This window comes from Acipenser ruthenus, chromosome 48 (assembly GCF_902713425.1).
Source record: "Acipenser ruthenus chromosome 48, fAciRut3.2 maternal haplotype, whole genome shotgun sequence".
Classification (NCBI taxonomy): Eukaryota; Metazoa; Chordata; class Actinopteri; order Acipenseriformes; family Acipenseridae; genus Acipenser; species Acipenser ruthenus.
In genome coordinates this window covers 9308897-9380985 of record NC_081236.1, presented here as the reverse complement: position 1 = coordinate 9380985, position 72089 = coordinate 9308897, and the positions used below count along the sequence as shown (strand labels likewise).

General features: G+C 42.3%; 1 protein-coding gene and 1 long non-coding RNA gene across 2 annotated transcripts; both read right to left on the bottom strand.

The window, feature by feature from the left end:
- Positions 1-7842: 7842 nt before the first annotated feature.
- LOC117429110 (uncharacterized) lies at positions 7843-12506 on the bottom strand. The gene is made up of 4 exons (XR_009319902.1): positions 11768-12506; positions 11197-11302; positions 8846-9078; positions 7843-8320 (listed from the first exon to the last, which is right to left on the bottom strand). It is a non-coding gene; the product is annotated as an uncharacterized LOC117429110 (long non-coding RNA).
- A 7965-nt stretch (positions 12507-20471) lies between these two features.
- On the bottom strand, positions 20472-68204 carry LOC131721188 (C-type mannose receptor 2-like). The gene is made up of 8 exons (XM_059014518.1): positions 68162-68204; positions 63079-63126; positions 28738-29079; positions 27134-27469; positions 25573-25896; positions 23849-24190; positions 23175-23210; positions 20472-20503 (listed from the first exon to the last, which is right to left on the bottom strand). The coding sequence occupies exons 2-8, from the start codon at positions 63113-63115 to the stop codon at positions 20472-20474; spliced, it is 1449 nt and encodes a 482-aa protein (XP_058870501.1). The 5' UTR covers positions 63116-63126; positions 68162-68204.
- Positions 68205-72089: the final 3885 nt, after the last annotated feature.

The following is a 72089-nucleotide window of genomic DNA, read 5'->3' as shown; positions in this document are numbered from 1 at the left end:
CACGTAGGTACGTGTTCAAAAATATCACGTATATGCGTGACAAAATACCACGTATTAACGAGAATTTAAATTATCACGTTGCTACGTGTTCAAAAATATCACGGATATACGTGACTAAGCAGGTGTTCACCGCGAGCTTATGGAACTCCAGGCCAGCCTCATAATACTCGTGCACCGCAGGGTACAGGGGACGTGCATTTAACTGATGCTCCCTCGAGACACGGGACCCAGTCTAACCCCGATGCAGCTCCGCGGGGATGAGCAGGTGTTCACAGCGAGCTCGTCGAACTCCACCCCGGCCACATAACACTCGTGCACCGCGGGGAACAGGGGACGTGCATTTAATTGATGTTCCCTCGGGGCATGCACATTGAAGAGAATATAGAAAGTCTGCATTTCTCAGCGTCGCTCTCTCTTTTTACAGCTGCGCTTGCGCATTGAAGTGAATACAGTGTCAGCGTGCGTTCACGGACATAATTCTGCGCAGATCCTGTGCAGAATGTGACCAAATTATCCAATGACCTTCTATGAACTTGTCAGATTCTGCACATAATGATCTCCGTGAACGCACCCTTAAAGTCTCCCTTTCACAGCTGCCCGGTTCAGCGCAGTTAATTCAGAAGCGGTTCTGTAATTACAAATATTAAGGAAGCGCATTGCTACCTTACAAAAATAAATAAATAATAATAATAATAATAAAACACATATTTACATGAAAGGTCAATATCACGTATGTACATGACAACAAGAAAAAACGTAATTATTATTATTGTTATTATTTATTAGCCAAAGCACTTGTCCAGGCTGACTTACAGTTGTAACGAAAATTATGACGTAAATATGTGTTAAATAATATTACGTATATACATCATAAAGTAAAATGTAAATACAAGATATAAAATTATCTCGTAACTACGTGTTCTAAAATATCACGTTTATACGTGACAAAGTAACACGTATTAACGAGAAATTAAATTAGCACGTAGGTACGTGTTCAAAAATATCACATAAATACGTGACAAAGTAACACGTATTAACGAGAATTTAAATTATCACGTTGCTACGTGTTCAAAAATATCACGGATATACGTGACTAAGCAGGTGTTCACCGCGAGCTCATGGAACTCCAGGCCGTCCTCATAATACTCGTGCCCCGCGGGGTACAGGGGACGTGCATTTAACTGGTGCTCCCTCGAGACACGGGACCCAGGCTAACCCTGATGCAGCTCCGCGGAGATGAGCAGGTGTTCACAGCGAGCTCGTGGAACTCCAGCCCGACCACATAACACTCGTGCACCGCGGGGAACAGGGGATGTGCATTTAATTGATGTTCCCTCGGGGCATGCACATTGAAGAGAATATAGAAAGTCTGCATTTCTCAGCGTCACTCTCTCTTTTTACAGCTGCGCTTGCGCATTGAAGTGAAATCGAAAGACTGCATTTCCCAGCGTCGCTCTCTCGTTTTACAGCTGCGCTTGCGCATTGAAGTGAATACAGTGTCAGCGTGCGTTCACGGAGATAATTCTGCGCAGATCCTGTGCAGAATGTGACCAATCTATCCAATGACCTTCTATGAACTGGTCAGATTCTGTACATGATGATCTCCGTGAACGCACCCTTAATGTCTCCCTTTCACAGCTGCCCGGTTCAGCGCAGTTAATTCAGAAGCGGTTCTGTAATTACACATATTAAGGAAGGGCATTGCTACCTTACAAAAATAAATAAATAATAATAACAATAAAACACATATTTACATGAAAGGAAAATATCACGTATATACATGACAAGAAGAAAAACGTAATTATTATTATTGTTATTATTTATTAGCCGAAGCACTTGTCCAGGGCGACTTACAGTCGTAACGAAAATTATGACGTAAATAGCGCAGTTAATTCAGAAGTAGTTAGCATTTATGAAATGAACCTAAGCTGAGAATCACCTTAGCCCCAGGTCCACACCACACAATGTAATAATGTGGTTCAGGCATGAGATCCAGTCAGCTGGATAGCTCTGTCAGTAAAGCAGGGGACTGTGATTGCCATGGTAGCGGGTTCAAGTCTTGCATGTATATTCTTCTTTGTTCTCAAATATATTAATTCATTTTGACCTTTTGTGAGCTTGGTTTTAAATCCATTTCGTGTCTCATCTCAAGCTGTTTATGGCTCCCCAGGTCTACATCACAACATATAATAATGCTTTGACCTGGGCCCTGTGTAAGCAGGCTGGATAGCTCACCTGTAGAGAGTGGGATTCTATTTCCCAAAGCTCAGGCTTCAAACCCACCAGGTGTTGATTGCATGTGTATATTCTTCTTTTTCTCTTCAAAAATGTTCTCCTTATTGATAAAGCAAGTGCCACAAAAGCAGGCAAGTTGGTCCATTTGTCTGATCTGGTGTCCTCAAATGCAGTAAATGAGCCCCAATGTATTTATTGTACACAGAATGGATTGAAGCCGTGCTGTGCAGCTCAGTGTGGTGTTCAGCAGCTCTCTGGCTGGCTCTCTGGGTATATGAATTGAAGCCGTGCTGTGCAGCTCAGTGTGGTGTTCAGCAGCTCTCTGGCTGGCTCTCTGGGTATATGAATTGAAGCCATGGTGTGCAGCTCAGTGTGGTGTTCAGCAGCTCTCTGGCTGGCTCTCTGGGTATATGAATTGAAGCCGTGCTGTGCAGCTCAGTGTGGTGTTCAGCAGCTCTCTGGCTGGCTCACTCGGTATATGAATTGAAGCCGTGCTGTGCAGCTCAGTGTGGTGTTCAGGAGCTCTCTGCCTGGCTCTCTGGGTATATGAATTGAAGCCGTGGTGTGCAGCTCAGTGTGGTGTTCAGCAGCTCTCTGGCTGGCTCTCTGGGTATATGAATTGAAGCCGTGCTGTGCAGCTCAGTGTGGTGTTCAGCAGCTCTCTGGCTGGCTCACTCGGTATATGAATTGAAGCCGTGCTGTGCAGCTCAGTGTGGTGTTCAGGAGCTCTCTGCCTGGCTCTCTGGGTATATGAATTGAAGCCGTGCTGTGCAGCTCAGTGTGGTGTTCAGCAGCTCTCTGGCTGGCTCTCTGGGTATATGAATTGAAGCCGTGCTGTGCAGCTCAGTTTGGTGTTCAGCAGCTCTCTGCAAAGCTCTCTGGGTATATGAATTGAAGCCGTGCTGTGCAGCTCAGTGTGGTGTTCAGCAGCTCTCTGGCTGGCTCTCTCGGTATATGAATTGAAGCCGTGCTGTGCAGCTCAGTGTGGTGTTCAGCAGCTCTCTGGCTGGCTCTCTCGGTATATGAATTGAAGCCGTGCTGTGCAGCTCAGTGTGGTGTTCAGCAGCTCTCTGGCTGGCTCGCTCGGTATATGGATTGAAGCCGTGCTGTGCAGCTCAGCGTGGTGTTCAGCAGCTCTCTGGCTGGCTCGCTTGGTATATGAATTGAAGCCGTGCTGTGCAGCTCAGTGTGGTGTTCAGCAGCTCTCTGGCTGGCTCACTCGGTATGGTTTGGATTCAGGCACCCCGCCTGGGCCTTTGAGCACATCTGGTTTTTGTGTGATTCTCAGCACTCTGGCTGGCTCAGTATAGTTTTGGACGTGCATTACCTCTTTCCGTCGTTGGGTGGAGTCTTGAGCATACATTCATCAGTAGGAGGTCATGAGATTCCAGAATCCATAACCTCCTACTGCTGCAAGTATGCCTAAGTCGTTTTTCATTCATTTCACACTGATTTTATTATTTTGTATTATTAAATGTTCAAGTTATTGGTTTATTAGTCCACTGTTTACATCCTAGTGCGTTTCAATGTTGTATTTTTTTTTTGTCAAAAAACAAAGTGATATTTTCATGAAAAACATTTACATTTAAAAAAAAAGTTAAAAAACACGCCGACCAGTGGAGTAACGAGGAATTGCATGCTTCTCTTGTGTGGGTTACACTTGGTGCACTGAGTTCACTGCTGTAGTCTTTCATTTTAAAAGAATGAACCTTATAGACAATGTTACACACTATCCCACCTTAAGCCGATAGATAGCACAGGAGTCTGGTTGGCTAGGTTTGCATCAATGTGATTATTGGTGGACAGGGTTCAAACCTTGGCAGAAAAATGCAATGTGATGTTAAATGCCTTATTTTTTACATTTATTGTTCCAGAATCTTTGATGTAATGTTAAAGGTAAACTCAGCAGGGGGTCTGAGCTGCTGGTCTATTTCAGCATCCTTGCAACCCCTCAGCTGCACACATGAAGAATTCAAATACTGGGGAGCATCTGAGGTGCTTTGAGAGCTTTCTGATTGGTGTAGTTGGTAGCGTATCGGCTTCAGATTCTCTTGACAGCTGTTTCAAGTCCCACATGAGGCACAAGTTATGTTTTTTTCCCCTCATTTTTAGAAATATTGTTTAATTTACCTTATAGAGCTACTGTATAATAGGGTTGGGTTTGATAATCCCTCCTCTCTTCAGTGGCATGCAACTCTGTGTGTGTGCGTGTGTACGTGTGTGCGTGTGTGCGTGTGTGCGTGTGTGCGTGTGTGTATGTGTGCGTGTGCGTCTGACAAGGGAAGTGAATCTCATATACCAGGTTAGAGTGCTAGACTGTCACAAGCAGTTAGGTGGTGCAGTGGGCTGGTTCACTAGCTCTTCCTGCCTTACCCCTTGGAGGTCTGGGTTCAAAGCCAGCTCACAGGACATGTGAACTGAGTTTGAAACCAGACCCACAATGCAATGGCACAGCATTACTGGTGTCCTTTGATTAAGAGGAATAAAAAATGAATTGATAAATGAACCCCAGAATTGTGTTTGAAGCCTTGTGTTGTGTGCTTGTTTTGTTTCTCCACAGCGTCTGTTTGTTTGAATCTGTCAGATAAAACAGAAGTGACTCTTTTATTGGATATTTTCAAGGCAGTAATCACCTCCATGTTGTACAGATCATTAGGCCAGTTCAAGTCACAAATGAGTGCAGCGGTACAGCTGGCAGAATGGCTCAGTTGGTAGAGCACAGGGCCCTGATTTCCAGGGCTGGTGGTTCAAACCCTGCTCACGGTAGTTTTTTTTTTCCAAGTTGGTTAATTTGCCTTGTAGGCAATGTAAACCTAACATCAGGGTCAGCTGCTTGGTGGTGCAGTGGGGGCGGTCCCTGTGCCTAAATGCTCTTTACCTTGAGAGACTGGTATCAAATCCAAGCTGCAGATTGATAGAAGTGACTCTTTTATTGGATATTTCCAATGATCTGCATTTTGTACAAATCATTAGTTAATGTACTGGAGGTCATTTGACAGTAGAAAAGAGCAGCTCTCTGGCTGGCTCAGTTGGTAGAGCACTGGACTCTGACTTCCAAGGTTGTTGGTTCAAGTCACATGTAAAGCGCAAGTGTTAATCCATCGATTTCAAAAATATTGTTAAACTTACCTGTTTATAAGGTTTGGCTTTGAGTCCAGTTCATCACAAATGAAACAAAGCTGAGAATCACTTCTTAGCCCCCAGGTCATCACCACACAATGTAATAATGTGTTTCAAACAACATGAACACCAGTCGGCTGGATAGCTCTGTTGGTAGAGCAGGGACCCGTGATTCCCTGGGTAGTGGGTTCAAACCCATGTTGGGCAGGTGTTTCTTTTTCATTTTCAAACACTTTACCCATTTTGAGAGACTTGTGTTTACGTAACAGGGCAAGGGGTCAGTGGTCTAAGCATACAAATAATATAAAGAGGGTGGTATAAGGGCTTCTGTGCAAAGCTGGATTGTCACGAGCAGACAGGTGGTGCAGTGGACTAGTTCACTAGCATGCTGTGCTGTTCACCTTGGGGGACTGAGTTCAAATCCAGGTGAGTTCCTCCTTTGTTTTCAAAGACTTGGTTAATTTCTTATATAAGGCAATGAAAAAGCAGACTCCTCCGTGGAAGTGAGATGGACTGGGTTCAAATCCAGGCGAGATCTTTGTTTCAAAGAATGTGTTAATTGAGCTTATATATAGCGTGAATCAAAGCTTTCCTGTGGGAGCTGGTGGCGCAGTGGCTATGCCGATGGCCTCCTCTCCTTGAAGACGGTGGTTCAAATCCTGGTCCCGGAGGTGAGTTCCTGAGGTAAGTAATGCTGTTGGTTGTGAGTTGTGGTGGTGGTTGTAAATCTGGGTGTTGACTGTAAGTAATGATGCAGGTTGTAACTAACGATGTTGGTTGTGTCTCTACAGACGGAGGAGGGCAGTATGCCCTGAAGAGGAGGATGAAGAGGGGGCTTGGGCCCCCGGCTGCGGGGGGAGTGGAAGATGGGGGTGTTGGTACCAGGGAGGAGGAAGAGGGGGACAGTTGCGAACATCGGGGAGAGAGGTGGTGGTGCCTTCCTTTTGCAGCTGGGGTGAGAAGGTAAATCCTTTTAGATCTATAAAGGAAAAGACTACCCACAGGGCAAAAGGGAAAGATAACATCACCACCTGCTTTCTCCCCCATGTTTACACCTCTTACTCCTCTCTGGTACCAACACCCCCATCTTCCACTCCCCCCCACAGCCGGGGGCCCAAGCCCCCTCTTCATCCTCTTCCAGCTCCTCTTCAGGGCACAATGCCCTCCTCCGTCTGTGGAGACACAACCAACATCATTAGTTACAACCTGCATCATTACTTACAGTCAACACCCAGATTTACAACCACCACCACAACTCACAACCAACAGCATTACTTACCTCAGCAACTCACCTCCAGGACCGGGATTCGAACCGCTGTCTTCAGGGAGAGGAGGCCATCGGCACAGCCACTGCACCACCAGCTCCCACAGGAAAGCTTTGATTCACACTATATATAAGCTCAATTAACACATTCTTTGAAACGAGCAAAGAACTCGCCTGGATTTGAACCCAGTCCATCTCACTTCCATGGAGGAGTCTGCTTTTTCATTGTCTTATATAAGTAATTAACCAAGTCTTTGAAAACAAAGGAGGAACTCACCTGGATTTGAACTCAGTCCCCCAAGGTGAGCAGCACAGCATGGTAGTGAACTAGCCCACTGCACCACCTGTCTGCTTGTCACTGCCTTGCTTTCTAACCTTGTATATGAGGTTCACTTCCCTTGTCAAAGAGCGCACACTGCAGGAGTTGAGAATCCTGGCGCTGGCTGCACAGTTGCAGTCTTTCATGCCACTGAAGAGAGGAGGGATTATGAAACACCCCTGTTACACAGCAGGGCTCGGAGGTAAATACCAGGGATACCAGGTCAATGCTATGAGTGTTAACACTAATCATATATATAATAACTGTGTGGCTTCCAGAGGAACATGTGTTTTTTATATTGTGTTCCTCGTCAAGCTGTGGAATCTGAAGCTGCGCAGCAGAAATGATTCCACTTCCAGCAGGTTGACTTTGTGCAAAGTTTCTATTCTGATGTAAACTTTCATCCCCCCCCCCGAGCACCTTACTGTCTCCACTAATTCATTATTACTGATGAACCAACGGGAGCGCCAAGCCTTCCTCAATAGGCAAAGCTAGCGCTGCTGTTCAGGGTGAGCGTGCCTCAGCACTGCCAGCAAGCACTCGGGCGCTGGGGAGCAAAGCAGCACAAGAGCCTGGATGTCTTGGCTTTGCGGGAGTGAAGGGAGCTCTGTGAACACTGTCCTGTCCTTTCTGCAGAGGAAACGGAAGATTAGCATGGAAAGAGACCCCTTAGAGGAAGGACAGCGTTCTGATCAAGGACAGGTGGAGGGCCATGAAAAGGCTTCAGAGGCTTCAAGGCGTCGTTTAAAGTTTGAGCCAATAAAAGTGACACGTTGTGTGTCTGTATTGTAGCTGCGATTACTGCCTGGTGATTGAGAATAAATATGTATAGATCCCCTTTCAGGGCTTGTTGTGTGACAGGATGCTGCATGGAGCCATGAAGAAGGGAAACGTCCACACAGTATGTATTTCCAAACGTCCGGATTTATTAAAGAAAAAGGCTTGAAAGTAAAACAATCTCCCCTCTACGAGCAATGGTAATGGAAGGGCTGCAGTCCCCAGCAAAAACACACTCTGTTACCCACAAGCCTCCTGCACCAAACTGGGCTCCTTTTAAAATAGCAGAAAGTAGAAAATGTGGTTTGTCTTACCAAACACACACAATGCGAACAGTCAGTCAATATCTAGCGGTATTGTGAAGCGGGATGTGGGGTTGCTCAATGCCTTGCTCACTGGGTGTGCTTCTATTCTTTTAAACAAAGTAAGGAGAGGAGAGGAGAGGGGGAGGACAGAGGAGAGGGGAGGGGTGGAGAGGGCAGCAGCAGTATTCCTCAGTCTAGGAAGGACAGCTCCATGCACTCCACAGCCTCAGGGTGAAGCATGCGAGTCGCCAGCCGCTCCATTTCATCCAGGCTCAACAAGCGCAGCCTCCGCTCGTAATCCTGAGAGAGAGGCAGAGGGAGAGACACAGAGTCACAACTACACGCTGCTCTACACCTGCATTTCAGAGTGTGTGTGCTGCAGCTGTGATTGTGTGTGCGTCTCTGTGTCACTGTACAGCTGTGTCTGTGTGTGTTTGTATAACAGTGTGCATGTGCTGCAGCTAGGATTGTGTGTGTAGCAGTGTTTATTGTGTAGCTGCTCCAGCCTCTCACTGTGTGTGTGTCTGTTTGTGTGTGTGTGTGTGTGTATATAGCAGTGTGTGTGTTTATTGTGTTCAGGTTACCTTGTGTTGCTGCTCCAGACTCTCACTGTGTGTCTGTGTGTGTGTGTGTGTGTGTGTGTAGCAGTGTTTGTTGTGTAGCTGCTCCAGCCTCTCACTGTGTCTGTGTCTGTTTGTGTGTGTGTGTGTGTGTGTGTGTATATATAGCAGTGTGTATGTTTATTGTGTTCAGGTTACCTTGTGTTGCTGCTCCAGACTCTCACTGTGCGTCTGTGTGTGTGTGTGTTTATTGTGTTCAGGTTACCTTGTGTTGCTGCTCCAGACTCTCACTGCATCGGCAGGGCTGAAGTGTTTGTTCAGAAGAGCAGGCAGGCTGTGCCACACTGACCCGGGGTGAGGCGAGGGTGAGGGGTGAGGTCTGAGAGGAGGGGTGACACAGGGAGTGCTGTTCTTGCTCGGGTGACACTTTCTCTGTTGGGGGCGTCACAACGAGTTCAGAATCGGGAGCGATGGAGTCGTGTGACAGTCTGTGCTCATCTGAGAGAGAGAGAGGGAGGGGGAGAAACAGGAGAGATTCAAGACCAGGTAGATTAACCCTTAGCTGCCGACTCGGTGTAATTTCGTAACTTTTGTTACGATGACAAAACACGTCATATCTCAGCCGTCCAATCAGCAATTTTGTTTTTTTAAAATGTGAGTCATAGCCATGACTACGGGGCTTGTCATGATACCATTGGTTTAGGGCTAGGGTGGGCGGGACATATAATATTTTGATTACAATGGCGAGTCTCTGCCGGCACCATTGTGACTGAGTGCACAGCAGAGTCGAAGCTCTGTATCTCCAGTTTTACAATCCCAAGAGTGCTAATCTACATATCATCTAAACGGGAGGTACTTGGGCTAATTAACCATATTGTTATTGTTTTTTTTTTTCAACGTGATATTGTTTTTTTGTGCTGAGTACATCTGCAGTGTTTATTTTTGGTTTGTTTTGTTTTCGCTGTGTCTCTTGTGTGCGCGCTTGCTTGCTGGGCAGGGCTAACTTCATGACTGCTGTAGACAAGAGGAGCTACTTTACCAACACCACGTTTTGATTTGTTTGTTTGTTTTGTTAAACATCTTTCTTATAGTTAGTTTCACATACGTTTTTATTTTAGACTTGTTTCTCCTCAGGAGAGAAGGCAAAACTAACAGGTCTATCGCATGTGATGCAAAGTTAGGCGTTTGTGTACGTCTGTGTTTTACTTTTTCTAGTCGATTCATTATTTCTCTGTAGTCGTTATTATTATTTAATTATGCATCTATTATTTTTTAACTTTTTTATTCGATGTGTAAAAGAATGAGGAAAACACCTTGTTTAGTTTTTATTTTTACGTTGTGTATGTAGCCTATGTAAAAAACAAAGACATTTTGCTGTAGTTATTATTTAGCCATGTATTTTATTACTCGTTTACTTTTTTATGTGTGTGAAAAAGGATGGAGCAGAATATTAATATTATTATTATTATTATTATTATTATTATTATTATTATTATTATTATTATTATTATTATTATTATTATTATTATTAATTGGTATTTATTTTAATGTTTTATGTGGGTGTGTGTAAGCCAGAAAATGGATGGAGACAATCAGCTCTAGCATGTGGTTCAGTCACTGAAGAGGAGGAGGGCCCTGACTGAGGAAGAGATCGAGGGCATGTACGCCATGGAGGAGGACCTCCCTGATGAAGAGCTGCTGCAGGAGGATGAGGAGGAGGAGGAGAGTGATCTGGAGGAGCCCCAGTCCAGCACTTCAACTGCAGGGTAGTTTTGAAAATAAATATATACAGCACAATATGGAAGGTTTTAGTTTGTTTGCCTCCCTCCCTCCCAAATAAAATTCTTAATTTCAAAGTTTTATTTGTAATATACTTTTTTTTTCAAATAAAAAAAATTAAACATTTTACTTGATAACTTGTGTGTTGTTTCTTTATTTTTATACTGAAATATAATTGTATCTCAAACAGGGCAATAGTGTTTCCAGTCTCACTTTTTGCCAAGTTTTAACCCTGGTCTGCCTTTGCCATTTCGGAGGTTGATTTTTGTAAAATACTAGGCATTGCAAAACCTTATCTAGCTCTGCAACTGTTCAAGATATTTCAATTCTGATTTCAGATTTGAATTCCTTGGAAAATTGTGCAGCTACAATATACTCTTTAAGTTTTTTTTTTATATAACACTTGGAAAGAGGTTGAAATTGACCATTTTTAAAAATATTATTTATTATTTTTCATATTTCGATAATTTTGAGAGGTGTAGCTCATATGAAAATAAAAATAAAATCACCCCACAACAAAATAAATTACACCAATGGAAAGATCTACTTAATGCCTGTCTGTAGGTGTATTGGGTTTTCATTTCTGATTTAAGGTTCCAAAACTACAAGTGTTTAAACAGAAAGTGTTCATATTTATGACCGAATATGGTTATTCCCCGTAGGCAGCATAGGGTTAAAACACTTCATGCAACTCAATGATGATAAAAGATTGAAAACACTTTGTTTGCAGGTGTTACTGTTAATAGATATATGTAGAATAACATGCATGCTTTTTAACTGAGTGCTGAGCTGTGCTGTGCTGTGCTGTGCTGTTCTGTGCTGTGCTGTTCAGCCTACCTGCCAGCGCCTTGCCTTTGTAGAGGAGTCCCTGTTGATTGACAGGTATGTTGAGCCTGTCAGAGACCAGACTCCAGACTGTGGAGACCTTCTCATCCTCACAGACCTGTCAAGAGACAAGAACACACACACACACACACGAACACACACACACACACACACACACACACACACACACACACACACAGTGAGGGGATGAGCATTAAACACTGAAACTACATCTTCATCAGTACGCAAGCCTCGAGTGAAGTGACATCCCTCATCTGCCACCATGCAAATGCACTTAGTGTCATTTCAAACGGGATTGAGATTATTATGCTCAAGAGCTAAAAGGCAATAACAACGTACGATTATAAACAATAAAGATGACCCCCAGTCAATATAGCCGGGGGAATCACACCCCCGTCAAACCGCACCCTGCTGATCAGAACTCACAAAGACAAACACATTATTAAAAGCCACTCAGCAAACAGTCACAAGCGGGTCCGGACGGCCATTTGTTATTAAAAATGCGGGATTCAAAAACAACCGCTGCACTGAATAATAAACAAAGTAAACGAGATGCACTCACCTGGTTTAATGAGCGCTGTCCCTCGTAGTCTGTGTAAAACAATAGCAAACGCCTCCTAACATGGCGTCCTTCTTCCACAAACTTATCACATGAAATAAAGTCGTTTCACACAGACACACGCCTCCGGCTGAACTGTCCTCTGCTCTTTACAATTGGTAGCGAACTTCAGGGAGACAGACGAGGCTTTAGCTTTCATTTCCTATCCAATGCTGCCCTCGTGTGGACATTTAGTAGAACTGCTGTCGAGGGGTTGATTTCAGTGTTAACTAATTCTGCTTCATAAAATCAAATGAAACCTGCTGAAAAACGTCACGTTAGCATACTGAAATACACACCGCTTGTAATTTTCCATTTTACTTAACTAAAATGTGACATTTCCAAAACTGACGCTGCTCTTTTATTTAAACAACTGTTCTATCAATACAATGGTCGTCGTGAATCTTGGTTATATTTCTACGTCTGTGATTAAATTATTGCAAACGCCCGTATATACTTTCAGATACATTTTAAACCGCTATAAAAGAGAACTACAATTGATTCCTTCAGGCACGTTCTGGTTTAGAATCGTTGTTTTCTTTGGTTATTTTGAAACTGCCCGTTTTAAAATATGACTGATAGTAAAACAATTCTTCACTAAAAGCATGAAAATATAATATTATTAAACTACTGACGTGGACACGTGTACTAAAAAATGTTTTATTAATAATAAATGTATCTTTTTAAACAGGTGCGCACGTTGGACAACCATAGGGTCTATACAAATTAGGAAACGCATTTCTAACTTTTGATTCACTAACTGCGTTCGCCAATCAGAAGTCATTTAATTTGTGAATTGTCTTTTATCCAATCAGATTGTTTAGGACAAGACGTAACAGTTCCACTTTCTCTCCACGAGATAGCCGCATCGGTAAGGAATTCATCAAATAATCTTCCAGCGACTCCCGACTGCAGTACCGGTGCGTGTCCACTGGAGGGAGCCGAGCGCCTCCGTGGCAGCGGCTCCACATGACTCGAGCGCGTTTGTGACGTCCCCGCCCCGATTGGCCCAGAATCTCATCAAGCAGCTTCTTGAAGGATCCCAGGGTTTCAGCTTCAACAACATTACTGGGGAGTTGGTTCCAGACCCTCACAATTCTCTGTGTAAAAAAGTGCCTCCTATTTTCTGTTCTGAATGCCCCTTTATCTAATCTCCATTTATGACCCCTGGTGCTTTTTTCTTTTTTCAAGTCAAAGAAGTCCCCCGGGTTGACATTGTCTATACCTTTTAGGATTTTGAATGTTTGAATCAGATCGCCGCGTAGTCTTCTTTGTTCAAGACTGAATAGATTCAATTCTTTTAGCCTGTCTGCATACGACATGCCTTTTAAACCCGGGATAATTCTGGTTGCTCTTCTTTGCACTCTTTCTAGAGCAGCAATATCCTTTTTGTAACGAGGTGACCAGAACTGAACACAATATTCTAGGTGAGGTCTTACTAATGCATTGTAAAGTTTTAACATTACTTCCCTTGATTTAAATTCAACACTTCTCACAATATATCCGAGCATCTTGTTAGCCTTTTTTATAGCTTCCCCACATTGTCTAGATGAAGACATTTCTGAGTCAACATAAACTCCTAGGTCTTTTTCATAGTTCCCTTCTTCAATTTCACTATCTCCCATATGATATTTATAATGCACATTTTTATTGCAAGCATGCAATACTTTACACTTTTCTCTATTAAATGTCATTTGCCATGTGTCTGCCCAGTTCTGAATGCTGTCTAGATCATTTTGAATGACCTTTGCTGCTTCAACAGTGTTTGCCACTCCTCCTATTTTTGTGTCGTCTGCAAATTTAACGAGTTTGCCTACTATACCAGAATCTAAATCATTAATGTAGATTAGGAATAGCAGAGGACCTAATACTGATCCCTGTGGTACACCGCTGGTTACCTCACTCCATTTTGAGGTTTCTCCTATAATCAGTACTTTCTGTTTTCTACATGTTAACCACTTCCTAATCCATGTGCATGCATTTCCTTGAATCCCTACTGCTCTCAGTTTGAGAATTAATCTTTTATGCGGGACTTTGTCAAAAGCTTTCTGGAAATCTAAATAAACCATGTTGTATGCTTTGCAGTTATCCATTTTCAATGTTGCATCCTCAAAAAAGTCAAGTAGGTTAGTTAGACATGATCTCCCTTTCCTAAAACCATGCTGACTGTCTCCCAGGATATTCTTACCATATAGGTAATTCTCCATTTTTGATCTTATTATAGTTTCCATAAGTTTACATATAATAGAAGTCAGGCTTATTGGTCTATAGTTACCTGGTTTGGTTTTGTCTCCCTTTTTGTGGATCGGTATTACGTTTGCTATTTTCCAGTCTGTCGGTACAACCCCTGTGTCAAGAGACTGTTGCATGAATACAATACAAACACATTCCTCCTTATTCTATGAGTGATGCGGTTTGCTCAGAATTCCACCTGCGGTCGGGTCGTCTTCACTCGAGCTTCATCCCAGCCGTGGACACTTCGTGGCTGTTTAATCGTGGTAATATAATAGTAATAATAAAAAAAGATGCCAAAGATTGAGATTGAAACTTTATTGAAATATATCAGCAAAAATACATTCAGAAATACAGAGTAGTAGAGTATCATTATCATGCACATCCCTTCATACAATACAATGACATGAATCACATATTTTCTTTGGTACAGCTCGTGTGATTTCTATGTGTTTGCATGAGATTAACATGTTTCATGAATGCATGGATTTGCCCCCAACCCCTCTGCTCCCCATACACTATAATGCGAAATAAAACTTTTTCAGTGACCCTGTTATTTTTATGTTTTTTACAGTAATGTAAATTAAATATCATCAGAAAAAATAAGACATTTCCATTTAAATCATAATCTGTAGCAAACCACCCTACTCATAGCCTTAATGACTTCACCCCATGTTGCATTGCACCCTGCAGACTGCACATATATTTCTGTGTGATAATGCAGACCTATTTAAAGACCATAGGGGGCGCCACAGTGCTAGTATATGCTGCAGCTTCACTTGCATTGCGACAGGCTCCAGTCCTGGAGGGCTTTTCCTCCAGGTAGAAACGCAGCCATGGTTGGAACGCAGACCTGGACTGGAAGAGACCAGCTTGCTGAGCTGCACTAGGACAACTCGTCTCACTTACCAGACAGAGGCTCAGAGTGACCCAGGCTAGAGCTGCCCATGTCATTGCACTGGAGGATCATGTGAAAAAGAGAACTGTCCTTCATCTGCCATCTACCTTAGCCCTGTCCCCCTGATAAGCAATTCAACACCTGTATCCTGGCTGCTGTTTGTAATGTACTGCAGCATCAAGACCTTCCAGGTGATTGTATCATTATACAGGCGCTTGCTCCCTTCCTCCCTCAGTAAATGTGTTTGTGGTGCCCTCTATGGGATTTAATAGTACACTGCAAGTTGTACATTCATTCTGTAAATCCATGCTCTGCCATGCCATGGTGAAGAGGCCTGTTACTCTGTTAGCACTCTGAATATATTCTTTACAAGGTGAAAGAAACTTGCACCAGCAACTAATGTAACCTCTATTAGAATCATTTACTACATTAAAACACACACACACCTCACCTTAATATAAATATGTGCGGCACCAGTAAATAATTGAACATATATTTAAATTATCATTAAATTAAAACACACACACACCTCACCTTAATATAAATATGTGCTGCACCAGTAAATAATTGAACATGTATTTAAATTAGCATTAAATTAAAACACACACACACCCCATCACCTTAATATAAATATGTGCAGCACCAGTAAATAATTGAATATGTATTTAAATTATCATTAAATTAAAACACACACACCTCACCTTAATATAAACCAGTGCTGCACCAGTAGATAATGTCAGAGTAATATAAACCAGTAGATAATGTCAGATTAATATAAACCAGTAGATAATGTCAGAGTAATATAAACCAGTAGATAATGTCAGAGTAATATAAACCAGTAGATAATGTCAGATTAATATAAACCAGTAGATAATGTCAGAGTAATATAAACCAGTAGATAATGTCAGATTAATATAAACCAGTAGATAATGTCAGAGTAATATAAACCAGTAGATAATGTCAGAGTAATATAAACCAGTAGATAATGTCAGAGTAATATAAACCAGTAGATAATGTCAGAGTAATATAAACCAGTAGATAATGTCAGATTAATATAAACCAGTAGATAATGTCAGATTAATATAAACCAGTAGATAATGTCAGAGTAATATAAACCAGTAGATAATGTCAGATTAATATAAACCAGTAGATAATGTCAGAGTAATATAAACCAGTAGATAATGTCAGATTAATATAAGACAGTGTTGCTCTGAAAGCCCACGCTTGTCATTGTGGGCGCTGGTATCTCACGGCTTGAAGTACTTCTTCTTCTCCTCCTCCTCCTCCTCTTCCTCCTTGTGGAATATCTCCCCATCTTGTCTTCTCCAGCGCAGATTAACACCGTCCATTGGAAAGTTCTTGGAGAGGTGCTCCCGAATCTGAAACAGCAACACAAGAAACACAGTGTTATCAAGGAGCACCACATCTCTCTGTGTATCTATCAGGGAAACGAGAGGACACTAGAAGGAACTAAAGGGAAGCAAAGTCAACATGAGATTAGCTCATTAGTGTCACACAAAGTCCAGTACACATGAAGCAGTGTCAGTTTGGATTTCTGAAAGGGCGTGTCACCTACCTGCTCTAAAATGGCTTCGCTCACTTTAGGGTCTTCAAGATTCACTCCTTTGGGTACGTTTAGTTTGACCCTTGCTGTTGCCATGTTATCTGTGCAGACAAACAGAAGAGTTCACACAGCCATTAAATAAACCCCATGTGAAACAATAAGACCCCACGTAGTCTGTAATGTGCAGCACAGAAGAGTTCACACAGCCATTAAATAAACCCCATGTAAAACAATAAGACCCCACGTAGTGTGTAATGTGCAGCACAGAAGAGTTCACACAGCCATTAAATAAACCCCTTGTCAAACAATAAGACCCCACGTAGTCTGTAATGTGCAGCACAGAATGGGAATTAAGTGCAGGTCTCAGGTGAGGTGCTGGTACCTAGAACACAAGAAGCACACGTGTAGAGGTAGATTTTCAGAGATGAACTCTTGTGTTTAGATGTTTAGAGGAGTGTCTAATGTTAGGGCACTTTTCAACAGTATAAACAGGGTTACCTGTAGACAGATTATTTGCTGGACAATATAATGTAACTCTATACATTAGGATTCCAAACCGAAAGACAACCGTCTGCTCTCCTAGTGTTGTTGCTGAATAGTTGCACACAGCTCTCCCACAGCTGATATAGCTCTAGTGGATCACATGACACGTGAGGTGGGCTGTCAGTCACACTGAACAGACTGCCATCTTCAAACTGCACTTACCTTGAGAGACCGGAGTGGAAGGGGGCCTCGAGGATTCTGCTTCTTTGAAAAGAAAGAGAGAAAAAAGAAAGTTTATAACAAAGCCAGATTCCTGCAGTGGTTCTGAATCCACTGAAGTGATTACACTGCATACCTTGAGAGACTGGAGTGGAAGGGGGGCTTGTAGGGTCTGAATCTGTAAAGAAAACACACAACAACAAGATTTAGTGTTTCCTGTTTCAAGTGTATTGTTCAAACGCATTTCAATGAAACTGTGTCTATGCTGCTGTCTCCACCAGGGCAATAAATAAATACTAATACAATCAAACAATAAGTCATTTATTACAAAGTCACATTCAAACTGAACTAGTGCACTCCATACCTTTAGAGGCTGGTGCTGAGAGAAGGCTTGAGAGGTTTGGATTTGCAGGAGTAAAAATATATCATTTGCCTTTCTACATTATTGTTTAAATATATTTGAGCGACACTGTGTGTGTGTGTGTGTGTGTGTGAGTGTGTATCAGTCAGTGTGTGAGTGTGTGTGTGTGAGTGTGTATCAGTCAGTGTGTGTCTCTCTGTGTGTGTGTGTGTGTGTGTGTCAGTGTATGCGTGTCGGTGTGTGTCAGTGTGTGTGTGTGCGTCAGTGTGTGTGTGTTTGTGTGTGTCAGTGTGTGAGTGTGTCAGTGTGTGCGTCAGTGTGTGTGTGTTTGTGTGTGTCTCTGTGTGTGTGTGTCAGTGTGTGTGTGTGTGTCAGTGTGTGTCAGTGTGTGTGTGCGTCAGTGTGTGTGTGTTTGTGTGTGTCAGTGTGTGAGTGTGTGAGTGTGTGTGTGTGAGTGTGTGTGTGTGCGTCAGTGTGTGTGTGTGTGTGTGCGTGTGTGTCAGTGTGTCAGTGTGTGTGTGTCAGTGTGTGCGTGTCAGTGTGTGCGTGTGTCAGTGTGCGTGTGTCTGTGTGAGTGTGTGAGTGTGTGAGTGTGTGAGTGTGTGAGTGTGTGAGTGTCAGTGTGTGAGTGTCAGTGTGTGTGTCAGTGTGTGCGCACGTGTGTTTGTGTTTGTGTGTGTGTCTGTGTGTGTGTGTCAGTGTGTGTGTGTGTGTGGTGCTGTCATCACCAGGGCAATGGTGAACTCACTGTTGAATTAGTGAGGTTGATAAGACCACTGAGATTCATTTATAACTCATGGTGTGGGCTGTCAATCACACTGAACAAACTGCCATCTTCAAACTGCACTTACCTTGAGAGACCGGAGTGGAAGGGGGCCTCGAGGATTCTGCTTCTGTAACAAGAAAGAGAGAAAAAAGAAAGTTTATAACAAAGCCAGATTCCTGCAGTGGTTCTGAATCCACTGAAGTGATTACACTGCATACCTTGAGAGACCGGAGTGGAAGGGGGGCTTGTGGGGTCTGAATCTGTAAAGAAAACACACAACAACAAGATTTAGTGTTTCCTGTTTCCAGTGTATTGTTCAAATGCATTTCAATGAAACTGTGTCTATGCTGCTGTCTCCACCAGGGCAATGCTGACAATTACATGGTTTATTGTTTTCAAATAAATATAATAAATAGACAGTAAGAATGTATATCACAGCACACGTCTCTCCTGGGTATAACAATGAGGGGTAGCTGCTCCCTCTCACACTCTTAATGACCGGGCTGGATTCTGGTTCTTCAGATCTCTAGGCTACACCCTGCCCTGCTCTGGATGTCAGACAGCTACTGAAGGATCAGATAGACTGAGCCTCTGAGTCCCTGCTCACAGACTGAGGTGCAAACACTGAGCTGAATAATTAAATGAACCCCTTGTCAAACAATAAGACCCCACGTAGTCTGTAACGAGCAGCACAGAAGAGTTCACACAGCCATTAAATAAACCCCATGTCAAACAATAAGACCCCACGTAGTCTGTAATGTGCAGCACAGAACGGGTGCAGCGTTCCCTTTTTAGATTCTGAGAAATGTGCCGTTTTAACTGAGAAAGGATCAATTATCAGTGAGGAACCTTCGACGACGCACTAACCCTTTGAATGTATTCATTTTGTTGCATTATACAATTTTGAAATATAATTTAATTAAAAAAAACTGCCTTTGTTTAATATTGCTAATTACAGCTTTATTAAAATACAGGTAGCATAGAAAGAAATAAAGTAAACAATCATTAAACACGCAATTCATTTTCCTTCAAAACTTCAGGAAAGCCCCGCCTTGAACGCAGTGTCTTAGATCTCAGTTTTCAGCATAGTGAATGCAGTGTCTTAGACCTCAGTTTTCAGTATAGTGAAAGCAGTGTCTTAGACCTCAGTTTTCAGTATAGTGAATGCAGTGTCTTAGATCTCAGTTTTCAGCATAGTGAATGCAGTGTCTTAGACCTCAGTTTTCAGCATAGTGAATGCAGTGTCTTAGACCTCAGTTTTCAGTATAGTGAATGCAGTGTCTTAGACCTCAGTTTTCAGTATAGTGAATGCAGTGTCTTAGATCTCAGTTTTCAGTATAGTGAATGCATGCTTTGCCATTGTTGCCGTCTTATTTGCTTTCTTGTTCTCTCTACGTGTTTATGATTGGCAATATGATCTTTTAATGGTATTGACTCATACATGATCAACGGCAGCAAAACTTGAACAATAGTGTCCCACCATCCTCATAGAGATAATCAGATTTTGTTTCAGCAGAGACACGTCAGTGAAGTCACCTAAACTCAACTTGCAAACAAATGCACGTGGTATGTCATCTTCAATCACTACACTGTACTGTACATTACATTTTTACCAGTTTCTAAACGCTTGATATGATGGTATTTCTGAAATGTTTGTTTTTTAAAAGGGAAAAAAACAAAACCCGTGAAAGTATGAGTATTGTGATTTTTATTTATGTTTATTTATGTTGACTATTTATACTTCTAAATAATGCAGTAAGATTGTGCTTCAAAAACGTTTTCAATTATACGATGAGTTCAAAACTGAGACGTTCCTAAGCAGCACCGGGCAGCCCTCTCCATCGAGGCAGAATCTCCAGACGCCTGCTTCACCCGCCCTGCACTACTGGATTCACTGCAGCCTGAGTGATCTCTGTACTAATGTGACGTGCATTTTAACAGGGAAATCAGAGAATCGTCTGCAAGACACACGGAAATGTGATTATGTTAATGCTTTGCACGAATGCTCTCAAAATGAGATGTTGGAGTCTCGAGGGAGGCTGATATTTGATAACTTGTAAAAGTTAATAAACTGAGTGGAAGGTTGTTGCCAGTTACTGTGTAAAATGTACGCATTTTACCCTTAGAGGGAACGCTGAATGTGAGTTAAGTGCAGGGCTCAGGTGAGGTGCTGATACCTAGAACACAAGAAGCACACGTGTAGAGGTAGACATTCAGAGATGAACTCTTGTGTTTAGATGTTTAGATGAGTGTCTAATGTTAGGGCAGTTTTCAACAGTATAAACAGGGTTACCTGAAGACAGATTATTTGTACTGGACAATATAATGTAACTCTATACATTAGGATTTCAAACCGAAAGACAACCGTCTGCTCTCCTAGTGTTGTTGCTGATTAGTTGCACACAGCTCTCCCACAGCTGATATAGCTCTAGTGGATCACATGACACGTGAGGTGGGCTGTCAGTCACACTGAACAGACTGCCATCTTCAAACTGCACTTACCTTGAGAGACCGGAGTGGAAGGGGGCATCGAGGATTCTGCTTCTGTAACAAGAAAAAGAGAAAAAAGAAAGTTTATAACAAAGCCAGATTCCTGCTGTGGTTCTGAATCCACTGAAGTGATTACACTGCATACCTTGAGAGACCGGAGTAAAAGGGGGGCTTGTGGGGTCTGAATCTGTAAAGAAAACACACAACAACAAGATTTAGCGTTTCCTGTTTCAAGTGTATTGTTCAAATGCATTTCAATGAAACTGTATCTATGCTGCTGTCTCCACCAGGGCAATGCTGACAATGACATGGTTTATTGTTTTCAAATAAATATAATAAATAGACAGTAAGAATGTATATCACAGCACACGTCTCTCCTGGGTATAACAATGAGGGGTAGCTGCTCCCTCTCACACTCTTAATGACCGGGCTGGATTCTGGTTCTTCAGATCTCTAGGCTACACCCTGCCCTGCTCTGGAGGTCAGACAGCTACTGAAGGATCAGATGGACTGAGCCTCTGAGTCCCTGCTCACAGACTGGGGTGCAAACCCTGAGCTGAATAATTAAATAAACCCCATGTAAAACAATAAGACCCCACGTAGTCTGTAATGTGCAGCACAGAAGAGATCACACAGCCATTAAATAAACCTCATGTCAAACAATAAGACCCCACGTAGTGTGTAATGTGCAGCACAGAACGTGAGTTAAGTGCAGGGCTCAGGTGGGGTGCTGGTACCTAGAACACAAGAAGCAGACGTGTAGAGGTAGACTTTCAAAGATGAACTCTTGTGTTTAGGTGTTTAGAGGAGTGTTTAATGTTGGGGCAGTTTTCAACTGATTTAAACATGTTTCCGTCAGGCAGTCAGTTGAATGCTTGCATGCTGGTTTAGACCTCATTACCATTCCTATGAGTGGATTTCAATGCACTGACATGTCTACAGTGAGTTGTTTAGATCTGGGCTTCTCTAACTTGGTCCTGGGGACCCCCTGTGTCTGCTGGTTTCCATTCCAACAGAGCTTTCAATTACTTAACTAGACCCTTAATTGAACTGATAATTTGCTTAATTAGACATTTTTACTTGTTTTCAGCTCTTAAACAGTTGCAGTTCAAGTTACTTGTCAAATGTTATAGCTAACTTGAAATATGCAACTGTTTAAGAGCTGAAAACAAGTAAAAAGGTCTAATTAAGCAAATTATCAGTTCAGTTAATGGTCTAGTTAAGTAACTTAGAGCTCAGTTGGAATGAAAACCAACAGAGACAGGGGGGTCTTGTGGTTCACATGACACATGAGATTGCCATTCTACTGTGGTTTGTGAATCCACTGAAGTGATTACCCTGCATACCTTGAGAGACCGGAGTGGAAGGGGGGCTTGTGGGGTCTGAATCTGTAAAGAAAACACACAACAACAAGATTTAGTGTTTCCTGTTTCAAGTGTATTGTTCAAATGCATTTCAATGAATCTGTGTCTATGCTGCTGTCTCCACCAGGACAATAAATAAATACTAATACAATCAAACAATAAGTCATTTATTACAAAGCCACATTCAAACTGAACTAGTGCACTCCATACCTTTAGAGGCTGGTGTTGAGAGAAGGCTTGAGAGGTTTGGATTTGCAGGAGTAAAAAATACATAATTTGCATTTCTACATTATTGTTTAAATATATTTGAGCGACACCCTGTGTGTGTGTGTGTATGTGTGTGTGTGTGTCAGTGTGTCTCTGTGTGTGTGTGTCAGTGTGTGTGTGTCAGTGTGTCTCTGTGTGTGTGTGTGTGTGTGTGTGTGTGTGTGTGTGTGTGTGTGTGTGTGTATCATTGTGTGTGTGTGTGTGTGGGTGCGTGTATGTGTGTGTGTCAGTGTGTATCATTGTGTGTGTGTATGTGTATGTGTGTGTGTGTGTCAGTGTGTGTCAGTGTGTGTATCATTGTGTGTGTGTGTGTGTGTGTGTGTGTGTATGTGTGTGTGTCAGTGTGTATCAGTGTGTCAGTGTGTATGTATCATTGTGTGTGTGTGTATTTGTGTGAGTGTGTGTGAGTATTTTTGTGTCTGGGTGCGGGTGCGTGTGCGTGTGTGTGTGTGGTGCTGTCCTCAGCAGGGCAATGGTGAACTCACTGTTAAATTAGTGAGGTTGATAAGAACACTGAGATTCATTTATAACTCATGGTGTGGTCTGTCAATCACACTGAACAAACTGCCATCTTCAAACTGCACTTACCTTGAGAGACCGGAGTGGAAGGGGGGCTCGAGGATTCTGCTTCTGTAACAAGAAAGAGAGAAAAAAGTAAGTTTATAACAAAGCCAGATTCCTGCTGTGGTTCTGAATCCACTGAAGTGATTACACTGCATACCTTGAGAGACCGGAGTGGAAGGGGGGCTTGTGGGGTCTGAATCTGTAAAGAAAACACACAACAACAGGATTTAGTGTTTCCTGTTTCAAGTGTATTGTTCAAATGCATTTCAATGAAACAGTGTCTATGCTGCTGTCTCCACCAGGGCAATGCTGACAATGACATGGTTTATTGTTTTCAAATAAATATAATAAATAGACAGTAAGAATGTATATCACAGCACACGTCTCTCCTGCGTATAACAATGAGGGGTAGCTGCTCCCTCTCACACTCTTAATGACCAGGCTGGATTCTGGTTCTTCAGATCTCTAGGCTACACCCTGCCCTGCTCTGGAGGTCAGACAGCTACTGTAGGATCAGATGGACTGAGCCTCTGAGTCCCTGCTCACAGACTGGGGAACAAACACTGAGCTGAACAAGAGCACAGACTGAACAGGGAGCCTTCAGTCACAGCAGAACAAGGGGTACTGATAGCTGCAATCCACATCACCCCATTACCTCTGGAAGGATATTGACCATCCCATCAGCCTGAGCAGGGAGCCTGTGATTGATTCTCAAAGTGGAAACTGCTAGATTTGTCACCACCAGGATTTATTGAAGAGATCTAATCAGGCTTCCCTCTTTGAACCTGAAGGTTTACACTGAATTAAATGAGAACACAGTCTGAACAGGGTCCTCACCCTCACAGCAGAAGAAGGACATCCGATTGTTGCAGCCATAGTCAAGCCATCCACCAGTCATACTCATCATCACACAGTTCTGATTGCCTTCCAGATTGTTTGGTTGCCCAGAGTCCCAGGTGTGAAATGTGTAGCTATCCCCCTGGTGTGACCACTTCCAGGGCTCATTGAACAGGCCTATCCAGAAGGGCTTGCCCTGCGCTTTCTTCACTATTTCTTCATTTTCACTGGCGTTCTTTATACTGACGAGGTCGGCGTGGTGTTCTCTACAGTACTGCTGAGCTTCAGTCCAGGTTTTCAGTTCTTCAATCAGGGTGTATCTCTCAGTGATGTTGCTGGTCTCTGTGAACACAAACAGATCAAAATCAATGTGATCTGTGGAGGTGCGCTGGCTCTCCTGTTGTATAGTGATTGAACCCGAGTCACACCCGGCTCAGCTATCAAGGTCATGAAAAGCAGCATCTCTAGCAGTGCATGGGAATCTCTTTACTTTATGCCTGAAAAGTATTTAATAGCAAAGTGGGGGATGGGGGAGTCTATTTAATGATTTAGGAATAATGACCGTTCTTTTTCAAACTGATCATTCATTTTCCTCACAGTCGGTGCACAATCAATATGAAGCAAACAGGATCATTATGAACACACACCCCTCCCCCCCCCCCATGTGCTTTCATGTCTTCTGTACTGGCTGGTATTTGTCTGTTTTGAAGTCAGCCTGTTCCAATGACAGTTTCAACATTCTAAAGCTCTGAGGGCGTCGACTGCATGATAATGAGCACTCTACTAGGAACATGATTGGCTGGGGCAGTGCAATGACTGTTTAGTTCAGGTGGATGTGGTATTTATTATTATTATTATTATTCATGGTGAATAATAATTTCCTATAATCGTTGCTATTGTACAGTCTTATTGTACACAGTGGTGGTGTGAGACCCGTGTGTCATAAGATTGCCCGTGTATGAGAAGCGGGATGATAAAACTGCTAACCTCAATCTCTAAAAACAAACTCTACCACCAGTGCATGATCACAACAACACTGTTTAAAGAGAAATACAAGTTACATTTGACACGAGCAACAAGACTGGCTCATCACTGTGGAGGCTGTACCTCATGAAACATGGCATTTATGTAGCCTAGTGTTGGTTAGGGAAGCACCTGCTAACCGAGCACCTGCTGTGCTATCAGTCTGTCAGATCCTCTGCTCATGGTGACTGAAAATAACTTGTAACAGGGAGATGCAGCTTTTATATATTGCAGAATACCTGTCAGACCTCATTTACATAACAAATGAATCAGTCATGTGAGGTTCAGCCCACTACACATAATACAGCAAAACTACAACCCTCTTTATCACCTTTTATTCTAATACAAATAGTTATTTAACTGCTAAACATATTTCTTCTACATGTCTAAAAAGGGCTACATATTTAAGACAAGGCTTTTGCTGTCTGGAATATTCTAAACAAAACAATAAGAACTTTGAAGAATACACATTTTCTTAAGTTTCTTATGAAGGAAAAAAAATATAAGAAAATGTGTTATGAATAACACACCTTCTTAACATTTTTCTTAATAACAAACTTAGAAACATGCTGGATTTAAGAAGATGTTTCTTCTTTTGAACGTTTCAAGATTATGGCCCCTGTGCAGTATCCAGGGGACCTGGCTTCATCCCCCAGTCCAGTCAGCTGTTTCATTAACAAAGGAATTGAATCTCAACTCACCGTTGTAGCACATGAAATAGTTTCCCTGACTGCAGAGTGAATCCTCCCACTCTCCCTCTGAATTGACTGAAGCACAGAAGAGGTATGGTTCCCAGTTGGAGTAGATGACATCACCTCCACTGGACCACTGCCAGTTCTCTTTGTCATGATACAGCCCGATCCAGTAATACCAGTTACTATTTGAAGGTATAAGACCTATAAGCTTATTAACCCTGGCCTGGTCTTGAATGGTGGGCAGGTCTCTGCCTTGGTTTCTGCAGTAGCTCTGAGCTTCCTGCCATGTCTTCCCAGTTCCTTCATAGAAACACTGACCAGAGGAGCCGCCTGGGGAGAGGGGACAGCACAATAAAGATGAGTGAAAACGTGTTCTTCAGAGAAAAGAATTCCACTGGAAATGGAACCAACAGTCACAGATTACTGGTCTTGTAAGAATGTAGGTGTAACAGGGCGGGGAGCCCTGTACAATTATTTGTTATTTATTTTTAGAACCAGGTCTCCCCCCTCCGTCCCTGTGCAATTTGTTGCTTTGTATGTGTTTCTTTTAAGATTTATTGTATTTATATAAAACGGCGAATTTATTTATGTATTTTATTTTATGTATTTATTTAAAACGTGTTCTGGCAGAGGCGAGGTTAGTAGCTCATCCTCTGCCAGGAGTAATTAATAAACTCATGCAGAATAATTACTAGCTCGTTAAACCCCTCGGCCACGGTATATAAACCTACAGCTCTCTGCACTCCAGGTGGGTGTTCGAGAGGAGGAACGAGAGTGAGCGAGGAGAAATTTGAAACGAAAAGAATAGGAACAGTGACAGCAATCTGCCCAGCCTGACCTATTGGTTTTCTGTTTGTGTTTTTGTTTAAATATTTATTTTGCTCTGTGAGCAGTGTTTTGTGTTTAAATATTTTATTTTATTTTTGTTGTTTAATATAAACGGTGCTGCAGTGCCTTTTGAACTGCAGTACTGCATCTTGGTCTTCTTCCTGCATCTGGCCTGACGTCACCACACGCCATTCCTGTCACAGTAGGACACTAGTAGAACTGTATGGTGATATTAAATATACTAACAGCATGCTTGTGGTTTGTACTGTAACATGAGTATCATTCTGGCATGAGTGACGAAGGTCATGGAAACACCAGGTAGCCAAAGAAATCGTTGTGAGAAAAACTCAGTTCACTGTCAATCAATGTTAATGTTATTTTAGAATGTGTAAAGGTACATGTCTTGTTATTATAGGATATTGCACAGCACAGCACAATACCTTAAAGCCTAAGGAAATATAACTGGGGTTTTGTTTACTCTTTTAACCCCATTTAGAACCTCTGTGATTGATTCTCAAAGTGGAAAGTGGTAGATTTGTCACCACCAGGGCCTACTGAAGAGATCTAATCATGCTTCCCTCTTTCAACCTCTGGAAGGATATTGACCATCCTATCAGCCTGAGCAGGGGGCCTGTGATTGATTCTAAAAGTGGAAACTGGTAGATTTGTCACCACCAGGACCTACTGAAGATCACTGAATTAAATGAGAACACAGTCTGAACAGGGTCCTCACACTCACAGCAGAAGAAGGACTTCTGATTGTTGCAGGGAGAATCATTCCATCCACCAGTCTTACTCATCGCCACACAGTTCTCATTCCCTCCCAAATTGTTTGGTTCCCCATTGCTCCAGGTGTGAAATGTGTAGTTATCTCCCTGGTGTGACCACTTCCAGGGCTCATTGAACAGGCCTATCCAGAAGGGCTTGCCCTGCGCTTTCTTCACTATTTCTTCATTTTCACTGGCGTTCTTTATACTGACGAGGTTGGTGTGGTTTTCCCTACAGTACTGCTGAGCTTCAGTCCAGGTTTTCAGTTCTTCAATCAGGGTGTATCTCTCAGTGATGTTGCTGGTCTCTGTGAACACAAACAAACAGCAGCTGAGAGGCTGGGAGCTGTGGAGGGGAGCTGGCTCTAAACCCAAAACAAACGGTGTGTTTTCATCAATTCTACAATTTATCACAAACTGCATCTTGTCTACAGTCAAGTACATCTGTGTGTTATTTAAAAATAAGGGGAAAAATTCTCAGAAACTTGTTACGCCAAAAATATATATTTTTAGTTGGCTAATTTACTCCTGTTTCAGTGTTCAATGAGATTCAATAATATGAGAATCAATCATAGAGGGTCTAAATGGGTTTAAAAGGGTAAACCAATAGGAGCTCCCGAGTGGTGCATTCGGTGAAGGCACTCCGTGAGGAGTGGAGGATGTTCCCTATAGCTTGGAGTTTTTAAGCTAAGCGATTGGAAGAGAATCTCTAGAATTCTCTAGAAGTTGCTTTGACTCGAATGTTATTATTGTTAGTTCATTGATAAATTGTTGTCTAAATGCCTTGTTTGTCTTAAAATTGTTTAATGGAATATTTGCTGTGCAGTTGTTTGAATGTGTTGCCTGCTTCATTGTTCACGTTGATATTAGACAGCTTACACACAGCCTGTCTCAGACAATGTAAGAAGGATAAGGACCCGAGAGACCTCTACAAGGAACTAAAACTCCTTTACTATGCAGGTGAAGCACAGCTTCAAGCTGCTGTTCATATGTAACCTGTCTGCAGAGGTCAGAGGTGCCGTGAGCACAGAAGTAAATGCAGACAACTCAATGCCCACCATCCGGAAGCTGCGGAGAGTATGGTGAAATATACAGATACCCGGCCCAATACCAGGAGCACTCAGGTACTAGGAGATGAAGCACAGCCTGACTTTCCTGGATTTGAAAGAAATTAACTGCCACAGAACTCCCAGAGAAGATTTCAACCTTCACACAGCAAACCCCAGCCCAGAGGGAAAGGTAAACCTGACAGCCCTACACCTCACCAGAGGGGGGAAACACAGTCTTATTGAGCCATCCATCTATCACTAATGAAATTTAGGTATTTTTTTAACTGCCTCTGAAACACACCAAATACATCTAATAACTGTATGTTTTTGTATCCTTTCAAGGGCAACTTGGATTCAGGGTTTTGACTGAAAATATCTGCAAGCTGAAATAGTTTGAGATATTATCAGCTGTAGGAGTGGGTGGATTTGCAAACTCATACAAGTGCCCCTCACAAGGATGCTTAATAATTTTAAGAACTAAAATAAATGAATAATCAATTGCAATATAGCAATAATTATGTCTTTACCTTTGTAGCACATGAAGGCTTTCTGAAGGTTGCAGGGTAAATCAGTCCACTTTCCATCTGAATTGACTGAAGCACAGAAGACGTCTGCCCTCCAGTTGGAGTAGATGACATCATCGCTGTTAGACCACTGCCAGTTCTGTGTGTCATCACGATACAGCCCGAGCCAGGAATCCCCGAGAAAAGCTCCTCTAATATTTAAGAGCTGCTCTGCTTCTTCCTGGCTGCGCACAGTGGCCAGGTCTGTGTGATTCTCCCTACAGTAGCTCTGAGCTTCAGACCAGCTCTTCACAGTTTTCACAAACACATGTTTTCTGATCTGGTTGTTTGCAGGCACACAAAACCCTGATAAAGAAAAAAAAAGAAAACGTTTTTTGGATTTTCCTAAATATATGTACTAATTACCCTGACAAAGAAAGAATCGTGTAGCTGCAAAAATTAGCGAGATAAAATAATGTCATACCTATTCCAACCAGGAGCGGACAAATCCACCTCTACATAGAAAACCTATTATAACAATGAGGTGATGCGGTATTATTTGTATTCATCAGTCAGGACTTGCAGCCATGTATTGAAGTTTGATTATATCAGTCTGCATTCCTCAAGTGAGCGGTCTGTTGACATTTCTATTGTTTCAATGAACCTCCTGATAGCCCATCAATCAGCCTTGACAGCTCACGGTGCCAGGCTGTGTGCAGAGCGGAGCGAGCCCATTGTATATGGAGCGGGGGAGCGGAGCGGACATTTCCAGCCTGCTCTTTCACAGCACTAACAACTGAACACGGGTTGATTTTTCTTAAATACATGTTCGGCCATGGAGTTTGTACAGGAAATTAAAGAAAAAAAGAAGCAGTCATTATACAGTATTTTGCATCATGCCTGTGCCTGGTCATTTTCCAGTTGCAAACCAAAATTAGGCACTTGTATGTTTTGCAGACTTGAGAATTGCATTTCTTTTTAAACCCTTTATATTCAATGTGATTGGCATTGCACTTTATAATTCATTATGGAGGGAAAAATATATATTCTCCCGATGGTGGAGCTCCCATATAAAAATGTGAGAAACGTCATCAGTGTGTCCGTCTGTCAGCGGTTATTACATAGCCTATATTGTTCTTATAGAGTTCTACGATTATGCCCCAACACACCATGTTTGTTTGTTTAGTGTTCATCCCTGTGTGTTAGTGTCTGTTTCTTTCTGGCCTGACGTCATCCCTACAGCCAGCCTGTTCACACACCAATACAGAACGGACCAGTAGCAGCATTGCATTCAATAGAACAAAACTATGGACTGAAAAGCCTTCTTGCCAGCTGCAGAAATCCACATTTGAATTTCTTTCAGCCTCCCGCATTGTACATGTTTACCTTTACCTGCCTTTTTTCTAAAATTCCAACCCCCAAATGAAAAAGGACAGTTTCTAAAATGTAAAAAATGCATACTGTGCACATCTGAGACAGGTCAGGTGTTTAAAATTGGCCCTAAAACTGAAATAAGTGAATACGTAAATTGATCCTGATTCATACATTGTATCCTGCAGACTGATGCCTCTGACGTAGTAGGACTAGGGACAGATAGAGTGCATGGGGCATTTGATATTGTACATTAGCGGGAAGCTGCTTGCGTGAAAGACTCAGAGACCAGGTATGCTGTATTAGAGAAAGAAATGCACAGCCATCATAAAAGAACAAAATTACAAAAGCAAGCTTCTGTGCGCCTCTCTTCCAGTGTGTGTGGGCCCATCCACCCGCATGCAGTTTTTGTCAAATGTCCCAAACAAACGGTGACCTCGCGGGGGTTCAATTCTGCTGGGGGCCCTATGTTAGAGCAGCAGTGTGGAGTAGTGGTCAGGGGCTCTGGACTCTTCACCGGAGGGTCGTGGGTTCAATCCCAGGTGGGGGACACTGCTGCTGTAACCTTGAGCAAGGTACTTTACCTAGATTGCTCCAGTAAAAACCCAACTGTATAAATGGGTAATTGTATGTAAAAAATAATGTGTAAAAAAATAATGTAATTGTATGTAAAAACAATGTGATATCTTGTAACAATTGTAAGTCGCGTCTGCTAAGAAATAAAAAATAATAATAGAGTGTAATTCGCGCATAGGTTAATCCGGCCCTGCTCTGATCTATGTTTTAGATGCACATGTTTCTATACAAGTCACGTTTTTCTAACACATTGAAAATGGATCACGGAAGACGCAGGACAGCAAAGCAGTGTTTGGAATTACTGCAACATTTACCAAACAACGCTTGTGATGCAGCAGAGACGGACAATGACGAGTCTGGCTCTGAAGCAGACTGGGTTTGCAAAGATAAATCTTCCAGCAGCAGTGTGTAGGTTCTATAGACATTGTTATCTCAAATATATTGCAAATGTCGTGGGCTTTCTTATGTTCTTATGTTCTTATGATATTGTATATTAACAGGAATCTACATTGAATGAACTTTAATCTAATTTGCCCAGCTTTGCCTAGCGATAACGATCAACCTAACACCTTGAATGCATCAGGCACTCAGGAAAGAAAAGGCTAATCAAACCCGTCTCTAGCGAGAGAAATGTGCTTTAGCATAGGAGTCTGAAAGAGAGAAAAATAGCTTAAAGATTTAGAGATTTAAGACAATTTTCACATCATATTGATTTAATACCACTATGAGTACAAGATGCAAGCGTTTTTATTCTTAAATTGCCTAACAAGTATAGAATAACCCAGGTAATCCCTTGTTGTTGTGTCAGTATGTACTAATATTTCTTTGGTAAATTGTTCTTTTAAACCTTAGTTCACATTGTAATGCTTTTAATGTGACATTAATTGTGTAACTGTTTTGTGTGATTTTCAAACTTATTTTGTTGCATGCTTAATAAATACCATCTTTCTAAGAAGAGACTCCCAGTATTGAATCATTCACTCATGTTGAACAGACACGATTTATGAACTTTGAACAGTCTGGAATGTGGTCTATTTTTGGCTTGTTGTAATGTGTAAATCTGCCATCGTTTTCAGAGAGCGATATTAAAAACGGGTTTGTACATTATAATAGGACACCGTTTATTGTAGAGGTCCCACCGAGATCTTGACTATCGAAGGTATCTCTTTATCCCCTACAGTTTTTGGAGGTCCTTTAATTTATTGCTTTTAAGAATATATTAACTGCCTACAATAGTACCCACAAGTGACAGTGAGGAGGATGTCAGCGAAGTGCCAGGACTGAGTGCGTGAAGAGATGTAGTAAGCAACGGATGTTATTGCAGCAGTTATTGTATCAAGCCAAATCAGACCTTGCAAATCCAAGAATGCCAAGTAAAAATCAGCAGGCAGTCCATCGATTCCTGGAGAACGGTCCCTTTTAGCAGATTTAACTGCCTGTAACAAGTCATCTAGAAATATTGGAGCGTCCAGCATCATTGCATCTTCCAGAGAAATGCTGGGAAGGTTAAGATTTTATAGAAAAGCAAGACATCGCTCCGGGGTGGATGAGATGTCAGATGAGTAAAAATTAGCAAAAGAGGATTGAAAGGTTTCATGATTTACTTTGGGATCAGAAACCAGCCCCTCTGTTTGATTTTTGGAATGGTAAATCAACTGGCGTTTCAACTTTAAAGCAAGAAGGCGAGATGGTCTACTACTGTTTGTATAGTATTTGTGCTTGGTAGAGTGCATGCAAAATTCAACCCTCTGTTTTAACAAATTATTCAGTTCAGCCCATTCTGCCCTCAATTTTGAATCAAAAGCACTACTGTAATGAGAATTTAAAGTGTTTTCTAAGTTGCTACAGCTAGACTCCAGCTGAGATATCAATTGCAATTTCGACTTTTTTAGATGGGATGAAAAGCAAATCGCATTACCACACATAAAACTCTTGATAGCAGCACAACTCATTGCTCGATTGTTTACCAAGCCCACATTAATATTAATAAATTTTGTCAAGTTTGATCTAAACTGAGCCAGAAAATCCTGATTCTGCAGAAGTGAAGTATTGAATCTCCACCTGGTCAATTTTCCTTGGCTGGGAGCCAGGTTAAATACAGACACAACTGCATAGTGGTCAGAGATATTTCTAGGCAGTATATCCACATTATCAGAGCAGCATGAAATATTAGCAAAGGAAAGAATAAAATCAACCCTAGAGAATGGTTTTTGATATGGAGAAAAATATGTGAAATCCTTGGCAGATGGATTTTGAAATGGCCATAAGTCAATCAAATTCAAATCCTTAATGAAAATACGCAGTGCTTTAGAAGCTGCTGACTGTGTATTAGAAATACTGACTGAGGATCTGTCCAATTGATTGTCAACACACACATTCATGTCTGCGCCCGCTATTAACTTATACTCTCCCAAAGATAGCAATTCATTTGTGAGTCAAGGAAAAAATGCAGGCTCATATACTGAAGGTGCGTAGTTTGATGCAAAACCAGTTTTTTTCGCCATTCACTGTAGCATAGCAGTGCGCCAGTCTACCCATTTGATCAGAAATAATCCTATTGATAGACATATCCATGTTGCGTTCCATTAAGATTGAAGCTCCCGTTGTCTTTGATCCATCACTGGAAGCTATAACTATCTTAGAACGACCATTTTGAAATCAAAATGTGTCTATTGGCTTTAAATACATTTCTTGAATCAAAGCTATGTCAGCCTTTTGACTACATAAATAATCGAGTACCTTTGCACATTTTATTATGTGTTTATTTATCAGATGCCTTTATCCAAGGCGACTTACAGAGACTAGGGTGTGTGAACTATGCATCAGCTGCAGAGTCACTTACAATTACGTCTCACCCGAAAGATGGAGCACAAGGAGGTTAAGTGACTTGCTCAGGGTCACACAATGAGTCAGGGGCTGAGGTGGGATTTGAACCGGGGACCTCCTGGTTACAAGCCCTTTTCTTTAAACACTGGACCACACAGTCTCCTTAGATCTTGAATTCAAACCTCATACATTAAAAGATACAACAGAGAACTTAGCCACTCATAAAAACACAGTATGATATAGATAAGAAAGCATTGAGAAATCCACCAAACAGCGCCATACGAAAACAACGTGCAGGCAAGATTACAGTAAGTTTACAAAAACACAGAAGGTACTTAGAACTCCCAAAAGAACAAGAACAGAGAAAAGATCCCACGATATGTCCCTCTCACAAATCCCCCGCCCCCAGAGCCCGGGGGATCCCCCCTCCCTTAGTTAATACAGGGTTTACAGAGTAAAGAACCCACGATATATCTGAGCATCTTGTTGGCCTTTTTTATAGCTTCCCCACATTGTCTAGATGAAGTAATTTCCGAGTCAATATAAACTAGGTCTTTTTCATAGATTCCTTCTTCAATTTCAGTATCTCCGTGTGACAGGAATGGCTGGGCGGTGACGTTGCGGCAGAAGCAGGAAGGGAAACTGACACCAGGGAGTACTGCAGTTAAAGGCGCTTGCGCCGTTTTATTTTAAATAATACAAAAATAAATAAAAGGTTTTAACAAAAAAAGACTTGCTCACAGAGCAAAATAAAAGGTTTAAACAGAAACAAAATCACGAACACAAAATATACAGGTGAGGCTGGGCAGTCGCTGTCACTGTTCCTGTATTTTTAAGTTTTGTTTTTCTCTCTTTCTCCACTCTCTCTATGCTCCTCTCGTACACCCACCACGAGCTGGAGAGCTGCAGGCTTTTTATACCATGGCCGAGGGGTTGAACTAGCTAGCAAATATTCTATTACCCCTCGGCCACTATCTGCACGAGTTTTTTTTTTTTTTTTTTTTTTTTTTAATTACTGTGGATGGGGCTACCCATCCACGCTACTAAACAAATATAATAAAACAAACACGGCTACACCGTCACATCTATAAACAACAAAACAATAACAAAATACACAGCGCTTCACCGTCATATAAATACAATAACTAAATCATAATACAAAACAAACACAAAATAACACCCTACACAGGGGCGGAGGGGGAAACCCTGTTCTAAAAATAAATAAATAAACAAATCAATGTACAGGGCACCTCGCCCTGTTACATTCCCCCCCTTGTGCAACGCACACTTGGCCCCAACGACCACCTCCCCCCTCAGTCTCAGTCCTGGAAGAGGGGGAAGCAAGGTGTTTCTGGGGGTGGACATGGTGGAATGTCCTCCACCCCCCACTTCTTCGTGGCTAGCAGCTCCATCTTCTGGGGCTTCAGCCACACTATCTACTGCCGTGAAAGTGCAGCTGGGGGAGCTGGTCTCCTGACCTCCACCCACCTTCTTCGTGGCCGGCAGTTCCCCTCCGTGGGGCTCCGACCACTCAATTTCCAGCAGCGAAACTGCTGTGGGGGGAGCTGGTCTCTTGACCTATCCCCCCCTTCTTTGTGGCCGACAGCTCCCCTCCGTGGGGCTCTGGCCACAGTGTTTCCTGCCACAAAAATGCGGCTGGGGGAGCTGGTCTCCTGACCTCCCCCCCTTTCGTCATGGCCGGCAGCTCCCCTTCATGGGGCTCCAGCCACAGTGTAGTGACCCCAAAAGAAGCAGAGCCCCCGGCGACCCCAGGCGAAGCAAGACCGTCAACGACCACAGGCATAGCAGGACCCTCGACAACCCCAGGCGACGGCAGCAGCAGCGGACCCTTGGGAGGCGACGGCAGCAGCAGCGGAATCTCGGGATTGAATCTCTACTGCGTTCAGTTTGAGAATTAATCTTTTGTGCGGGACTTTGTCAAAAGCTTTCTGGAAATCTAAATAAACCATGTCGTATGCTTTGCAGTTATCCATTGTCGATGTTGCATCCTCAAAAAAATCAAGCAGGTTAGTTAGACACGATCTCCCTTTCCTAAAACCATGCTGACTGTCTCCCAGGATATTGTTACCATATAGGTAATTTTCCATTTTGGATCTTATTATAGTTTCCATAAGTTTACATATAATAGAAGTCAGGAAAGCATCCAGTCCTCTCTGGTGAAGCTTAGCTCTGACCTGTGTTAAGGCCTTCCTCTTGTTAGCTGTAATCAGGTAATAATCCACAATGAAGTTGTGATTTCCGAGATCCCTGCGGAATAGCTTGGCGATCCAAATAGCAAAGTAACTTAAATATTAGTGTACGTGGTTTGTTAGAGCCATGTGTTGAGCTATTAAACACGCAGTGTTTTGTCTGTCTCGATCGGGATCGCTGAAGAAGATGAGGGGAGAGCAACGCTGGGGATCCACAGAGGTACTGGATGGGATTGCTCTCCTCTTGCTCCTCTGGTAGATTAACCACACGCACATTGCAGCGCCTTGATCGGTCTTCCAAATCATTAAGTTTGTCTTGAAATGCCTCCACATGGTCAAGGCAATGGTTCGTATCCTAAGGGTGTCCATCTTCGCAGTAACTTTCTCCACTGCTTTTCTGTGTGCATCGAGGTCTGCTCTCATGGAATGAAGGAGCACACCATTATCCTGCATTGCCTCCCTAACAGACCTCAAAGCCTTGGCTAGCATGTCCTTCACCATGTCGAGGAAAGTGTCAGCCTGCGCTGCCACGGCTCGCTCGCTCGATCACCGGTGTTATCTCGTCTGGAGGTGAGGATTTTTTTAAGCGTTTCCTTTCGGGAGATGCTTGGGGGGAAGCTGGGGAACTTTTACGAGACGCCATCAGACCAACGGGGAACGAACAAAACACAGGAACATTTTGTGAAATAAGTATGATTTAAACAGAATAGTGGGGTATTAGCAGGAGGGTTAATGATAAAAACAGAATAGTGGGGTATTAGCAGGAGGGTTAATGATAACAGAATAGCGGGGTATTAGCAGGAGGGTTAATGATAACAGAATAGTGGGGTATTAGCAGGATGTTTAATGATAACAGAATAGTGGGGTATTAGCAGGGGGGTTAATGATAACAGAATAGCAGGGTATTAGCAGGAGGGTTAATGATAACAGAATAGCGGGGTATTAGCAGGAGGGTTAATGATATAAACAGAATAGCGGGGTATTAGCAGGAGGGTTAATGATAACAGAATAGCGGGGTATTAGCAGGGGGGTTAATGATATAAACAGAATAGCGGGGTATTAGCAGGAGGGTTAATGATAACAGAATAGCGGGGTATTAGCAGGAGGGTTAATGATAACAGAATAGCGGGGTATTAGCAGGAGGGCTAATGATAACAGAATAGTGGGGTATTAGCAGGGGGGTTAATGATAACAGAATAGCAGGGTATTAGCAGGGAGGTTAATGATAACAGAATAGTGGGGTATTAGCAGGGGGGTTAATGATAACAGAATGGCGGGGTATTAGCAGGGGGGTTAATGATAACAGAATAGTGGGGTATTAGCAGGGGGGTTAATGATAACAGAATAGCGGGGTATTAGCAGGGGGGTTAATGATAACAGAATAGCAGGGTATTAGCAGGAGGGTTAATGATAACAGAATAGCGGGGTATTAGCAGGGGGGTTAATGATATAAACAGAATAGTGGGGTATTAGCAGGAGGGTTAATGATAACAGAATAGCGGGGTATTAGCAGGAGGGTTAATGATATAAACAGACTAGCGGGGTATTAGCAGGAGGGTTAATGATAACAGAATAGCGGGGTATTAGCAGGAGGGTTAATGATAACAGAATAGCGGGGTATTAGCAGGAGGGCTAATGATAACAGAATAGCGGGGTATTAGCAGGGGGGTTAATGATAACAGAATAGCAGGGTATTAGCAGGGGGGTTAATGATAACAGAATAGTGGGGTATTAGCAGGGGGGTTAATGATAACAGAATGGCGGGGTATTAGCAGGGGGGTTAATGATAACAGAATAGTGGGGTATTAGCAGGGGGGTTAATGATAACAGAATAGCGGGGTATTAGCAGGAGGGCTAATGATAACAGAATAGTGGGGTATTAGCAGGGGGGTTAATGATAACAGAATAGCAGGGTATTAGCAGGGAGGTTAATGATAACAGAATAGTGGGGTATTAGCAGGGGGGTTAATGATAACAGAATAGCGGGGTATTAGCAGGGGGGTTAATGATAACAGAATAGCAGGGTATTAGCAGGGGGGTTAATGATAACAGAATAGCGGGGTATTAGCAGGGGGGTTAATGATAACAGAATAGCGGGGTATTAGCAGGAGTGTTAATGATAACAAAATAGCAGGGTATTAGCAGGAGGGTTAATGATAACAGAATAGCGGGGTATTAGCAAGAGGGTTAATGATAACAGAATAGCAGGGAATTAGCAGGAGGGTTAATGATAACAGAATAGCGGGGTATTAGCAGGGGGGTTAATGATAACAGAATAGCAGGGTATTAGCAGGAGGGTTAATGATAACAGAATAGCAGGGTATTAGCAGGAGTGTTAATGATAAAAACAGAATAGTGGGGTATTAGCAGGAGGGTTAATGATAACAGAATAGTGGGGTATTAGCAGGAGGTTTAATGATAACAGAATAGCGGGGTATTAGCAGGAGGGTTAATGATAACAGAATAGCAGGGTATTAGCAGGAGGGCTAATGATAACAGATTAGCGGGGTATTAGCAGGGGGTTAATGATAACAGAATAGTGGGGTATTAGCAGGGGGGTTAATGATAACAGAATAGTGGGGTATTAGCAGGGGGGTTAATGATAACAGAATAGTGGGGTATTAGCAGGGGGGTTAATGATAACAGAATAGCAGGGTATTAGCAGGAGGTTTAATGATAACAGAATAGCGGGGTATTAGCAGGGGGGTTAATGATAACAGAATAGCAGGGTATTAGCAGGGGGGTTAATGATAACAGAATAGCGGGGTATTAGCAGGAGGGATAATGATAAAAACAGAATAGTGGGGTATTAGCAGGGGGGTTAATGATAACAGAATAGTGGGGTATTTGCAGGAGGTTTAATGATAACAGAATAGCGGGGTATTAGCAGGGGGGTTAATGATAACAGAATAGCAGGGTATTAGCAGGAGGGTTAATGATAACAGAATAGCAGTGTATTAGCAGGAGGGTTAATGATAACAGAATAGCGGGGTATTAGCAGGGGGGTTAATGATAGCAGAATAGCAGGGTATTAGCAGGAGGGTTAATGATAACAGAATAGCGGGGTATTAGCAGGGGGGTTGATAACAGAATAGCGGGGTATTAGCAGGAGGGTTAATGATAACAGAATAGCGGGGTATTAGCAGGGGGGTTAATGATAGCAGAATAGCAGGGTATTAGCAGGAGGGTTAATGATAACAGAATAGTGGGGTATTAGCAGGGGGGTTGATAACAGAATAGCGGGGTATTAGCAGGAGGGTTAATGATAACAGAATAGCAGGGTATTAGCAGGAGGGTTAATGATAACAGAATAGCGGGGTATTAGCAGGAGGGTTAATGATAACAGAATAGCGGGGTATTAGCAGGGGGGTTAATGATAACAGAATAGCAGGGTATTAGCAGGAGGGTTAATGATAACAGAATAGCAGGGTATTAGCAGGAGTGTTAATGATAAAAACAGAATAGTGGGGTATTAGCAGGAGGGTTAATGATAACAGAATAGTGGGGTATTAGCAGGAGGTTTAATGATAACAGAATAGCGGGGTATTAGCAGGAGGGTTAATGATAACAGAATAGCAGGGTATTAGCAGGAGGGCTAATGATAACAGATTAGCGGGGTATTAGCAGGGGGTTAATGATAACAGAATAGTGGGGTATTAGCAGGGGGGTTAATGATAACAGAATAGTGGGGTATTAGCAGGGGGGTTAATGATAACAGAATAGCGGGGTATTAGCAGGGGGTTAATGATAACAGAATAGTGGGGTATTAGCAGGGGGGTTAATGATAACAGAATAGCAGGGTATTAGCAGGAGGTTTAATGATAACAGAATAGCGGGGTATTAGCAGGGGGGTTAATGATAACAGAATAGCAGGGTATTAGCAGGAGGGTTAATGATATAAACAGAATAGTGGGGTATTAGCAGGAGGGTTAATGATAACAGAATAGTGGGGTATTAGCAGGGGGTTAATGATAACAGAATAGCGGGGTATTAGCAGGGGGGTTAATGATAACAGAATAGTGGGGTATTAGCAGGGGGGTTAATGATAACAGAATAGCGGGGTATTAGCAGGAGGGTTAATGATAACAGAATAGCGGGGTATTAGCAGGGGGGTTAATGATAACAGAATAGCAGGGTATTAGCAGGGGGGTTAATGATAACAGAATAGCGGGGTATTAGCAGGGGGGTTAATGATAACAGAATAGCAGGGTATTAGCAGGGGGGTTAATGATAACAGAATAGCGGGGTATTAGCAGGGGGGTTAATGATAACAGAATAGCGGGGTATTAGCAGGAGTGTTAATGATAACAAAATAGCAGGGTATTAGCAGGAGGGTTAATGATAACAGAATAGCGGAGTATTAGCAGGAGGGTTAATGATAACAGAATAGCAGGGTATTAGCAGGAGGGTTAATGATAACAGAATAGCGGGGTATTAGCAGGAGGGTTAATGATAGCAGAATAGCAGGGTATTAGCAGGAGGGTTAATGATAACAGAATAGCGGGGTATTAGCAGGGGGGTTAATGATAACAGAATAGCAGGGTATTAGCAGGAGGGTTAATGATAACAGAATAGCGGGGTATTAGCAGGAGGGTTAATGATAAAAACAGAATAGTGGGGTATTAGCAGGAGGGTTAATGATAACAGAATAGTGGGGTATTTGCAGGGGGGTTAATGATAACAGAATAGCGGGGTATTAGCAGGGGGGTTAATGATAACAGAATAGCAGGGTATTAGCAGGGGGGTTAATGATAACAGAATAGCGGGGTATTAGCAGGGGGGTTAATGATAACAGAATAGCGGGGTATTAGCAGGAGTGTTAATGATAACAAAATAGCAGGGTATTAGCAGGAGGGTTAATGATAACAGAATAGCGGAGTATTAGCAGGAGGGTTAATGATAACAGAATAGCAGGGTATTAGCAGGAGGGTTAATGATAACAGAATAGCGGGGTATTAGCAGGAGGGTTAATGATAGCAGAATAGCAGGGTATTAGCAGGAGGGTTAATGATAACAGAATAGCGGGGTATTAGCAGGGGGGTTAATGATAACAGAATAGCAGGGTATTAGCAGGAGGGTTAATGATAACAGAATAGCAGGGTATTAGCAGGAGGGTTAATGATAAAAACAGAATAGTGGGGTATTAGCAGGAGGGTTAATGATAACAGAATAGTGGGGTATTTGCAGGAGGTTTAATGATAACAGAATAGCGGGGTATTAGCAGGAGGGTTAATGATAACAGAATAGCAGTGTATTAGCAGGAGGGTTAATGATATCAGAATAGCGGGGTATTAGCAGGAGGGTTAATGATAACAGAATAGCGGGGTATTAGCAGGGGGGTTAATGATAACAGAATAGCAGGGTATTAGCAGGAGGGTTAATGATATAAACAGAATAGCGGGGTATTAGCAGGAGGGTTAATGATAACAGAATAGCAGGGTATTAGAAGGGGGGTTAATGATATAAACAGAATAGCAGGGTAGCAGGAGGGTTAATGATAACAGAATAGCGGGGTATTAGCAGGAGGGTTAATGATATAAACAGAATAGCGGGGTATTAGCAGGAGGGTTAATGATAACAGAATAGCGGGGTATTAGCAGGAGGGTTAATGATATAAACAGAATAGTGGGGTATTAGCAGGGGGGGTTAATGATAACAGAATAGCAGGGTATTAGCAGGAGGGTTAATGATAACAGAATAGCAGGGTATTAGCAGGAGGGTTAATGATAACAGAGTAGCAGGGTATTAGCAGGAGGGTTAATGATAACAGAATAGCGGGGTATTAGCAGGAGGGTTAATGATAACAGAATAGCAGGGTATTAGCAGGAGGGTTAATGATATAAACAGAATAGCAGGGTATTAGCAGGAGGGTTAATGATAACAGAATAGCAGGGTATTAGCAGGAGGGTTAATGATATAAACAGAATGAGGGGGTATTAGCAGGAGGGTTAATGATAACAGAATAGCGGGGTATTAGCAGGAGGGTTAATGATAACAGAATAGCAGGGTATTAGCAGGAGGGTTAATGATATAAACAGAATAGCAGGGTATTAGCAGGGGGTTAATGATAACAGAATAGCGGGGTATTAGCAGGGGGTTAATGATAACAGAATAGCAGGGTATTAGCAGGAGGGTTAATGATAACAGAATAGCAGGGTATTAGCAGGGGGGTTAATGATAACAGAATAGCGGGGTATTAGCAGGAGGGTTAATGATAACAGAATAGCGGGGTATTAGCAGGAGGGTTAATGATATAAACAGAATAGCGGGGTATTAGCAGGAGGGTTAATGATAACAGAATAGCGGGGTATTAGCAGGGGGGTTAATGATAACAGAATAGCGGGGTATTAGCAGGAGGGTTAATGATAACAAAATAGCAGGGAATTAGCAGGAGGGTTAATGATAACAGAATAGCGGGGTATTAGCAGGAGGGTTAATGATATAAACAGAATAGCGGGGTATTAGCAGGAGGGTTAATGATAACAGAATAGTAGGGTATTAGCAGGGGGGTTAATGATAACAGAATAGCGGGGTATTAGCAGGGGGGTTAATGATAACAGAATAGTGGGGTATTAGCAGGAGGGTTAATGATAACAGAATAGCAGGGTATTAGCAGGAGGGTTAATGATAACAGAATAGCGGGGTATTAGCAGGGGGGTTAATGATAACAGAATAGTGGGGTATTAGCAGGGGGTTAATGATAACAGAATAGCAGGGTATTAGCAGGAGGGTTAATGATAACAGAATAGCAGGGTATTAGCAGGAGGGTTAATGATAACAGAATAGCAGGGTATTAGCAGGAGGGTTAATGATATAAACAGAATAGCGGGGTATTAGAAGGAGGGTTAATGATAACAGAATAGCGGGGTATTAGCAGGAGGGTTAATGATAACAGAATAGCGGGGTATTAGCAGGAGGGTTAATGATATAAACAGAATAGCGGGGTATTAGCAGGAGGGTTAATGATAACAGAATAGCGGGGTATTAGCAGGAGGGTTAATGATAACAGAATAGTAGGGTATTAGCAGGGGGGTTAATGATAACAGAATAGCAGGGTATTAGCAGGAGGGTTAATGATAACAGAATAGTGGGGTATTAGCAGGGGGTTAATGATAACAGAATAGCGGGTTATTAGCAGGGGGGGTTAATGATAACAGAATAGTGGGGTATTAGCAGGAGGGTTAATGATAACAGAATAGCGGGGTATTAGCAGGGGGGTTAATGATAACAGAATAGCGGGGTATTAGCAGGAGGGTTAATGATAACAAAATAGCAGGGAATTAGCAGGAGGGTTAATGATAACAGAATAGCGGGGTATTAGCAGGAGGGTTAATGATATAAACAGAATAGCGGGGTATTAGCAGGAGGGTTAATGATAACAGAATAGTAGGGTATTAGCAGGGGGGTTAATGATAACAGAATAGCAGGGTATTAGCAGGAGGGTTAATGATAACAGAATAGTGGGGTATTAGCAGGAGGTTTAATGATAACAGAATAGCGGGGTATTAGCAGGAGGGTTAATGATAACAGAATAGTGGGGTATTAGCAGGAGGGTTAATGATAACAGAATAGCAGGGTATTAGCAGGAGGGTTAATGATAACAGAATAGTGGGGTATTAGCAGGAGGTTTAATGATAACAGAATAGCGGGGTATTAGCAGGAGGGTTAATGATAACAGAATAGCAGGGTATTAGCAGGAGGGCTAATGATAACAGAATAGCGGGGTATTAGCAGGGGGTTAATGATAACAGAATAGTGGGGTATTAGCAGGGGGGTTAATGATAACAGAATAGTGGGGTATTAGCAGGGGGGTTAATGATAACAGAATAGCGGGGTATTAGCAGGGGGTTAATGATAACAGAATAGTGGGGTATTAGCAGGGGGGTTAATGATAACAGAATAGCAGGGTATTAGCAGGAGGTTTAATGATAACAGAATAGCGGGGTATTAGCAGGGGGGTTAATGATAACAGAATAGCAGGGTATTAGCAGGGGGGTTAATGATAACAGAATAGCAGGGTATTAGCAGGAGGGTTAATGATAAAAACAGAATAGTGGGGTATTAGCAGGAGGGTTAATGATAACAGAATAGTGGGGTATTTGCAGGAGGTTTAATGATAACAGAATAGCGGGGTATTAGCAGGGGGTTAATGATAACAGAATAGCAGGGTATTAGCAGGAGGGTTAATGATAACAGAATAGCAGTGTATTAGCAGGAGGGTTAATGATAACAGAATAGCGGGGTATTAGCAGGAGGGTTAATGATAACAGAATAGCGGGGTATTAGCAGGGGGGTTAATGATAACAGAATAGCAGGGTATTAGCAGGAGGGTTAATGATAACAGAATAGTAGGGTATTAGCAGGGGGGTTAATGATATAAACAGAATAGCAGGGTAGCAGGAGGTTTAATGATAACAGAATAGCGGGGTATTAGCAGGAGGGTTAATGATATAAACAGAATAGCGGGGTATTAGAAGGAGGGTTAATGATAACAGAGTAGCAGGGTATTAGCAGGAGGGTTAATGATATAAACAGAATAGCAGGGTATTAGCAGGAGGGATAATGATAACAGAATAGCAGGGTATTAGCAGGAGGGTTAATGATATAAACAGAATAGTGGGGTATCAGCAGAGGGGTTAATGATTACAGAATAGTGGGGTATTAGCAGAAGGGTTAATGATAACAGAATAGTGGGGTATTAGCAGGGGGTTAATGATAACAGAATAGCGGGTTATTAGCAGGGGGGGTTAATGATAACAGAATAGTGGGGTATTAGCAGGAGGGTTAATGATAACAGAATAGCGGGGTATTAGCAGGGGGTTAATGATAACAGAATAGCGGGGTATTAGCAGGAGGGTTAATGATAACAAAATAGCAGGGAATTAGCAGGAGGGTTAATGATAACAGAATAGCGGGGTATTAGCAAGAGGGTTAATGATAACAGAATAGCAGGGTATTAGCAGGAGGGTTAATGATAACAGAATAGCGGGGTATTAGCAGGGGGGTTAATGATAACAGAATAGCAGGGTATTAGCAGGAGGGTTAATGATAACAGAATAGCAGGGTATTAGCAGGAGTGTTAATGATAAAAACAGAATAGTGGGGTATTAGCAGGAGGGTTAATGATAACAGAATAGCGGGGTATTAGCAGGGGGTTAATGATAACAGAATAGTGGGGTATTAGCAGGGGGGTTAATGATAACAGAATAGTGGGGTATTAGCAGGGGGGTTAATGATAACAGAATAGCAGGGTATTAGCAGGAGGTTTAATGATAACAGAATAGCGGGGTATTAGCAGGGGGGTTAATGATAACAGAATAGCAGGGTATTAGCAGGGGGGTTAATGATAACAGAATAGCAGGGTATTAGCAGGAGGGTTAATGATATAAACAGAATAGCGGGGTATTAGCAGGAGGGTTAATGATAACAGAATAGCAGTGTATTAGCAGGAGGGTTAATGATAACAGAATAGCGGGGTATTAGCAGGAGGGTTAATGATAACAGAATAGCGGGGTATTAGCAGGGGGGTTAATGATAACAGAATAGCAGGGTATAAGCAGGAGGGTTAATGATATAAACAGAATAGCGGGGTATTAGAAGGAGGGTTAATGATAACAGAATAGCGGGGTATTAGCAGGAGGGTTAATGATAACAGAATAGCGGGGTATTAGCAGGAGGGTTAATGATAACAGAATAGCGGGGTATTAGCAGGAGGGTTAATGATATAAACAGAATCGCGGGGTATTAGCAGGAGGGTTAATGATATAAACAGAATAGCGGGGTATTAGCAGGAGGGTTAATGATAACAGAATAGTGGGGTATTAGCAGGGGGGTTAATGATAACAGAATAGCAGGGTATTAGCAGGAGGGTTAATGATAACAGAATAGTGGGGTATTAGCAGGGGGGTTAATGATAACAGAATAGCAGGGTATTAGCAGGAGGGTTAATGATAACAGAATAGCGGGGTATTAGCAGGAGGGTTAATGATATAAACAGAATAGCGGGGTATTAGCAGGAGGGTTAATGATAACAGAATAGCGGGGTATTAGCAGGGGGGTTAATGATAACAGAATAGCGGGGTATTAGCAGGGGGGTTAATGATAACAGAATAGCGGGGTATTAGCAGGAGGGTTAATGATATAAACAGAATAGCGGGGTATTAGCAGGAGGGTTAATGATAACAGAATAGTGGGGTATTAGCAGGAGGGTTAATGATAACAGAATAGCGGGGTATTAGCAGGGGGTTAATGATAACAGAATAGCGGGGTATTAGCAGGAGGGTTAATGATATAAACAGAATAGCAGGGTATTAGCAGGAGGGTTAATGATAACAGAATAGCGGGGTATTAGCAGGGGGGTTAATGATAACAGAATAGCGGGGTATTAGCAGGAGGGTTAATGATAACAGAATAGCAGGGTATTAGCAGGAGGGTTAATGATAACAGAATAGCGGGGTATTAGCAGGGGGTTAATGATAACAGAATAGCGGGTTATTAGCAGGGGGGGTTAATGATAACAGAATAGCGGGGTATTAGCAGGAGGGTTAATGATATAAACAGAATAGCAGGGTATTAGCAGGAGGGTTAATGATAACAGAATAGCGGGGTATTAGCAGGGGGGTTAATGATAACAGAATAGCGGGGTATTAGCAGGAGGGTTAATGATAACAGAATAGCGGGGTATTAGCAGGAGGGTTAATGATTACAGACTAGCAGGGTATTAGCAGGAGGGTTAATGATATAAACAGAATAGCAGGGTATAAGCAGGAGGGTTAATGATAACAGAATAGCGGGGTATTAGCAGGGGGGTTAATGATAACAGAATAGCGGGGTATTAGCAGGAGGGTTAATGATAACAGAATAGCAGGGTATTAGCAGGAGGGTTAATGATAACAGAATAGCGGGGTATTAGCAGGAGGGTTAATGATAACAGAATAGCGGGGTATTAGCAGGGGGGTTAATGATATAAACAGAATAGCAGGGTATTAGCAGGAGGGTTAATGATATAAACAGAATAGCAGGGTATTAGCAGGAGGGTTAATGATAACAGAATAGCGGGGTACTAGCAGGGGGGTTAATGATAACAGAATAGTGGGGTATTAGCAGGGGGGTTAATGATAACAGAATAGCAGGGTATTAGCAGGAGGGTTAATGATAACAGAATAGCAGGGTATTAGCAGGAGGGTTAATGATAACAGAATAGCAGGGTATTAGCAGGAGGGTTAATGATATAAACAGAATAGCGGGGTATTAGAAGGAGGGTTAATGATAACAGAATAGCGGGGTATTAGCAGGAGGGTTAATGATAACAGAATAGCGGGGTATTAGCAGGAGGGTTAATGATATAAACAGAATAGAGGGGTATTAGCAGGAGGGTTAATGATAACAGAATAGTGGGGTATTAGCAGGAGGGTTAATGATAACAGAATAGCGGGGTATTAGCAGGGGGTTAATTATAACAGAATAGTGGGGTATTAGCAGGGGGGTTAATGATAACAGAATAGCGGGGTATTAGCAGGGGGTTAATGATAACAGAATAGCGGGGTATTAGCAGGAGGGTTAATGATAACAGAATAGCAGGGTATTAGCAGGAGGGTTAATGGTAACAGAATAGCGGGGTATTAGCAGGAGGGTTAATGATATAAACAGAATAGCAGGGTATTAGCAGGAGGGTTAATGATAACAGAATAGCGGGGTATTAGCAGGAGGGTTAATGATAACAGAATAGCGGGGTATTAGCAGGGGGGTTAATGATATAAACAGAATAGCAGGGTATTAGCAGGAGGGTTAATGATAACAGAATAGCGGGGTATTAGCAGGAGGGTTAATGATAACAGAATAGCGGGGTATTAGCAGGGGGGTTAATGATATAAACAGAATAGCAGGGTATTAGCAGGAGGGTTAATGATATAAACAGAATAGCAGGGTATTAGCAGGAGGGTTAATGATAACAGAATAGCGGGGTATTAGCAGGGGGGTTAATGATAACAGAATAGTGGGGTATTAGCAGGGGGGTTAATGATAACAGAATAGCAGGGTATTAGCAGGAGGGTTAATGATAACAGAATAGCAGGGTATTAGCAGGAGGGTTAATGATAACAGAATAGCAGGGTATTAGCAGGAGGGTTAATGATATAAACAGAATAGCGGGGTATTAGAAGGAGGGTTAATGATATAAACAGAATAGCGGGGTATTAGAAGGAGGGTTAATGATAACAGAATAGCAGGGTATTAGCAGGAGGGTTAATGATATAAACAGAATAGCGGGGTATTAGAAGGAGGGTTAATGATAACAGAATAGCGGGGTATTAGCAGGAGGGTTAATGATATAAACAGAATAGCGGGGTATTAGCAGGAGGGTTAATGATAACAGAATAGTGGGGTATTAGCAGGAGGGTTAATGATAATAGAATAGCAGTGTATTAGCAGGAGGGTTAATGATAACAGAATAGCGGGGTATTAGCAGGAGGGTTAATGATAACAGAATAGCGGGGTATTAGCAGGAGGGTTAATGATAACAGAATAGCGGGGTATTAGCAGGAGGGTTAATGATAACAGAATAGTAGGGTATTAGCAGGGGGGTTAATGATAACAGAATAGCGGGGTATTAGCAGGAGGGTTAATGATAACAGAATAGTGTGGTATTAGCAGGAGGGTTAATGATAACAGAATAGTAGGGTATTAGCAGGGGGGTTAATGATATAAACAGAATAGCAGGGTATTAGGAGGAGGGTTAATGATAACAGAATAGCGGGGTATTAGCAGGAGGGTTAATGATAACAGAATAGTGGGGTATTAGCAGGGGGTTAATGATAACAGAATAGCGGGGTATTAGCAGGAGGGTTAATGATAACAGAATAGCAGGGTATTAGCAGGAGGGTTAATGATAACAGAATAGCGGGGTATTAGCAGGAGGGTTAATGATAACAGAATAGCGGGGTATTAGCAGGGGGGTTAATGATATAAACAGAATAGCAGGGTATTAGCAGGAGGGTTAATGATATAAACAGAATAGCAGGGTATTAGCAGGAGGGTTAATGATAACAGAATAGCGGGGTATTAGCAGGGGGGTTAATGATAACAGAATAGTGGGGTATTAGCAGGGGGGTTAATGATAACAGAATAGCAGGGTATTAGCAGGAGGGTTAATGATAACAGAATAGCAGGGTATTAGCAGGAGGGTTAATGATAACAGAATAGCAGGGTATTAGCAGGAGGGTTAATGATATAAACAGAATAGCGGGGTATTAGAAGGAGGGTTAATGATAACAGAATAGCAGGGTATTAGCAGGAGGGTTAATGATATAAACAGAATAGCGGGGTATTAGAAGGAGGGTTAATGATAACAGAATAGCGGGGTATTAGCAGGAGGGTTAATGATAACAGAATAGCGGGGTATTAGCAGGAGGGATAATGATATAAACAGAATAGCGGGGTATTAGCAGGAGGGTTAATGATAACAGAATAGCGGGGTATTAGCAGGAGGGTTAATGATAACAGAATAGCGGGGTATTAGCAGGGGGTTAATGATAACAGAATAGTGGGGTATTAGCAGGGGGGTTAATGATAACAGAATAGCAGGGTATTAGCAGGAGGGTTAATGATAATAGAATAGCATGGTATTAGCAGGAGGGTTAATGATAACAGAATAGCATGGTATTAGCAGGAGGGTTAATGATAACAGAATAGCGGGGTATTAGCAGGAGGGTTAATGATATAAACAGAATAGCGGGGTATTAGCAGGAGGGTTAATGATAACAGAATAGCGGGGTATTAGCAGGGGGGTTAATGATAACAGAATAGCGGGGTATTAGCAGGAGGGTTAATGATAACAGAATAGCGGGGTATTAGCAGGGGGTTAATGATAACAGAATAGCAGGGTATTAGCAGGAGGGTTAATGATAACAGAATAGCATGGTATTAGCAGGAGGGTTAATGATAACAGAATAGCGGGGTATTAGCAGGAGGGTTAATGATATAAACAGAATAGCAGGGTATTAGCAGGAGGGTTAATGATAACAGAATAGCGGGGTATTAGCAGGGGGGTTAATGATAACAGAATAGCGGGGTATTAGCAGGAGGGTTAATGATAACAGAATAGCAGGGTATTAGCAGGAGGGTTAATGATAACAGAATAGCAGGGTATTAGCAGGAGGGTTAATGATAACAGAATAGCGGGGTATTAGCAGGGGGTTAATGATAACAGAATAGCGGGTTATTAGCAGGGGGGGTTAATGATAACAGAATAGCGGGGTATTAGCAGCAGGGTTAATGATATAAACAGAATAGCAGGGTATTAGCAGGAGGGTTAATGATAACAGAATAGCGGGGTATTAGCAGGGGGGTTAATGATAACAGAATAGCGGGGTATTAGCAGGAGGGTTAATGATAACAGAATAGCGGGGTATTAGCAGGAGGGTTAATGATAACAGAATAGTGGGGTATTAGCAGGGGGTTAATGATAACAGAATAGCAGGGTATTAGCAGGAGGGTTAATGATAACAGAATAGCGGGGTATTAGCAGGGGGGTTAATGATAACAGAATAGCGGGGTATTAGCAGGAGGGTTAATGATAACAGAATAGCGGGGTATTAGCAGGAGGGTTAATGATAACAGAATAGTGGGGTATTAGCAGGGGGTTAATGATAACAGAATAGCAGGGTATTAGCAGGAGGGTTAATGATAACAGAATAGCATGGTATTAGCAGGAGGGTTAATGATAACAGAATAGCGGGGTATTAGCAGGAGGGTTAATGATATAAACAGAATAGCAGGGTATTAGCAGGAGGGTTAATGATAACAGAATAGCGGGGTATTAGCAGGGGGGTTAATGATAACAGAATAGCGGGGTATTAGCAGGAGGGTTAATGATAACAGAATAGCAGGGTATTAGCAGGAGGGTTAATGATAACAGAATAGCGGGGTATTAGCAGGGGGTTAATGATAACAGAATAGCGGGTTATTAGCAGGGGGGGTTAATGATAACAGAATAGCGGGGTATTAGCAGGAGGGTTAATGATAACAGAATAGCGGGGTATTAGCAGGGGGTTAATGATAACAGAATAGTGGGGTATTAGCAGGGGGGGTTAATGATAACAGAATAGCAGGGTATTAGCAGGAGGGTTAATGATAACAGAATAGCAGGGTATTAGCAGGAGGGTTAATGATAACAGAGTAGCAGGGTATTAGCAGGAGGGTTAATGATATAAACAGAATAGCAGGGTATTAGCAGGAGGGTTAATGATAACAGAATAGCGGGGTATTAGCAGGGGGGTTGATAACAGAATAGCGGGGTATTAGCAGGAGGGTTAATGATAACAGAATAGCGGGGTATTAGCAGGAGGGTTAATGATAACAGAATAGCAGGGTATTAGCAGGAGGGTTAATGATATAAACAGAATAGCAGGGTATTAGCAGGAGGGTTAATGATAACAGAATAGCGGGGTATTAGCAGGGGGGTTAATGATAACAGAATAGCGGGGTATTAGCAGGAGGGTTAATGATAACAGAATAGCGGGGTATTAGCAGGGGGTTAATGATAACAGAATAGTGGGGTATTAGCAGGGGGGGTTAATGATAACAGAATAGCAGGGTATTAGCAGGAGGGTTAATGATAACAGAATATCAGGGTATTAGCAGGAGGGTTAATGATAACAGAGTAGCAGGGTATTAGCAGGAGGGTTAATGATAACAGAATAGCGGGGTATTAGCAGGAGGGTTAATGATAACAGAATAGCAGGGTATTAGCAGGAGGGTTAATGATAACAGAATAGCGGGGTATTAGCAGGAGGGTTAATGATAACAGAATAGCAGGGTATTAGCAGGAGGGTTAATGATATAAACAGAATAGCAGGGTATTAGCAGGAGGGTTAATGATAACAGAATAGCGGGGTATTAGCAGGAGGGTTAATGATATAAACAGAATAGCAGGGTATTAGCAGGAGGGTTAATGATAACAGAATAGCGGGGTATTAGCAGGGGGGTTAATGATAACAGAATAGCGGGGTATTAGCAGGAGGGTTAATGATAACAGAATAGCGGGGTATTAGCAGGAGGGTTAATGATAACAGAATAGCAGGGTATTAGCAGGAGGGTTAATGATATAAACAGAATAGCAGGGTATTAGCAGGAGGGTTAATGATAACAGAATAGCGGGGTATTAGCAGGGGGGTTAATGATAACAGAATAGCGGGGTATTAGCAGGAGGGTTAATGATAACAGAATAGCGGGGTATTAGCAGGGGGTTAATGATAACAGAATAGTGGGGTATTAGCAGGGGGGGTTAATGATAACAGAATAGCAGGGTATTAGCAGGAGGGTTAATGATAACAGAATAGCAGGGTATTAGCAGGAGGGTTAATGATAACAGAGTAGCAGGGTATTAGCAGGAGGGTTAATGATATAAACAGAATAGCAGGGTATTAGCAGGAGGGTTAATGATAACAGAATAGCGGGGTATTAGCAGGGGGGTTGATAACAGAATAGCGGGGTATTAGCAGGAGGGTTAATGATAACAGAATAGCGGGGTATTAGCAGGAGGGTTAATGATAACAGAATAGCAGGGTATTAGCAGGAGGGTTAATGATATAAACAGAATAGCAGGGTATTAGCAGGAGGGTTAATGATAACAGAATAGCGGGGTATTAGCAGGGGGGTTAATGATAACAGAATAGCGGGGTATTAGCAGGAGGGTTAATGATAACAGAATAGCGGGGTATTAGCAGGGGGTTAATGATAACAGAATAGTGGGGTATTAGCAGGGGGGGTTAATGATAACAGAATAGCAGGGTATTAGCAGGAGGGTTAATGATAACAGAATAGCAGGGTATTAGCAGGAGGGTTAATGATAACAGAATAGCGGGGTATTAGCAGGAGGGTTAATGATAACAGAATAGCAGGGTATTAGCAGGAGGGTTAATGATAACAGAATAGCGGGGTATTAGCAGGGGGTTAATGATAACAGAATAGCGGGTTATTAGCAGGGGGGGTTAATGATAACAGAATAGCGGGGTATTAGCAGGAGGGTTAATGATAACAGAATAGCGGGGTATTAGCAGTGGGTTAATGATAACAGAATAGTGGGGTATTAGCAGGGGGGGTTAATGATAACAGAATAGCAGGGTATTAGCAGGAGGGTTAATGATAACAGAATAGCAGGGTATTAGCAGGAGGGTTAATGATAACAGAGTAGCAGGGTATTAGCAGGAGGGTTAATGATATAAACAGAATAGCAGGGTATTAGCAGGAGGGTTAATGATAACAGAATAGCGGGGTATTAGCAGGGGGGTTGATAACAGAATAGCGGGGTATTAGCAGGAGGGTTAATGATAACAGAATAGCGGGGTATTAGCAGGAGGGTTAATGATAACAGAATAGCAGGGTATTAGCAGGAGGGTTAATGATATAAACAGAATAGCAGGGTATTAGCAGGAGGGTTAATGATAACAGAATAGCGGGGTATTAGCAGGGGGGTTAATGATAACAGAATAGCGGGGTATTAGCAGGGGGTTAATGATAACAGAATAGTGGGGTATTAGCAGGGGGGGTTAATGATAACAGAATAGCAGGGTATTAGCAGGAGGGTTAATGATAACAGAATAGCAGGGTATTAGCAGGAGGGTTAATGATAACAGAGTAGCAGGGTATTAGCAGGAGGGTTAATGATAACAGAATAGCGGGGTATTAGCAGGAGGGTTAATGATAACAGAATAGCAGGGTATTAGCAGGAGGGTTAATGATAACAGAATAGCGGGGTATTAGCAGGAGGGTTAATGATAACAGAATAGCAGGGTATTAGCAGGAGGGTTAATGATATAAACAGAATAGCAGGGTATTAGCAGGAGGGTTAATGATAACAGAATAGCGGGGTATTAGCAGGAGGGTTAATGATATAAACAGAATAGCAGGGTATTAGCAGGAGGGTTAATGATAACAGAATAGCGGGGTATTAGCAGGGGGGTTAATGATAACAGAATAGCGGGGTATTAGCAGGAGGGTTAATGATAACAGAATAGCGGGGTATTAGCAGGAGGGTTAATGATAACAGAATAGCAGGGTATTAGCAGGAGGGTTAATGATATAAACAGAATAGCAGGGTATTAGCAGGAGGGTTAATGATAACAGAATAGCGGGGTATTAGCAGGGGGGTTAATGATAACAGAATAGCGGGGTATTAGCAGGAGGGTTAATGATAACAGAATAGCGGGGTATTAGCAGGGGGTTAATGATAACAGAATAGTGGGGTATTAGCAGGGGGGGTTAATGATAACAGAATAGCAGGGTATTAGCAGGAGGGTTAATGATAACAGAATAGCAGGGTATTAGCAGGAGGGTTAATGATAACAGAGTAGCAGGGTATTAGCAGGAGGGTTAATGATATAAACAGAATAGCAGGGTATTAGCAGGAGGGTTAATGATAACAGAATAGCGGGGTATTAGCAGGGGGGTTGATAACAGAATAGCGGGGTATTAGCAGGAGGGTTAATGATAACAGAATAGCGGGGTATTAGCAGGAGGGTTAATGATAACAGAATAGCAGGGTATTAGCAGGAGGGTTAATGATATAAACAGAATAGCAGGGTATTAGCAGGAGGGTTAATGATAACAGAATAGCGGGGTATTAGCAGGGGGGTTAATGATAACAGAATAGCGGGGTATTAGCAGGAGGGTTAATGATAACAGAATAGCGGGGTATTAGCAGGGGGTTAATGATAACAGAATAGTGGGGTATTAGCAGGGGGGGTTAATGATAACAGAATAGCAGGGTATTAGCAGGAGGGTTAATGATAACAGAATAGCAGGGTATTAGCAGGAGGGTTAATGATAACAGAATAGCGGGGTATTAGCAGGAGGGTTAATGATAACAGAATAGCAGGGTATTAGCAGGAGGGTTAATGATATAAACAGAATAGCAGGGTATTAGCAGGAGGGTTAATGATAACAGAATAGCGGGGTATTAGCAGGAGGGTTAATGATATAAACAGAATAGCAGGGTATTAGCAGGAGGGTTAATGATAACAGAATAGCGGGGTATTAGCAGGGGGGTTAATGATAACAGAATAGCGGGGTATTAGCAGGAGGGTTAATGATAACAGAATAGCGGGGTATTAGCAGGAGGGTTAATGATAACAGAATAGCAGGGTATTAGCAGGAGGGTTAATGATATAAACAGAATAGCAGGGTATTAGCAGGAGGGTTAATGATAACAGAATAGCGGGGTATTAGCAGGGGGGTTAATGATAACAGAATAGCGGGGTATTAGCAGGAGGGTTAATGATAACAGAATAGCGGGGTATTAGCAGGGGGTTAATGATAACAGAATAGTGGGGTATTAGCAGGGGGGTTAATGATAACAGAATAGCGGGGTATTAGCAGGAGGGTTAATGATAACAGAATAGCGGGGTATTAGCAGGGGGTTATTGATAACAGAATAGCGGGGTATTAGCAGGAGGGTTAATGATAACAGAATAGCAGGGTATTAGCAGGAGGGTTAATGATATAAACAGAATAGCAGGGTATTAGCAGGAGGGTTAATGATAACAGAATAGCGGGGTATTAGCAGGGGGGTTAATGATAACAGAATAGCGGGGTATTAGCAGGAGGGTTAATGATAACAGAATAGCGGGGTATTAGCAGGGGGGTTAATGATAACAGAATAGCGGGGTATTAGCAGGAGGGTTAATGATAACAGAATAGCAGGGTATTAGCAGGAGGGTTAATGATAACAGAATAGCAGGGTATTAGCAGGAGGGTTAATGATAACAGAATAGCGGGGTATTAGCAGGAGGGTTAATGATAACAGAATAGCAGGGTATTAGCAGGAGGGTTAATGATAACAGAATAGCGGGGTATTAGCAGGGGGTTAATGATAACAGAACAGCGGGGTATTAGCAGGGGGGTTAATGATAACAGAATAGCAGGGTATTAGCAGGAGGGTTAATGATAACAGAATAGCAGGGTATTAGCAGGAGGGTTAATGATAACAGAATAGCAGGGTATTAGCAGGAGGGTTAATGATAACAGAATAGCGGGGTATTAGCAGGAGGGTTAATGATAACAGAATAGCAGGGTATTAGCAGGAGGGTTAATGATATAAACAGAATAGCAGGGTATTAGCAGGAGGGTTAATGATAACAGAATAGCGGGGTATTAGCAGGGGGTTAATGATAACAGAATAGCGGGGTATTAGCAGGGGGGTTAATGATAACAGAATAGCAGGGTATTAGCAGGAGGGTTAATGATAACAGAATAGCGGGGTATTAGCAGGGGGGTTAATGATAACAGAATAGCAGGGCATTAGCAGGAGGGTTAATGATAACAGAATAGCTGGGTATTAGCAGGGGGGTTAATGATAACAGAATAGCAGGGTATTAGCAGGAGGGTTAATGATTACAGAATAGTGGGGTATTAGCAGGGGGGTTAATGATAACAGAATAGCAGGGTATTAGCAGGAGGGTTAATGATAACAGAATAGCAGGGTATTAGCAGGAGGGTTAATGATAACAGAATAGCGGGGTATTAGCAGGAGGGTTAATGATAACAGAATAGCGGGGTATTAGCAGGAGGTTTAATGATAACAGAATAGCGGGGTATTAGCAGGGGGGTTAATGATAACAGAATAGCAGGGTATTAGCAGGGGGGTTAATGATAACAGAATAGCGGGGTATTAGCAGGGGGTTAATGATAACAGAATAGTGGGGTATTAGCAGGGGGGGTTAATGATAACAGAATAGCAGGGTATTAGCAGGAGGGTTAATGATAACAGAATAGCAGGGTATTAGCAGGAGGGTTAATGATAACAGAATAGCGGGGTATTAGCAGGGGGTTAATGATAACAGAACAGCGGGGTATTAGCAGGGGGGTTAATGATAACAGAATAGCAGGGTATTAGCAGGAGGGTTAATGATAACAGAATAGCAGGGTATTAGCAGGAGGGTTAATGATAACAGAATAGCAGGGTATTAGCAGGAGGGTTAATGATAACAGAATAGCGGGGTATTAGCAGGAGGGTTAATGATAACAGAATAGCAGGGTATTAGCAGGAGGGTTAATGATATAAACAGAATAGCAGGGTATTAGCAGGAGGGTTAATGATAACAGAATAGCGGGGTATTAGCAGGGGGTTAATGATAACAGAATAGCGGGGTATTAGCAGGGGGGTTAATGATAACAGAATAGCAGGGTATTAGCAGGAGGGTTAATGATAACAGAATAGCGGGGTATTAGCAGGGGGGTTAATGATAACAGAATAGCAGGGCATTAGCAGGAGGGTTAATGATAACAGAATAGCTGGGTATTAGCAGGGGGGTTAATGATAACAGAATAGCAGGGTATTAGCAGGAGGGTTAATGATTACAGAATAGTGGGGTATTAGCAGGGGGGTTAATGATAACAGAATAGCAGGGTATTAGCAGGAGGGTTAATGATAACAGAATAGCAGGGTATTAGCAGGAGGGTTAATGATAACAGAATAGCGGGGTATTAGCAGGAGGGTTAATGATAACAGAATAGCGGGGTATTAGCAGGAGGTTTAATGATAACAGAATAGCGGGGTATTAGCAGGGGGGTTAATGATAACAGAATAGCAGGGTATTAGCAGGGGGGTTAATGATAACAGAATAGCGGGGTATTAGCAGGGGGTTAATGATAACAGAATAGTGGGGTATTAGCAGGGGGGGTTAATGATAACAGAATAGCAGGGTATTAGCAGGAGGGTTAATGATAACAGAATAGCAGGGTATTAGCAGGAGGGTTAATGATAACAGAGTAGCAGGGTATTAGCAGGGGGTTAATGATAACAGAATAGTGGGGTATTAGCAGGGGGGGTTAATGATAACAGAATAGCAGGGTATTAGCAGGAGGGTTAATGATAACAGAATAGCGGGGTATTAGCAGGAGGGTTAATGATAACAGAGTAGCAGGGTATTAGCAGGGGGTTAATGATAACAGAATAGTGGGGTATTAGCAGGGGGGTTAATGATAACAGAATAGCGGGGTATTAGCAGGGGGGTTAATGATAACAGAATAGCAGGGTATTAGCAGGAGGGTTAATGATAACAGAATAGCGGGGTATTAGCAGGGGGGTTAATGATAACAGAATAGTGGGGTATTAGCAGGGGGGTTAATGATAACAGAATAGCGGGGTATTAGCAGGGGGGTTAATGATAACAGAATAGTGGGGTATTAGCAGGAGGGTTAATGATAACAGAATAGTGGGGTATTAGCAGGGGGGTTAATGATAACAGAATAGCGGGGTATTAGCAGGGGGGTTAATGATAACAGAATAGCGGGGTATTAGCAGGGGGGTTAATGAAGTGAGGTCATCTCGCGTGATCGTCACCGGAAGACCACCTTCAGTTGTACAGTTTTGTATGTACATGATATACCTGCATATATACAAATTTATTTTCAAATATTTGCTTATTTCATTTTTTACTGTTTTTTGAGGTTGCACTTTATGTAATATGTCTGTATATAAACACATTTCTGTTCAAATGTCCATTTATTTACAATGTTTTGGTTGTGTAGATGCTTTATATGACGTTCCTGAATAAACTATGACTTATAGTCAATTGTTTGTCCTTTCATTATAATATTTATGTTGTATTTAACATGCAGTCAAATTGTCCAGTCATGGTTGTTCTTGGTATGCGTATAAACACGGTCGTTCTCATGTTAAAATGCTGATAGCTAACGTAGTGAAAGATTAATAGATTAATAGACTGAGACAGGATAGTATTTTCAGAAATTCCCAGCCGAGGACCTGAAGATATTTTAGAAAAATAGAATTTTATTTGTATTTAATAATATTTCAGAAACATATTAACATATATTTTAACATAAATTGAATTATATTCATTTTTAATTATATTGCAAGATATTTTGAAATCTATTCTGATTGATCTGAGGTATTACCCTGTAATAGACAAGAGGAATAAGAACCTCTCTATATAAATGTAAAATAATGTGTAACATACAGACCATGGGCACTATGTACTAATATTACTTACGCGTTCGTAAATACTGCAAATTCGCAGCCTCCGTCCTTCGTAGAATTTTTGCGTGCAATGTACTAAACAGCTCTGTAATAGGGGGAGACCTGTGCTGACTCTGCTGGCGTATTCTTAGTGCTGCAGGAAGAGGGCAGCACTCATCCAATACCCGCCTGTCAGTCATGGCAGTGACACGGAGAGGTGGGAAAGAGGGTGTGTGGGCTTTTCTTCTCTCTGAGTGGCTGAAGGACGGGTCTTGGGGGGATTGCTAGCCCTATAAAATAATACTCCACTGTTTCCTCAGATCTGCCCTTTTAAAAGACGTACTGGGAAGTACGGGAGCTCGGGTCAAGAGCTGGGAACAGCCGGGACCAAGAGAAAACCGGGAACAAAAAGAAAATGGAAAGTAAACTTAATATTAGTGGGGAACCCGTGGGCAGACCCCCTGTGTAGTTCTAGGGTAGACTGAGGAGACGGTCAGAGTAGGACGGAGACCCGGGCCGTGCGGCTAGTGTGCAGCACCTTTTATTTGTAGTTTTGTTACTGTGTTTTATTTTCCTTTTTACTTTCGCCTTTGGTTTTTGAATTATTGTTTGAGCACTTGTAAGTGCACCCGCACTTGTTCTGTACCGCATCTGGTATTTCCGTGGTTCTGTTTTTATCATCGCTGGTAGGCAGACCGCGGTGAACAGTGCCCTCTGCGAGCTAAAAGAAAAAAATACACCAGGCACAAAAACACTGGGCACCTGTGCGGTGCTTCAAGTACACCTTCTGTCTCCTGTGTGTCAGTGAATCACCCACCACCCTTCCACAAGCTCTTTTTCGTGAACTAGTGAAATATCACCACAAGTTTACGAACAGCATAAATTTCTGATCATTATAGGAGAGATCGGAATTTACATCTCATTAGAAATAGATTTGCCGAAAGACATGATTTAGAACTTCCTTCTGTCAAAGATAAATGAGTGGCATAGTGAAGAGACAGAAGCAGTAGCAAATATAATAGGATGCAGCTCTGGCTTCTGAGACTCTGACCTTGATGCAACTGTGGAACCGGCCAAGAAGAATAAAAAAACAAATTTCCACAAAGACAAAACTGACCTGATAGTGAAATGAAAAAAAATCAAGAAATATTATTTCCACTTCACAGGGCCAAAAACATTAAGAAAAGAAACATGGAAAGAAATAACTAACAACATTAATTCACTGGGACACTAAGCGACAAACACTTGATATTACAAAATGGCATGAGGATTATAAAAAAGAAAGCAGCAGAAAATAAAAAACAAACAGGACAAACTGAATGTGATGCGTTAAACACACGCAGACCCTGAGCACAGAGAAAACAAACAGGACAAACTGAATGTGATGCGTTAAACACACGCAGAACCTGAGCACAGAGAAAACAAACAGGACAAACTGAATGTGATGCGTTAAACACACGCAGACCCTGAGCACAGCGAAAACAAACAGGACAAACTGAATGTGATGCGTTAAACACAGCGCAGACCCTGAGCACAGCGAAAACAAACAGGACAAACTGAATGTGATGCATTAAACGCAGCGCAGACCCTGAGCACAGCGAAAACAAACAGGACAAACTGAATGTGATGCGTTAAACACACGCAGAGCCTGAGCACAGAGAAAACAAACAGGACAAACTGAATGTGATGCGTTAAACACACGCAGAACCTGAGCACAGAGAAAACAAACAGGACAAACTGAATGTGATGCGTTAAACACACGCAGACCCTGAGCACAGAGAAAACAAACAGGACAAACTGAATGTGATGCGTTAAACACACGCAGACCCTGAGCACAGCGAAAACAAACAGGACAAACTGAATGTGATGCGTTAAACGCAGCGCAGACCCTGAGCACAGAGAAAACAAACAGGACAAACTGAATGTGATGCGTTAAACACAGCGCAGACCCTGAGCACAGCGAAAACAAACAGGACAAACTGAATGTGATGCGTTAAACACAGCGCAGACCCTGAGCACAGCGAAAACAAACAGGACAAACTGAATGTGATGCGTTAAACACAGCGCAGACCCCGAGCACAGCGAAAACAAACAGGACAAACTGAATGTGATGCGTTAAACACAGCGCAGACCCTGAGCACAGCGAAAACAAACAGGACAAACTGAATGTGATGCGTTAAACACAGCGCAGACCCTGAGCACAGCGAAAACAAACAGGACAAACTGAATGTGATGCGTTAAACACACGCAGACCCTGAGCACAGCGAAAACAAACAGGACAAACTGAATGTGATGCGTTAAACACAGCGCAGACCCCGAGCACAGAGAAAACAAACAGGACAAACTGAATGTGATGCGTTAAACACAGCGCAGACCCTGAGCACAGAGAAAACAAACAGGACAAACTGAATGTGATGCGTTAAACACACGCAGAGCCTGAGCACAGAGAAAACAAACAGGACAAACTGAATGTGATGCGTTAAACACACGCAGACCCTGAGCACAGAGAAAACAAACAGGACAAACTGAATGTGATGCGTTAAACGCACGCAGACCCTGAGCACAGCGAAAACAAACAGGACAAACTGAATGTGATGAGTTAAACACACGCAGACCCTGAGCACAGCGAAAACAAACAGGACAAACTGAATGTGATGCGTTAAACACACGCAGAGCCTGAGCACAGAGAAAACAAACAGGACAAACTGAATGTGATGCGTTAAACACAGCGCAGACCCTGAGCACAGCGAAAACAAACAGGACAAACTGAATGTGATGCGTTAAATACACGCAGACCCTGAGCACAGAGAAAACAAACAGGACAAACTGAATGTGATGCGTCAAACACAGCGCAGACCCCGAGCACAGCGAAAACAAACAGGACAAACTGAATGTGATGCGTTAAACACAGCGCAGACCCTGAGCACAGCGAAAACAAACAGGACAAACTGAATGTGATGCGTTAAATACACGCAGACCCTGAGCACAGAGAAAACAAACAGGACAAACTGAATGTGATGCGTCAAACACAGCGCAGACCCCGAGCACAGCGAAAACAAACAGGACAAACTGAATGTGATGCGTTAAACACAGCGCAGACCCTGAGCACAGCGAAAACAAACAGGACAAACTGAATGTGATGCGTTAAACACAGCGCAGACCCTGAGCACAGCGAAAACTAACCAACACGTAGATCGAAAAGAAAGGGTCCCAAAAACAGAAAGCATAAATAAAACTAAGCTTGTTTCTATATATGGAAGTTTACCATGGGAAATCTGCACGGTAATTCAGCAGTTTACCATGTTTGTACTCGTCTGTACCCTGATCATGCTTCCCTATGCTTTCAGTACTTTCATTTAACAATATCGCAGACTCTTTAGTTTGAGTCGATGTATATTTTAGTTGTGTAAAGGAATAAAGTACAGAATGTAGGCTTCGCAAGTAAATACTTTTCATCGTAACTGAGTTGTCTATAAATGACATAATTAATTACTGAGAAGAAAAGGTTTCAGTTTGTGTTTAAAGAACTCTGCAATGATTTGTTTCCGTGCTTCCCTTCCATTATTAATGTAAAGCTTAAAATAAAACACCTTCAAATATAAATGAAACCAAAACAAAATGTATTTATTTGGTTTCTTTTATATTTGAAGGTGCTTTATTCTAAAGTAACTAAAACCCTGGAAACGTTTAAACTGGAAGTCTCAGATCCGAACAGCCAGTTGAATCTACGCCAGTGAGAGGCATGCGTAAAATAACAAAACTGCATATGAAAGTAGTTTGAAAGTAGTTTGCAGCCATGAAACTGAGTTATGGGAATGAAAATGACTTTAATACATCGCGGGTAAATCTACAAAGCCACAAAAACCTACAAAAAGTCAAGATACAAAAGAAAAATCAATGATACATAGAGCCCAGTGAGACTGTCCCAGTATACCCCAGGATTCTGAGAGTAACTTTGGACAGACACAGTCTCCATATTAAGGTCTGTTTAAAAGGTATAGAATAACATTTAATAAATAAATAAATAAATAAATAAATAAATAAATAAATACACCTTTAGGGAATAAAACCAGATTTTATTTTTACTTTAAAAAGTCCCTTTCTTCTTAAGTGGACAAGCGGTTCTCCACATTTGTAACAATGTAGGTGTGACAGACAGCCTCCATATACCTCCCACAGTACCGATCAATAGCTTGTGCTGAGCTGAGTAGATATAACTGCAGCCAGGTGTGCTCTGTAGAAGTGGAGCAATGCAGTAAACACACATACCCAGGAATCACATGTTAGTTTCACATTGAACGTGACTGAGGGACACTGCAGCTTTGAGAACCGCATTAACTTTTCTGAGAGAGAATGTGGAAAATACCAAAACAAACAGTAAGAAAAACAGAAATAAAGGAAACCCACCTGCAAGCAGAAGGATGAGGAACCCCCTCTCCCCCATCACAGCAGACTCTGCATTAGAAAGAGAAGACTTTCTATTAATCACCTTCATAGAGGGAAAGCTACAAATATAAAAAACAGCAAAACAAAATAACAATAAAAACACAACACTCAATAGAAACATTGTTATTTATTTATTATTATGATTAGTCCTATTTGATGACCAGTAGGAGGACTATATCAGATTTCACTCAGCACATGGTGTTCCAGGTGCTCTCCCATCAAAGTACAAACCAAGCCCAACCTTGCTTAGCTTCTGAGATGAGGCTTACTCAAGATGGTATGCCTGATGTAACAGCTGATAAAAATATTACTAATTAGCATCCCCTAAACAAAAGGGGGGTGTGAACAAAAACTGTCCATTAACTAATTGTAACAAAAAAACGGTTTTCAAACTGTAAATGAAATGTTCAACTGTAATAATGAACCAAAATAAATGGAAGAGAGCACACCACTTAGAGCCCACTGGTCAACAAAAGCCATCATGTCGCCAGCGGACTCTGCGTTGGCGTGCTCTAAAGTAACCCGGGACCGGACCAGGGCCCTGAACATGGCTCTGCATTCAAATAGACCCTCCCCCGTGATCTTGATAGGACCAGGGCCCTGAACATGGCTCTGCAGTCAAAGAGACCCTCCCCGGTGATCTTGATAGGACCAGGGCCCTGAACATGGCTCTGCAGTCAAAGAGACCCTCCCCGGTGATCTTGATAGGACCAGGGCCCTGAACATGGCTCTGCATTCAAATAGACCCTCCCCCGTGATCTTGATAGGACCAGGGCCCTGAACATGGCTCTGCAGTCAAAGAGACCCTCCCCGGTGATCTTGATAGCACCAGGGCCCTGAACATGGCTCTGCAGTCAAAGAGACCCTCCCCGGTGATCTTGATAGGACCAGGGCCCTGAACATGGCTCTGCATTCAAATAGACCCTCCCCCATGATCTTGATAGGACCAGGGCCCTGAACATGGCTCTGCAGTCAAATAGACCCTCCCCGGTGATCTTGATAGGACCAGGGCCCTGAACATGGCTCTGCAGTCAAAGAGACCCTCCCCGGTGATCTTGCGCTTCCTGGTCTTGTAAATTGCCAGTTTAGCAAGAGCCAGGAGCAGATTCAGCAGGAGGTCCCTCCTTGTGGCGGAGCCACAAACAGGGTTCCCGAAAATAAAAAGGTGGGGGAGAAGTGTAGCCAGAACTGCAGCAGGAGGTTCTTCAGAAAGAGGAGGAACGGGGTGCAGCCTGGTGCACAAAAAACAAATATGGAACATCGACTCAGATTGACTGCAGAAAGAGCATGCGGCGTCCGAGTCGGTGAAGTGACGCAGGATCTCTCCTGACACAAGCGCTCCGTGCAGCACCCTCCATCCTAGCTCCCCGGCTCCTCTAGGGATCATCGGAGAGTACAGGGCCTCCCACTGGGGACTCGCCCTCCGGGGGTTGAGGGGGTTCCCGCCAAGCGGTGTCTCGGTGGGAGACAAGGGCAAGGAAGTGGAGAGTGTGGAGCACCGTTGCGTACACGGCTCTCCTCGACACGGAGCGGAGGGGGGTCGAGGAGAAATCAGAGATCCTGCTCAGGTTGTTCTTGAGGGGAGGCTGAGGAGGATCCAGCACCTTTGGTTCGATCAGCAGGACTGGAAAGCCAGGGGTAGGGAGGGAGATTGCCTCAAAAAACAAAAACAGACCAAACAAAGTTAAAGGTAATTAAAATGAATTAAAATAAGAAAACAGGGCAGAGCAATGTGCCGCCCTTCCCCCACTCTGCACAAGGCAGAAGCAGGCAATTAAACTAAAATATAATTTTTAAAAAGTTTTGTGATTAAAACTACAAGTAAAATTAAAAGAAACAAAAGAAAGTGCTTTATAATTAAAAATTTAAAAACTAACAAATCAAAAGAGTTTCAATGAAGAAAAAAATCGAAACAAACACAGGAAAACAAAGGAGAATGGCTGCTCTCCTGCACTTGGAAGCAGTGCATGTACAGGGAGAACAAAAGAAAAAACACTGACCCAGTGGTTCTCAATCCTGGTCCCCGAATTGAACTAATAATTTGCCTAATCTGATCTTTTTAATTATTTTAAACAGATGGAGATTTCAATTTAGGTATAAAATTGTATAAGGAAATTAAATTCTCCAACTTTTTATATGCTATACTATTTAAAAAGTCAAATTAAGCTCATTATTGGTTCAAAGTAAAAAGATTTAGAAAATTTAAAAAAATGTTTAAATAACTGTATAACAGGGCAAGATCTGTGTGCTATCTGACGCGTGCATGATCCTGCAGGGGGAGGTCTGTGTTTGTTATCTGACGCGTGCATGATCCTGCAGGGGGAGGTCTGTGTGTGCTATCTGACGCGTGCATGATCCTGCAGGGGGAGGTCTGTGTTTGATATCTGACGCGTGCATGATCCTGCAGGGGGAGGTCTGTGTTTGTTATCTGACGCGTGCATGATCCTGCAGGGGGAGGTCTGTGTTTGTTATCTGACGCGTGCATGATCCTGCAGGGGGAGGTCTGTGTGTGCTATCTGACGTGTGCATAATCCTGCAGGGGGAGGGGGTAGAGAGCCCAGTAAGATCCACTTGTCAATCATGCCAATGACATGAAGAGGTTGGATGAGGGTTGAACTAAGAATTTGCTTAATTTTAATTTTTTAATTGTTTGGTTTATAAAAGGTTGGAAAATTCAAGTTCCTTATACAATTTTATATGTAACTTGAAATCTCCAACTGTCTAAAATAATTTAAAAGCTCTGGTTAGGCTAATTCTTAGTTCAATTATGGGTTCAATTAAGTAATTGAGAGCTCAGTTGAAACACACCCCAGACAGACACAGGGCTAGTTGAGGACCGGAGTTGGGAACAACTGCTCTAGAGGAATTATGACTTTTTGACATCACTACTGTGAAATTATAACTTTTTTTCACAATGGCTCAGGAAGCAAATATAGCCTTGTATTTCTTAAATAATGTGCTATGATTTGTGTGTATAGTTCAGTAGTATTGAGGACGCTATTTGTTAGCTGCGGCTTTAATGACGCTTTCAACACCGTTCCATCCTTGCACAGCTACAGGCTGCGCGTGTTCCTGCCAGAAATCAAATCTCCCGTCGAGTGAGCCAGAGAGAGCGAGAGTTGAGACAAGCAGCTTGCAGCGAATGGAAGAATTATTCAGTTTTCTATTTAAAATACTAAAAAAAACTCTACAATATAAAAGTACTATATTTCACAAAGAAGCCTTGCCTTCATTATGAACTACGCGAACACCTACAAAGTCTTTTGGCTTTCACTATACTAACAATATAATCATCTTCAGAAGCGTAGAATTGTGATTGTCGTTCCATCACTACAGAATAGGGAACATGTTTCACCCGGTTGCGTGTTTCAAAAGCATGTTTTTTGGTGTGTGTTGATCGGAGACATGGAAAAGTAGTATTAACTTGAATACTGAATATGCATTAATTAAATAAAAATGTAATTAAATAAAAGATTAGATGACCTAACTAAATAAAATACTATTCGCTCTGTTATCTGCATAACAATATGATTCCACTCTAAGCCAAGCTGTTTGAGACACGGAATCAAGCTTTGTAAAGATCCAGTCAGATCATTACTGTGGTAATAATTGTAAGTGTTTTTACACATGACTTTCCTGGTTTTGTTTCTCCTATTGTTTAGCGGACTGTCTCGTATGAATTGTTTGAATTTCACATTTATTAGGACATGTCAATACTTTACAATGCTTTTGTATTTAAAATGGCAAATATGATTTTAAAGAGTAGGGGGTTACTTAACTCGTTGTGTTTGAGATTTTTAAAGACGAGTCAAGTTTGTAATAGGCGTTGTTCAAATCTGACTCCACAGTTTTGCAGCTCCAGAACACCGCTGCTAAGCTGCTATCATGCCGCCCGCACTGTGACAATCAGGCGCTTTATACATCAATCACTAACTCGATGACAATTAAACTTTAAAAAAAAAAAAACGTTTGCCTGCAACAGACATTCATATATTAATATACCGAATCTACTCCAGGTGAATCACTTTTACTAGGAATACGTTTTAACCAAACGCGATGGCAATAGACAGAATAGGGCTGTATAATGACAAAGAGACACCCCCGTCTCTCGAATGATATCATCTGCAGGACAATAAAAATAACAGTACAATAAGAAAGCGGTTTACGCTCTGGCTCTGATTTATACCAGCGCGTCTACCCTTCAGTGCACGTTTCTAGCATGTTATTTACTTATCTAATTTGCAATCCCTTTTCTATTTATCTGATGCATTCAGTACCAAAACCTGACTGGACGTCAAAAACAGAAAAAAGGAAAAACGAGTCGAGTTGTGCTGCTGCCCTGGAACCCTGTGAGATATATTGATCAAATAAACTGCTTCACACCATCAGTCACTTATTGGGTTGTTATGCGATGGAAATTAAAATGTACAATGAAGCAAACAATACTATATGGAATACACATCATCAATTATAATGATTTCGTTTCACTATGTTTGCATAAAGACCCAATATTGCACTTTGAAGTATTGAAAACATCTGATTTGAATGTTTTCTTGGCAGGTTTGAGTAGGGTAAGCAAGGCTATGCAAAGCACAGCACATCCCATCGACCAAATGACTTTTTATGCTGTTACAGATTGAATATATTTCTACACTTTATATATTTTTTGAAGAATTCCTGCTCAAATGACTCCCGCATTTAACCCTTAAACAGACTTAAACAGAGTAGGGCTGTATAAGAAACACATATGCATCAAAAACAATACAAAATAAAAATATTAAAAAGCAATACATCTTAATAAAATAATAATAGTAATAAATAATATTGTTGTTGTTTATTTCCTATAGAGTAGTAAACTCCTTCTGCAAGAAGCAACTATAAAGCTAATATGTTTAACATGGGCTATTGAGGAAACTGCCTCCTTAAAATCTATATTTAAAACCTATTGAGACTTTCTCATATAAACATGCTGCTGTTTTTAATGGATATTTAGTAATCTACGTACAGACAAATACATCTAGATAATGTTTTTGGAAAGTCTTACCTTAGACACAAAGCAGTGTCAAAGTGTTCTCCCTGGTCTGAAACCCGCTGACACTGTGACGCTCAGCTTAGACATGCTGTGATATACTGAGCATGATGGGTGGAGACAAACAGCACAGCCAGTGACGTCATTCAGTAAGCAGTGATAGTCACGCCCATTTTAGAAAAGGTACACGTTTTATATATATTTTAAAATATACAGCAGCACCAAACATGATTAAGACAATTACCCCATTATATGTGCTTCAATACATTATAAAATGGCACACAACATGATTCAGACAACAGTGTAGATATGAAATAGAAAATTTAAACTATCTAAGGAACAAACGAAATGATAATCTGCAAAAAATAAAGCCTCTGCGTTTATACCTTCGTCCGATGTACTTCAATCCAAATAGTTCAGCTAAAGAGGCGTCTGCTTTGTACCCGTGTGAGGCTCGCTGCACTGTACTTGTGTGAGGCTCACTGCACTGTACTTGTGTGTGGCTCACTGCACTGTACCCGTGTGAGGCTCACTGCACTGTACTTGTGTGAGGCTCACTGCACTGTACTTGTGTGAGGCTCACTGCACTGTACCCATGTGATGCTCGCTGCACTGTACTTGTGTGAGGCTCACTGCACTGTACCCGTGTGAGGCTCACTGCACTGTACTTGTGTGAGGCTCACTGCACTGTACTTGTGTGAGGCTCACTGCACTGTACCCATGTGATGCTCACTGCACTGTACTTGTGTGAGGCTCACTGCACTGTACTTGTGTCAGTTGTCATCTTTTCTATTTGAGAGAGATAGAGGTATCAGGACGTGAGTCCTGTCACTGTGAACAGCAGTTCATTAATTACATACAGTGCAGAGGTGTGCTTATTTAGTTTATTTTTTTTTTTTTTTACAACATTTGCACAATTATGTAAAAAAGGTTATTTCCTGTGGCGGAGTGAGATTTCAAAATGTTAGAGAACACAGTTTTTTTTATGAATAAACACGTTTTTACAATTCTCACTATTACAGGTTTGCTTCACCAGAACGCTGTCGGGAGATACGTCTTTAAATTAAATTGCTTTACACGATCAATCACTTATTCAAAAACATTTTCAATTTTAAAATTATTTTGCATGAAACAAATACAGATTGAAATGACAGAATCAATTATAATTTAGTTTGCATAAAGACCCAGCATTTATCTTTTTGACCAGCATCATGTGTTGCACTATTGAAAACCTCTGATTTGAATGTTTCCTGAGCTCGTTTGATCAGGGATAAGCAAGGCTGTGCAAAGAGCTAGATGCAATGCAATACAACCTATAGTTATAGAAAGCCTTTCTGTACTGTTCCATAATTCATCTTATTTAATTGTATATTTTGTTTCAGAAAATGAACTTCACAAAGGACCAAAGAAATTCAAAACCATTAACGTGGCACCAAACCAGACTCAACCAGTTCCCCTATGGTTTAATAGCCACAGCTGTTTATATGATACAGTGGCAGCAAACATTGTTCAGACAGTTCCTGTACATTTCAGTATCCTTGCTTTTTGATATACAGTCTGTTATGTTTAGTGGCCTATTACAGCAGTGGTTCTGAACAGCCGTCAGGTTTTTATTAAATTCAATGCTCAGTCACACAGACTCTCACCCAGGCTGGGGAAACTCTAGCCCTTTGAGGCTGCCCTGCAAAGGAAGTGGGGCAGGTGGATCTGGAAGGCCTCTCATGTCTGGACAGGTAACGAGCATGAGCAGGAGATCCATGTAGTTCTCTGCAGATGTCGACCTGCAGATGCTCCCATGGCCCAGCCTGCCACTCTACTGGGAACAAGGGTGCTGGTGTTGGCTGGCTGGCCTTACTGCTAAGGAGGCACTAATAGCTCCACATCCTGGTCAAGATTTGGCCACCAAACGGTATCCCTACAGCATTGTTTGAGCTTTACAATGCTCAAGTGTCCTTCGTGTGCCATGCATAGCACCCGGGCCAGAATGGCCTCCACATGAGACAAGATCGGTGTGATGCCCTGACCGGAGAGATTGTACCCCACAAACAACCTCTGGAACCCCAAACACACATTTCTCCACATTAAGCTCGCCATGATGCAGGGCCAGCTGGTGAAAAACTTGCTTCACAACAGGCGTCATGCTGAAGCTGGGCAGTGCCGTGCACCACAATGTCATTGGGATGCCCGCCAACAGGAAGGTCATCATTTTTTGGAAGCAGCTGGGCGCAGAGCAGAGACTGAAAGGCGTGCATTTGTATTGAAAGAACCCCATGTGGGTGACGAATGCTGTGAGGTCCCTGCTGGTGGGTGCCAGGGGCACCTGGAGACAGCCTTGGCGCACGTCAAGTTTGCTGAAGACTGTAGATCCATGGTGTGGCAGGGTGAGGAGACGTGCACATGAAAAGGGGGAAGGGCATAATGTATTGTTTATTTTTAGAGCGGGGTACCCCTCTGTGCAATTTATTATTTTGTATTTGTTTTGTTGTATTATTATTATTATTATTATTATTATTATTCATTTATTTGTTTATAAATATGATGGTGAAGCCGTATATTTTGTATTGTTTGGCAGCGTGGATGGGAAGCCCCATCCACATTAAAAACCTTGTGGTAATGTGTGGCTGTTGGCTAGTGTGTTGTTAAACTAGTCGGCAATCACATGCAATTAAAAAACTCATGCAGATTGTGGCGGAGGGATAATAGAATAATAACTAGGTAGTTAAACCCCTCGGCCGCTCGGGTATTTGTCTGGCACAATGGCCTTGTTAACAGCATGCAGGTCAACACACAAGCACAGCTCCCCATTCTTGCATTCAATCACTAAATTGGAAACCCAGGGCGATGCATTGATGGGCTCAATAATGTCCAAATCCAAGAGACGCTGCAGCTCCTGGGAGACCTGGTCACAGAGGGAGAGGGGGACACGCCGCAAGGGCTGAATGACGAGGGAGACCATTGTATCGACTGTAGGCTGGTGTACAATTTCAATGAGACAGCAGAGGCCCTCAGAGCTGGATATTGATGAGAAGGAGCTGAGACATGAAAAATATCCAAACCGGCCGAGCGAGATGAAAATCCAGAGCCTGAAGCAAGTCTAGTGCCGTCAGGTTGGCAGCAGCAGCTGAGACGTAGAAGAGGGCAGAGGGTGCAGCACACATCTTGAAACGCACTGGCAGACAGACAGTCCCTATAACAGTGATGAGAGTGTGGCCATACCCAGAGATGAGATGGTAGGTTTCTGCAGAGGCACATGAGAAAAAAAAAAAAAAATCTCTCATAAGAGGATTGTTCAGCAGCGACATTACAGCGCCTGTGTCAGCCAGCAGTGGAAGCAGCACATCACCACACAGAACCACGTTGTTTGAACACTATTGATTTCTGCAGCACAGAATCAATAGAAAGGGTGCAGGGCGTTCTGAGCCAGGCGGTGGAGAAGGCGGTGGAGCCTGCCCTGAGCGGCACCAGCGGGAAAAATGGTTGTGTAATGCGACACCAAACATAACACAGGCACTCTTGTACCTGACCACCCCTGCTGGTTTGTGCTGCTTGGGGTGGCATTTGTGTCCCATGTTGCCTGACCCAGACTGCCTGCTTCCTTACTGGAATCCCTGAGTGGATAAGCACCCCCTCTAACAAAACAGTCAATAGATTTTAATAAGGAAGCCGCCCCTCAAGTGCAATGGCACTCCAGTCCTTATCCATGTATAATGCACAGTGACTGGGTGGGATATCTGCTCTTCATTGCACCTCTTCAGTGGGTTTCTGCAATGCTGACTGTCCAGACAGGGATCACACTGAATGCTGTACCAGTCTCTGCACTCCTGATGATCTATTCAGGTTAAGAACATGGTTTAAAATCCCCCTGCCCCCATTGTAGAGTCACTGGAGTTCGACCTTGGGGCTTTATTTGGACCTATTTGGGCCCAGTATCAGTCTTGCTAAT

Coding starts and splice junctions, on each gene's coding strand:
- LOC131721188 (XM_059014518.1), bottom strand. CDS start 63,115: ATGGGGGAGAGGGGGTTCCTCATCCTTCTGCTTGCAG. Junction 29,080..63,078: donor CCTCATCCTTCTGCTTGCAG/GTGGGTTTCCTT, acceptor TTTCTTTATCAG/GGTTTTGTGTGCCTGCAAAC. Junction 24,191..25,572: donor CTATTTCATGTGCTACAACG/GTGAGTTGAGAT, acceptor TTGTGTTCACAG/AGACCAGCAACATCACTGAG.